Genomic DNA, 72,089 nt, shown 5'->3' with positions numbered 1-72,089 from the left:
GATTGTACCCTGAGGTGCACCTGTTCGTCCGAAGCAAATCGACGGCCACGAATGCAGTTCTTCAGGGCCCAAATATATGGAATTCGCATGGGGAGAAATCGGGGCAATACGGGGGATGTATAAACGCCTCCTAACGAAAATTCTGCAGCACATTTGAAACAACCTTGGCTACATGAGGACGGGCCACATACTCTGACATATACAGCAGAATACCTGTGACAGAGAAGAATATAACTTTTATTGCCGCTCGTTTCAGCTGTAGCAATCTAGGCTGTCCTCTTCTGTTCCTGACTAACTAGACATTCAAAAGTCGCCACATGTTCGCAATTAGACAGCCAAATGGTTATTTCATACTTGCTTTTCTAATCACACGGAACTGTAAATAACATTGAATATTGCACAATATACTGATATTGCGTTCATAAGAAGGTTCCAGAACATGTTCAAAACTGTAAGATGAAAAATACGTATATTAGCATATAGAGGGACGCGAAACTGGCAAAGACAATCAGCGGAAATCCTTGTGAGAAGAATACATCAACCTCTGTCTATCCTGCTAACCTGAGGTGGCTGCAAGATGGGTCATGGCTCAAATTTAAAGTATGCTCTGAAAATCGTTTTTTCCGACACACGACTCCAGATAAACGAAGTTACCCTCGAGAAATTTTGTAATCATTCCAGAGAATACTTCTGGATCGGTTTCAGATGAAGCAAGCCTATTTATGCGAAGAGAAAAATGCTTATGGCAACAATGCACGCGCCGGCTGCGGTGGCCGAGCGGTTCTAAGCGCTTCAGTCCGGGACCGCGAGACCGCTACGGTCGCAGGTTCGAATTTTGCCTCGGGCTTGGATGTGTGTGGTGTCCTTAGGTTAGTTAGGTTCAAGTAGTTCTAAGTTCTAGGGGAATGATGACTTCCGATGTTAAGTCCTATAGTGCTCGGAGTCATTTGAACCATTTTGAACAATGCACGCCGACAAAATTACCGATATTTGATTAGTGTTTCAGGCCCTCCGAATTCTCATAATTCTTCAGATTTTTTAATTATTCCAGAAAATATGAAATTTTGCCTAAATTTTCTCTCTTTCCATCATTCATAGTATATGCTGCTACATAAAATATACCTATCAATTCGATGACAATGAAACATGGCGTTAACAGTTACTAACACTGTACTACTCGGGCGTTGTTTGGACGCAAGGGCCGACAAATCCATAAAGAGCAAATGCTGCCCAGTTGATATATTCAAAGCTTTGGCGATTCAACACGGGAGCTACGGGCAACAAAGCGCGTACAAGGGACTGGGCAATTCGTGACTGTTAGCAAGTTACTCCATAAGCTTGTGGAAAGTAATGGAGTGCTGTACTTGCTTAGATATGAGTTCGAAGTCGGATTCTCAATCTGTGACGTCGTCGCCCAAAAAGGTAAAATACGCTACGAAATACAATCCCCAATGGCCGGCCGGGGTGACCGAGCGGTTCTAGGTGCTACAGTCTGGAACCACGCGACCGCTACGGTTGCAGGTTCGAATCCTGCCTCTGGCATGTATGTGTGTGACGTCCTTAGGTTGGTTAGGTTTAAGTAGTTCTAAGTTCTAGGAGACTGATGACCTTGAAGTTAAGTCCCATAGTGCTCAGAGCCATTTGAACAATCCCCAATGGGGATCAAGTGCCAGCACGTCGGCCTGAAACGGTACAGCAGAGAGTGCTGTGAGACGATGTCGGCCCATAGCACGCTGACTAGGACGAAACCACGACAGGAGCGGCCCCTATACGAAGAGAGTATAACCGCCGCTCAGCCTAGCCGCGGCGCACTAGAAGACGAGCCGTAATATAAACGCTTTAGCCGTGACTTGTGATCTATATTACTTGCTTGGACGGAAATTTTATATATCTAAGGACATTGATTATTTGCATGTCGCCATTTGCTTGCGACCCGTCTTTGTAAATACGCAAAGTTAAGTATTTTTAATTTAATTTACTTTAAGAAACTCTATTAATAAGATTTGCTTGAATTGTTGTCTAGCTACCCGAGAAAACAGTCTCCTATGCACACTATATTAGACGAGTGGGCAGGACACGACAGAAAGAATGTTTAATGGCTGTCTCAAAAGAGCAAGAAAAGCCCGTATAACGCCTACGGCTGTGCATGTGATTGTGATCTAAAAATGACGTTTGAGAAAAGCGATATAGTAGAGCACGCGAGTGGTAAGAAACAAGTAATTTATTGCGGTGCCAAGCAAAGGCAACCTAAAATTTCCGATATGTCTTCAGTTTGCGGCAACTTAAGATTACGTGACACAGTTAAGGCTCGTGAAATTCGGCTTGCTAGTTTTGTTGCAAAGCATGATTTACCACTTCTTGTTAATGAATATTTACGAAAAATCATCCGGGCTGTGTGTCCTCATTCACAATTTGCAAAACATATTAATTGTGGAAGAACAAAAGTAGCTGGAATCATAAATAATATTAAAGACCAGCAGATCTCGTGAAACTAATTGGCACGCGGGAGATAAATAAGTTTAGCCTAATTGTTGATGAATCCACAGATAAGGTCTGCATAAAACGTTTATGTTTGCCATTAAGTGTTCTGAGTGAATGACATGAAATAACTGATGCGTTTCTAGGACTGATTCCTCTTACTGATGCTACTAGTGAGACATTACACCAGGAGACTGTTAAGTTCTTCTGGGACAATAATATTCCTTACGAGGAAAATATGGCTGGTTTTGCAGCGGATGGAGCGAATGCTATGTTACGGGCTCGTCATTCCTCATCTACTTTGTTTAAGCAAGATATTCTAGACCTGTTCATGATGAAGTGCATTTGCCACTCATTTATGGTATGCGCTTCCTACGCTTACTTAACCCTTCCTAGAGGCATAGAAGACCTAGCGAGGCATGTGTGTAAATATTTCCAGTGTAACCCTAAACGTATTGGTAAACTCAAAGAGTTTCATAACTCTGTAAAAGTGAAACCACACAAATTACTTCATCCCAGCCAGACACGCAGGCTCTCTTATTCATGTGGTTGTATCCAGGATTGTTGAGAGGTATGATTCTCTGACACTGTTTTCTTATCTATCCTGTGGCTAAAGGCAGACTTCTGGGAAGCAACACAATTCTCTAAAAATTTAATGGTATACTACAGAAATTTTTCTTAATTTTTTGGATTTAGTGTTGCCTTCATCAACGCACTTAATCTTAAGATTCGGAGTCTCCTCAAATCCACACCACGTATCGTGATGTTGAGGCAGCTTTGAAAATGGTGTTAAAATGTTACATGAAGGAAAATGGTCAAGTAAAATGGTCTAGAATAAACCCCCTTGAAAGAAGTTCAGTATCCAAATTCTACTCACTTTAAACTTCTCGATGAACCGTATTTAGGAGCAAAGGTGTCGTTGAACATTGATAAAAATACAGATCTGACTTGTGACCAACTGAAGAACTTTAAAAACTTTGATGCTTAGACTTTTTGACTGAGGGCGTTCAACAGATATTCAGACAGTTTCCTTTCAGTGATATTGCTGAGGAATTTGGAGGCACTTGACGCTGCTTGCATTAGGGACAAGAAAATTGCGACTGTTGCCATTCTTACATAAAAGTCTACAAGTTTAATTGAAGATGACATTCAAGAATTTGACAGTGAATGGAGGCTATCGAGATATACTAAGGTAGGGCCGAAGAGTACAGATCCAGCTGTATTCTGGAATGCTGTCCCTAAGCTGAAACAGGTAGGTGGAACACCTATGTTCCCCATGTTATCAGCAATGATTATGTCGCTGTTCTGCTTACCTCATTTGTCGGCTAGTGTGGAAACAATATTTTCGGCAACAAACAGAATGAAGTCCTAAGTAAGAAACAGACTTAGCATTGGAACGATAATAGTTATTTTACATTCCACAAGAAATGCAGTGTAAAACTTTTGGCTGCTATGAAGCACTACAAGTATTACTAAAAAAATTGTTTAAGTTACTCATTTTTGCCCCACGAGGAACAGCTTGTAACAGAATTTGATACATAAAGCTCTTCCTTCCAAGCACGTGAATCGGCTGTGGCAACAGACCATAGCGCCGCGTAGCGCAAACATACAGTGTGTTTCATGCAAATTTTTAGCACGTAAATCATACAAAAAATGGCACGAAGCATTAATGTTGTGAATAACAGGCAGTTCATATCTACAGCTAAACAAAGCTAAAGACAGTGTTTGATGTTCCATTACTGACGACTCCCATCGATCGGGACATTAACTTCTTGAAATGAATTATTTCTTACACATATAGCGTTTTCTAACAATTCCTGTAGTAAGGTTGTTATTCTAATTCTGTGATCATAAACCAATAGTTCTTTCAGTAGTTGCCAGTCTGACCATATCATACCAAGTATAAGATTTTCCTAACAAAATATTTTCTTCTATCCTAGACTGAATGGCGCTATCTTATCGTAATGAAACCAGAGTATCCGACCCTAAACTGAAGGAATGTGTACAGTCAATTCTTGATGAAGTAGAGAGTGAATTCAGATTCAACGATGACGCAGATCTTGATCAAAGTTATGGAAGCAAATATGACAGGGATTCAGAGTTGGGCGAGGAACAGGAAAATGTAAGTGAGATGGAACATGAAAATGTGTTACAAGCAACTTGGACAAAAGACAGGAAAGCAAAAGTCTGGTGTTTTAGTTGTAGCACACCAGTATGCAGTGACTGTTGAAAAACAAAGTTTTCAGGGACTGCGTATAAAACTCTATTTCGTTTTGTTTACTTCCTGGTTCAAGTTTGTAATTGACATTACCTCTGCTAAGGATCCTATTCTTAAGTTATGAATTACACGACATAAATTCACAGTTGCGAATATGAACAACCATCAGCTGTATAAACGAATTAATGCAATAAAATTTTGTAATGGACCGGGATTCGAGCCCGGATTTCCCGATTTATGCGAGCTATCGCTTTGACCGCTTTCCCTACTTTTTTAAATGAAATGTTTATGCAACCGACAGGTACTGCAGTCTTCCTTTTTTATGTATGGTAAGGAGGGCATGGAGGGCAGAGTGGGCAGCGGTCGTAACCCATGGCCTCGCTACGGTGTCCCCTCCCCCTCCCCGTCAGGGTATTATGAATGGTGAGGGAAATCAATAGTGGGAATTTTTTTGATTTTTATATTTTTTACTTTTATTTTCTTTATACCAACCTAAAGTATGTATAACTGGCACTGCATCGTGTACTAAATAACCAAACAAATAGTTTCGTTACTTTCGTTCTCTGACATGAGATACACAAGGAAACGGAAAATATGCTTCGTACGCAATGCAGAAGAGTGCGCAGCTACTCTCCTTAGTTTTCATCATACAGGTGCGTCATCTTGATGATCCAGCTCCATGGAGGGTGGCGCAGGCTACTCCCTAAGTAATCAGAAAAATATTGCCTATACTTTGGGTTCCGCACAGTCTTATAATGACGTTCTTGCAGGTAGTTCCAAACATTCAGTACGTCCTTAGGTCCATCAAGAGAGAAATACTTCGCCACGTGCCCATGACTGCATTGGTTTTGGTGCACGGGAAATTCAGTTCATCTGGAAAAAGTAGAATTCGAGGTACTGTATGTTCCGAGGTTACCCGCAGAAAGTAATACATAATTTATCGCACCAAGCTACATACATCTTATGTCGGGCAACATCTGAGATGGCGCTCGCTTGTTAGTACTCCACATTCCGCAAGTATAGGCGAAACCACCATACGCATTACTTGGAAGCGCGACTGGGCGATCTGTTTACCGTTGACCTGGCGGCTGTATCCATTGTAACCACGTTTATCTCCAGTCTCTCCACCTTCCAACTAACATAAGTGTTCTTGGCCTCCACGACATTTGGTGGACGTGTCTGTTGTAGGAGGCAATATATCTCCTATGCCGTTTCCTGTTTCCTTGTTGATTCCCTGGTCATTCATTAAGGGAAGTGTGACAGCAGCCAGACGCGATGGACTTGAATAATACACTCCTGGAAAAGGAAAAAAGAACACATTGACACCGGTGTGTCAGACCCACCATACTTGCTCCGGACACTGCGAGAGGGCTGTACAAGCAATGATCACACGCACGGCACAGCGGACACACCAGGAACCGCGGTGTTGGCCGTCGAATGGCGCTAGCTGCGCAGCATTTGTGCACCGCCGCCGTCAGTGTCAGCCAGTTTGCCGTGGCATACGGAGCTTCATCGCAGTCTTTAACACTGGTAGCATGCCGCGACAGCGTGGACGTGAACCGTATGTGCAGTTGACGGACTTTGAGCGAGGGCGTATAGTGGGCATGCGGGAGGCCGGGTGGACGTACCGCCGAATTGCTCAACACGTGGGGCGTGAGGTCTCCACAGTACATCGATGTTGTCGCCAGTGGTCGGCGGAAGGTGCACGTGCCCGTCGACCAGGGACCGGACCTCAGCGACGCACGGATGCACGCCAAGACCGTAGGATCATACGCAGTGCTGTAGGGGACCGCAACGCCACTTCCCAGTAAATTAGGGACACTGTTGCTCCTGGGGTATCGGCGAGGACCATTCGCAACCGTCTCCATGAAGCTGGGCTACGGTCCCGCACACCGTTAGGCCGTCTTCCGCTCACGCCCCAACATCGTGCAGCCCGCCTCCAGTGGTGTCGCGACAGGCGTGAATGGAGGGACGAATGGAGACGTGTCGTCTTCAGCGATGAGAGTCGCTTCTGCCTTGGTGCCAATGATGGTCGTATGCGTGTTTGGCACCGTGCAGGTGAGCGCCACAATCAGGACTGCATACGACCGAGGCACACAGGGCCAAAACCCGGCACCATGGTGTGGGGAGCGATCTCCTACACTGGCCGTACACCACTGGTGATCGTCGAGGGGACACTGAATAGTGCACGGTACATCCAAACCGTCATCGAACCCATCGTTCTACCATTCCTAGACCGGCAAGGGAACTTGCTGTTCCAACAGGACAATGCACGTCCGCATGTATCCCGTGCCACCCAACGTGCTCTAGAAGGTGTAAGTCAACTACCCTGGCCAGCAAGATCTCCGGATCTGTCCCCCATTGAGCATGTTTGGGACTGGATGAAGCGTCGTCTCACGCGGTCTGCACGTCCAGCACGAACGCTGGTCCAACTGAGGCGCCAGGTGGAAATGGCATGGCAAGCCGTTCCACAGGACTACATCCAGCATCTCTACGATCGTCTCCATGGGAGAATAGCAGCCTGCATTGCTGCGAAAGGTGGATATGCACTGTACTAGTGGCGACATTGTGCATGCTCTGTTGCCTGTGTCTATGTGCCTGTGGTTCTGTCAGTGTGATCATGTGATGTATCTGACCCCAGGAATGTGTCAATAAAGTTTCCCCTTCCTGTGACAATGAATTCACGGTGTTCTTATTTCAATTTCCAGGAGTGTAATAACAAAACCAGCGAGTGTATCTGAATCCAACGTCGTTTATTCTTTTTAAAACATGCCACCAGTTTCGACACCAAATGGTTCAGTGTAGAAGCGACCGAAGAAGCAGAAAAGCGGCGGTATGTCTTACGTCGTCGGTGGGAGCGTAAGGGAGGGTGGAGCTAGGGACTCCATCACCAAACCCGTCAAACTTTCCGGGCAGTGGTGCCACAGCTTGATATGCGAGCTGTCAAACAACGCCACTGCTCTGTCGTGGGTGTGGTCTAGCCAAGACCTCCCCAGTCTAGGGGAATGGTCAGCAATTCAAAACTGTCTTTGAAGAGCAGGCCTATTCTGACATAGACTCCAGATGCCTCTAATACACTTCGAACCATCAGTAACGGTATTGGAAGGACATGTGCTACATATGCGTGCTGCGAGATTAATATTGACGATCTGCGTCCTTTGAAGAACGTCTATGGTCCGCAGTCCAAGGTTGGCTAACTGGACTCGGACTTTCGCAACAAGCGGAGGTACTTAAGGTCCGCAATGCGCCGTATGTCGTCGAGGAACTCTACTCCGAGGCATTTGATAGTACCACTAAGCTGTAGGGAGTGGACACACGCTGGGGCAAACCCATCTCCTACATTCATGGCGATCGATTTGGTGATGTTAGACAGCTGCAGGATGCCACGCCGTATGTGTGGTTACATCGTCACAGTCGCGGAGCACGAGCACCAGATCGTCAGTATATGCATGTACAGTCATGCTCAAAAGTATACGAACGACCTGAATTGCATTTCGCCTGATTCGCATGCAACCCACATAAAGTAGCTGTCTAGCAGGTCCTCTAATCGCTCCTTGGTACAGTCGTTTGGCTATTGAAAATGGCTCCAACAAGTCACCACCAGAAAACTGGGCTCTGTATCGCAATAACTCAAGATGTAAAGTAGTACCACGATACCACAAATATCAGGGAACACCTTATCACACATAAGACTGTCATTAAGACAAGTAAGTTCACATTTATTGCAATAAATGACATACCTGAAATGTTACCACTCTCATTATTACGTCAGATAGGTAATGCACGTAGTAAGTTCGTCGTATTCACGACTTCCTGTTCTAAGTCACATACAGTACTTGTTATTTAACACAAAATGACATTAAAAATTTATGTTATTCACGAGAAGCTAGTTGAGAATATGTATGAACTTCAAGACATGACGAACAGTCTGGTTCTGCATATGGATTCAAATCCAGGTCATGCAGACTAAGATTTCGTAACTGACGGAAACTAACAGTCATTCCTGACTAGGTATACAGAGAGTGATATACCTCGATTTTAGACAGTATCAGTTAGCAAATATCAACTTTAAATTACATAACGTAAACATTTTTATCGGACGCGAATTCCTACCCAGCCTCTATTATCCCTGTTAACGAACTACGAGAGATGTTAAATATTGCTTCTTCACAGGTAACTTACTTGAAATGCCGTGAGGTAAAGCCTTGTGTTGGACAGGGATTCGAACCCAGAACGTAATCGGATTGTTATCGAAGAACAATCAACTGTGACATATCGGATTTTCTCGGCAGTAGCTAGATGTTTTAACTGAAATGACGAGACGAAACATTAATTTTTTGCTTCCCAGGACTCCAAACCGGTACCTTTCGCTGTTATATTCTAGAGAAAACGAACGTTAAATATGGGTTTGTTACATCAGCAGCGACATGTGAGCATGTTTGAACTAGAAATAATATGACGGAGAGTTCAGTGCTGACTAGGAATCGAACACCACACATACCGTTGTTGACTACACACAGAGACACGTCAGCTACCGAATTATTCTCCACCAGCAGCTCGGAATAACATCCTTGAACTTACAGTGATCCCTCAGATAGTCCTGTGTCTCACTCGGAGTCAAAACCGTCAGATATCGTTAGTGTTGACAACGAATGAAAATGCATTAAAAATCAAAATTATTATCCACCAGCAGACAGGTGATCTCATGCTAGAGCTTGATAATACATAATGAACACTTTAGTGCCGGGCCAGCATTCGAACCCATTCACGGGCAATATGTGGAGATGTTGAGGAATCTGCAGTCTTAAACAAACAACAAATTGTAGTCGAGCTGTGTTGTCACGAGGGGATCAAATTCCGCGTTAAGGGCGGTCTGAGTTGCATTCAAAGTTCAGAACCAATTTTGTGGTGTCACCGCCAGACACCACACTTGCTAGGTGGTAGCCTTTAAATCGGCCGCTGTCCGTTAGTATACGTCGGACCCGCGTGTCGCCACTGTCAGTGATTTCAGACCGAGCGCCGCCACACGGCAGGTCTAGAGCGTCTTCGTAGCACTCGCCCCAGTTGTACAGCCGACTTTGCTAGCGATGGTTCACTGACAAATTACGCTCTCATTTGCCGAGACGATAGTTAGCATAGCCTTCAGCTACGTCATTTGCTACGACCTAGAAAGGCGCCATTATCATTTGCTATTTATCTTGTGATGCATGTACCGTCAGACTGTATGTTCACCTATTATGAATTCCAGTAGTTACTTACGTTCTTTGCTACTATAAATTCCCTTAACTGTTCCAGACCTCACGCCAGCCTGCATGAGCTTAAACCCGTGCCTTTCGGCTTCCTCTCCTAGTGGCTAGGCTGTCTTGCCTAGTCACAACAAATTTTATCGACATACAGAAGCTCAAATATAAGATGAAATAAGGTCCTGTGACCCTACATAGCTTTTGTTTCGTCACTAGAAATAAATAACTAGTATAAAAAAGGTTACTGGTGATAAGAGTTCCCACATTTCGCCACTCCTGACTTTATTGTGGTTCAACCTAACGTCTACTTGGTAGAGAAGGAATATCATGTTTGATGTGAATTTCAGACCACATTTCCATTATACCTTCTTCACTTGGCGTAGCCAGAAGAGACTAGAATCTGTCCCTTCCTATTAAAAATCATGAGCACCAGTTGGAATCGAACCCATACCACCGTCATAGTAACCTATCACCAATCTAACAGACCATCAACCCTAGATGAGACGTCGCGAGTTCTATTACATTCGCTGCTACATTTTTTTCAACGCAATTCTGCTGTCTGCTGCAGTTACCAATTAATGGAACTTTGAACATAATTCCCTTCACTTCTCAACCCAAAATAGCCGCGTGTGGGAAAAGGGATAACTTCTGCGACACTTTGTTCTTTTCAGGTTTAATAGACAGCCAGGCAGCAGAAGCATCTCTAAGCCTTTGCATTGTGTATGGGGAGAGCGCATCGTGCCAAAATAGTCAGAAAAGTATTTTCTACATTAGCTGTCGTCTGGTAGTGGCATTTTATTCTTCTTCAAACCTTGTTTGACAGCTTTAACTCATAACAAGTTTTCTACATGCATGTAATCAATAAATTGCACGTGCATTGTCAGACTGTCATAGATAACATCAGGGAAATCGTATATATCGTTGATGATTAATTTCTCTCTCATGTTTAGTATTGTTTTAACAACACTAAAAGACACCTTACGAAAATTGGGCAGTGCATTATAAGAAATGAAATAAAACTACCCACGATAACCTCACATAATCTTACGACGAAAGTCTCTTTGATAAAACTGAGTATCTGTACATAAGCGTGCATCTATCAGCACGAATTAGTAAAATACTACAAACTGAGATATCGATTGGGTCTGTGTTTAATTGGTGTGCTGTGTCATACTCAACAGGTATGCAAATGTGGCATTTCATAAATAAAGTTATGTATTCCTAGAAACCCAAAATTTGCTTGTCAGCAACGGAACGAGGCGTTACCTGTTGTGCAGCATTGTAAGCTTTTTACCATTGCACTATGAGCTGAAAGTATTTTCTTGCGATTTCCTGATCGATGTTTGATCTGACTGCTTGTAGCTCTTTCACAGAAGACTTAAAAACGTTATATTCAACGAGAAAGGAACCACGGACCATAACAGACGCTTTTTCAGAGGTCAGAACGTCACCACAGTGCTAGCGAAGAGGTATGTGTTCTCTATTCCTCTTACGAGCCCAATAGTGGCTAGCACTCGTAAACCGCTATTTAAAGGACGAGATTAGTTGCGATTTCCACATGCAACAACATTCCTGGGCTGAAAACCGTAAATTTACAATCTTTTGCTACACCTCAAGCGATAATAACGCAGATTATTCAATGGAAATGACAGGAAAAGTCAAGTGAACTTTGAGGCTTAATTCCGTGCACACCAGGAAGTAACTCGTCGATCACAGAGTTGCCAAATACACCTTGCCTTGTTGCCAAATCTCAGTTACAGTGCTAGCAGGAAGAAGACAAACCGATGTGATCCTATAGCGGGCTGGGAAGTGACCATAGCTGGCCTCTCAAAGACACGGCTGCTACGGCCTGGAATACGTAACGCGTCTGATTCGCATTTCTGTAACCAGGTTTAGGGACTGGAGCGTAGTTACTAATAACACTCAGAACTGACTGCAAACTAAGCATCATAAATCAGTAACTCTCAGAGTTGTTTTTATATTTCTTTCGGAACTGTACTCAAAACTAAGAAACACATTCACGTAAGTTTTCGTGCCTCGCTAATAGTCGAGCACACCAAACAAATAAAAAAAAAAAAGCATGTGTGTGTGTGTGTGTGTGTGTGTGTGTGTGTGAGAGAGAGAGAGAGAGAGAGAGAGAGAGAGAGAGAGAGAGAGAGGAGAAAGAGAGAGAGACAGACAGAAATAAAGATAAAAAAAGAATGAGAGAGACGGTAAAAAATGTTTGTAAGGAAACTGAATACCAGTATGTAAAGAAATCACATCATTACAAAATGTCGTTATCATGATCTATGGAACAAGTATTAATCTCATCTAATGTAATCATATCATATTGCTGACTAGCCGTGAAGAGTCATGAATTACCGAAATTTTCGACTATATCAGTAACCAAATGTAAGCTTGAAAATAATAGACGACAGTTTTTGTAATAAACCGGGATCCCTATCAAGACCCTTTCATCGCTGTTAACTAACCACGAAAGATGTCTGATGTCTGATTCAGAAGTAACAAAGTGTGTGCGCATGTAATGATGAAGTGCATGATGAGAAGTTCTGTGATGTACGTACGAACCCAACACGTAATCGGTTTGTTAACTAAGATAATCAAATATTAAGCATCGGTTTTTGTTACCAGCTGCTAGCTGTTTGAATTTAAAATGAGGATACAAATTTTGTGCCTGAGCGACAGTCTAACCGCACTCCTATCGTTCTTCTTTGTCGTCCACGAATATAGCTTAAGTATCAATTGCTTACTCACCAACAGTAAGACGTGTGCGTGTTTGACCAGAAATTGTTGGCAAAACAGAACAGAAATTAAAGATACACCTTAATTTTCACTAGCAGGCCGGTGTGCACGTGATAGGGCTTGAAATGAAATTATGAATATTGTCTTCCTTGAGTGGGCATTGGAAGGCGTTGACACACACGTATACAATACAACGAATACTTCGAACACTATCGTTAACGCTGCTCTCATAAACTAATTTTTTTAAAATTCTTCTGGTTCTTATGCGTGTAATATGTGTTGTAGATACAGTCTTAGACAAAAAAGCTGACCACCGAGTCATTCACGTAAGGTGGACAATACAGTCGCGCTCCCCTGTGAAATATATGTTCGGCAATATTCTCGACCTGGCTACTTAGTAGACTGCTACACAACCTGAAGGAAGTCTTGACTACAGTCAGATTACATCATTGTCTACAACCTTAGTCTTGAAGTAAAATGCAAGACTAGCTAATACGACGTCTGGTAACCAAAAACACACGTTGACAAAATTTGTATCGCCCTTTTCTCTCGGTGCTGAAGCTATGAGTATAATTCAAGTGAATCTACAATATATTTCGCTTTCTGTGACATTAGTAATAAAAGTTTGTTTCAGTACTATATGAGCGAGAGATTCCTTGGCCGACCATCTGCTTCTATACACTGCTTGTGTCTGAGTTCTCTGTGACCCGATTGCTGCCTACCGGCGTGGGCTGAGGCACTGCGCTGCCTCACCTTCTGCCGACAGCGTCTGCTCTACTCCTCACTCTCGATGGGGTGAAATGTTTTAATGTTGTTGAGTGGTGACCCATAAAATCTGTCTACGATTTGTGTTTCACACTCGATAGCAATGGAAGCACAAAACAGTTTTTATTTGATGAGTAATTTATTACACTAGTAAGCAATAAATCAATGTGGCATTGAATTAATTTCATTGCGTCTGATCCAGTGCACTACAATTAAAGCCTCACATTCTGTTCTTTTACCTTTCACAGGAAATTCTTCAAATAATTTATGTTTGCCATTGATTCATTTGTCTTAGTCAAGGCACAGAGAGTAAGTGTAATATAATGTGTTTGGTTTCTTTCTTTGATTCCCCATGGTAAATGGATGCGAAACATTGTGTCAATACCTTTCAGAACCTTCTCTATAGCTACTAAGGCAAACTGCTTGTTTTGAGGTCCATATATTAAATAATGGAGAAGTGAATGCTGTTCAAAAGTGGTATTTAAAATGTTCAAATGGATTTAAGACGACAAAATTGCCTGTATTTGAAGCTACCCAGAGAAAAAGTAAGTTGCTAGAGCCACCTGTTAGCAAATGTCGGCAGAGAGTTCCTAATTTCTACTGTGGAAATTTAGCATAGATGCCCTGTAGTAACCAAGAGGTTCCTTTCCTTCATATTTACCAACCTGGCATGTGAGTCTTAAGTGAAGAACAATATTGAATTTCTTATCGTTGAAAGTCGATTCGAATTTCTTCAGAGACGCTTGTATTGTGAAGCAGCTTGGCAGTCAGAAAGGCGAGATCTATGACCATTAACACAAGTTACTGTCATCTTCAACTTTTGTAGTCCTGGTTTCCTCAGTTGCGTGTAATATTACGTTACATTGATAATTTTTACTTATGGACCGTCTGATACAAAGAACATATCAGATGCTGGCAGTATGAAAGAAACCATTCTATATTTGCAGAACATTTTAAACACCATAACCTTCATCCTACAAACATGGAACAAGAAATGAAAATAATGAGAATAAGCAACCATGACAAACATCTTATACAAATACAAGAAAACTACTACATCCAGAAAGCCATAGCAGAAAACAAGTGATAAATGAACAAACACACATCAGCAGAGGCTCCCTACTACACTTAATAAAGCAAATGATAACATAAAACAAAAAAAAACTCTTCCCCCTTCACATTCTGGACACGCATACACACACACACACACACACACACACACACACACGCACACACACACACACACACACACACACACACACGTACACATCATAAGCAGAGCCCACAAAAAAATTATATATAGACCACACCAAAACACACACACACACACACACACACACAGAAATGCATACACGAACAGATCACAGATACTTCAATAATTACACTCGAAAGTTTGGCAATAACATTCGATCTTAGGCAAAAACATTTGACAGTCGGCAACAGAAACCAAAACATTGCATCGAAACAAGGGTTCAGTTCATAGTGCTGTGGAATGTGAGAAAAAAACGCAAATTGGCATTCATAAGAAGAAGAATGGCACCAAAAATGGAACAGGAGCGTATTATGTAAGAAATTGTCTACGAAACCTGTAAGTACAGTTCAAAACATTACTACTTAATAGGAAATACCAACCACCAGAACTGTTTATAACCTATAGGTACAGTGCGAAAAATGTAATTTAAATAGCAAACGTATGTACACATTCCAGGCCACTGATGATGCCTTGCAGAAAATAAAGGCGAAACGCGTATGGCACTAAAATTGTGTTTTATTCAGTTGCTGTCAGACGGTCCATAAGTAAAAATTATCAGTATACTGTAATACAACCTATTGTGTCGAGAGGGTTTGATGTGTAAAGGTTTTCTCCTGATTTCGTTACAGAATTTTTCTGAAAATTCGCAACCCCATAAAACAAATCAGAAGAAAGAACTCACACATGCTGACCCCGGCCACGGTTAGAACTGACGACTTATTGAGCCGTTGCAACACGAGACAAGACCCGCACCAAGGGGCTACGGACACACTGCTGCCAGCACGCCTCTCTTACCATGGTGTTGGTGACTCAGCCTCATAATGCATTGTGTAAGGTAATAAAAGTTGTCACTTATGTAAAGAATAGCATTTCTTAAGCCAAATAATTAAATTTTCTGTCTCAGTGTCTTAAATTACTTGAGGATTATATAGCACGAGTTAATAGAGGAACCTACAGTTCAACGTGGCTTTCGGACCACAGTGAAACTCGGCATTTTTCACATCAACAAACACTGCCTGACGGGAAATAAGTGTAAAATGGCACATATAAATAGAGGGCCTAACGAGGGATTGAACCTGTTACTCTCGTATTCGTTCTCTTACACTTTATCACTTTGCCACTATGCAGCTAATACTGTCATATGTGCTTAGCATTAAAATTAAGGCTCATTTCGTATCCCTTAGGAGACCTTACTTTGGGATTATCCTCGTATAAGTGTGTGTAAACGCCTTCCAATGCCCACTCAAGGAAGACAAGAATACACAGTCTAGCTTCAATATTATAAATACGCCTCAGTTTGTGGATGAACTCAGATTTAGGTTGATAATCATTTTGAATATTTAGCAGTGCTGTACCCACTGATGTTAAACTCGTTTTCACCCAATGATTTCACAGCTCTAGGAACACTACTTGTGATATCTCTTAGGCAAAATACTTACACAGTGCTATCAGACGAAAAGATCAACCTGACACAAACTGTGGGAAGTATGTTTTACAATCTTCGTACCTGGAGAAAGAGATTTTCCTATTTGAGATATCTGTGAACATTGCTGCAAAAGACGATTCAAGAAGAAAAAAATTCCTTTGGCTACGACAGTGTTTAAGAAATTGTCTTAACGACACTAAATCGTGGTTTGTGATTCGTTTACCGGGCCGTTCTCTGCCGCATTTCATGGTTGGAAGGCAAAAAGCTTACTGACAAATTTCACACTAGGAAAAGGGGACGAAATGTCTCCCACTGAAAGGTCATGTTGTTGGTTACAAAATCAGGTAAAACGAATAGTGAGGTTGTCAGTATAAGCACATTACTGTTTTCAGGATGATGTTCCAACGTCCAGGGCTTCTAATGATGAAGGGCCCTTTTAAGTTAGGCATGTTGTATACAGAAGTGGAAGAGAGAGCACCATTAAATTCTACAATGCGTATGCATTGCATACACACAGAAATTACTGTTACAGTGTACTTATGGAGATCAATGAGTGAATTGCATATTTCCCGGTGAGAAAGAGCACTGGGAAACAGTCTTCCCTACATTAGGTTACTTAAACTGGTGTCACTCTGAGCTAGAATTTATGGTAAGCGACTAAGTGTAAGCCGGCCGGAGTGGCCGAGCGGTTCTAGGCGCTACAGTCTGGAAACGCGTGACCAGTACGGTCGCAGGTTCGATTTCCTGTCTCGGGCATGGATGTGTGTGATGTCCTTAGGTTAGTTAGGTTTAAGTACTTCTAAGTTCTAGGGGACTGATGACCTCAGCAGTTAAGTCCCAAAGTGCTCAGAGCCATTTGAACCATTTTGAACAAAGTGTAAGGACAATGAGTCGGATGCGGGTTTTGCAACTGTGAAATACTTTCCTACATTATAGAAGCGAATATTAAATTTGATCCAATATTGCGAAAATTTTGAACTTGGATAACTTAGAATGAAAATCTCTCTGTTTATTCCAAAGGAAAACAATTGATTTTCTAAAACATTCTCTGTCATACACAACTTGAAACAGGTCACGTCGACCAAATCATATGGAAGAACTGACAGCGACGTATACCGCAAGACGGAAAGATCTCTTGGCTTTTGGTTTGGCAGTATTCGACAGCCATTTCTAGGCGCAAGTAAATTAAGAAAGGCAGCGCGTTTTTGTTATCAAATAACGTCGTCATCAATTACTTTAGTTGTAATGTAATCTACGAGTAATTGCTGATGTTTGATATTAACATGAAAAGTATTCAGTAGATAGGGAAAGAACCTGTTCTTGGGCAACTACTTCTATAATGACCAAAAGGCCTTAAATGATCTTCAAGCACATGGATTCCAGCAGCGGTATGAGGAAAATTATAGTAATAATGACGGTAGTAATCGATTTAACCGGTAACTTCACACTTCACAGTGGATTTTCTCGAACTAAGAAATTTCCTGAATTAGTGAAAATTTCAAAATGGCTTCACATCGAGGCTATGAGGCCTAGAAGAGTCTTTACATCCTGCGGCCGCGAGAATAGCTTAATCTCCGCGTCAGAAGCTTGCTTCTACTTAACCATTTAATAGACTCGCATTTTTTTTCCGCCGTGACTAATTTTGTAAGCTAAGAACATCATCCGTTACAGCACACTCCTGGGTCTGGGAAATGTGGCCACACTGGTCTGGTGGAACGAACCATCACAAGTGCGATGCGTGGGTTCAGGCATTTACTTTTAAGAGGCACAGACAGATTTACTTTACCTCTGGTAACCTCAAGAGAAAGACGTCATAATCCAGAATCCGCATTAAACATCACGTTCCTTCATTCCCAACTGGACAGAGCCGGTTTGCTTTGGGAAATGACATAGGCGGAGGTCATTGTAAACAGAAATACTGTCGCCAGTAAACTTACTTACATTACAAAATCTTATTTTATTTGGTGAACCGGTAGCCATTTAAAGGAACAGGGCTGTTATTTTACTTGTACTGATTGAACTAGAGACGTTGTTAAATTTGGTGCTGGACTGTGATTCAAATTCGTATCTCCTCTTTCGAGGATCTTTATCTCTCGGAACAGTATAGTTCAATCATTTCATTCCTTTTCCCAAGACTGCAATCTTCTAAAGGTCTAATCCAAAGGTGAGTATGTAGGTCCGATTCCTGATCCAGTACAAAAATATTCATAATTTCATTTCAAGCCCTATCACGTGCACACCGGCCTGCTAGTGAAAATTAAGGTGTATCTTTAATTTCTGTTCTGTGTTGCCAACAATTTCTGGTCAAACACGCACACGTCTTACTGTTGGTGAGTAAGCAATTGATACTTAAGCTATATTCGTGGACGACAAAGAAGAACGATAGGAGTGCGGTTCGACTGTCGCTCAGGCACAAAATTTGTATCCTCATTTTAAATTCAAACAGCTAGCAGCTGGTAACAAAAACCGATGCTTAATATTTGATTATCTTAGTTAACAAACCGATTACGTGTTGGGTTCGTACGTACATCACAGAACTTCGCATCATGCACTTCATCTTTACATGCGTACACACTTTGTTACTTCTGAATGGAGGTATATCAGACATCTTTCGTGGTTAGTTAACAGGGATGAACGGGTATTGATAGGAGTCCCGGTTTATTACAAAAACTGTCGTCTATTATTTTCAAGCTTACATTTGGTTACTGATATAGTCGAAAATTTCGGTAATTCATGACTCTTCACGGCTAGTCAGCAATATGATATGATTACATTAGATGAGATTAATACTTGTTCCATAGATCATGATAACGACATTTTGTCATGGTGTGATTTCTTTACATACTGGTATTCAGTTTCCTTACAAACATTTTTTACCGTCTCTCTCATTCTTTTTTTATCTTTATTTCTGTCTGTCTCTCTCTCTTTCTGCTCTCTCTCTCTCTCTCTCTCTCTCTCTCTCTCTCTCTCTCTCTCTCACACACACACACACACACACACACACACACACACACACACACATGCTTTTTTATTTTTATTTGTTTGGTGTGCTCGACTATCAGCGAGGCACGAAAACTTACGTGAATGTGTTTCTTAGTTTTGAGTACAGTTCCGAAAGAAATATAAAAACAACTCTGAGAGTTACTGATTTATGATGCTTAGTTTGCAGTCAGTTCTGAGTGTTATTAGTAACTACGCTCCAGTCCCTAAACCTGGTTACAGAAATGCGAATCAGACGCGTTACGTATTCCAGGCCGTAGCAGCCGTGTCTTTGAGAGGCCAGCTATGGTCACTTCCCAGCCCGCTATAGGATCACATCGGTTTGTCTTCTTCCTGCTAGCACTGTAACTGAGATTTGGCAACAAGGCAAGGTGTATTTGGCAACTCTGTGATCGACGAGTTACTTCCTGGTGTGCACGGAATTAAGCCTCAAAGTTCACTTGACTTTTCCTGTCATTTCCATTGAATAATCTGCGTTATTATCGCTTGAGGTGTAGCAAAAGATTGTAAATTTACGGTTTTCAGCCCAGGAATGTTGTTGCATGTGGAAATCGCAACTAATCTCGTCCTTTAAATAGCGGTTTACGAGTGCTAGCCACTATTGGGCTCGTAAGAGGAATAGAGAACACATACCTCTTCGCTAGCACTGTGGTGACGTTCTGACCTCTGAAAAAGCGTCTGTTATGGTCCGTGGTTCCTTTCTCGTTGAATATAACGTTTTTAAGTCTTCTGTGAAAGAGCTACAAGCAGTCAGATCAAACATCGATCAGGAAATCGCAAGAAAATACTTTCAGCTCATAGTGCAATGGTAAAAAGCTTACAATGCTGCACAACAGGTAACGCCTCGTTCCGTTGCTGACAAGCAAATTTTGGGTTTCTAGGAATACATAACTTTATTTATGAAATGCCACATTTGCATACCTGTTGAGTATGACACAGCACACCAATTAAACACAGACCCAATCGATATCTCAGTTTGTAGTATTTTACTAATTCGTTCCGATAGATGCACGCTTGTGTACAGATACTCAGTTTTATCAAAGAGACTTTCGTCGTAAGATTATGTAAGGTTATCGTGGGTAGTTTTATTTCATTTCTTATAATGCACTGCCCAATTTTCGTAAGGTGTCTTTTAGTGTTGCTAAAACAATACTAAACATGAGAGAGAAATTAATCATCAACGATATATACGATTTCCCTGATGTTATCTATGACAGTCTGACAATGCACGTGCAATTTATTGATTACATGCATGTAGAAAACTTGTTATGAGTTAAAGCTGTCAAACAAGGTTTGAAGAAGAATAAAATGCCACTACCAGACGACAGCTAATGTAGAAAATACTTTTCTGACTATTTTGGCACGATGCGCTCTCCCCACACATAATGCAAAAGCTTCGAGATGTTTCTGCTGCCTGGCCGTCTATTAAACCTGAAAAGAACAAAATGTCGCAGAAGTTATCCCTTTTTCCACATGCCGCTATTTTGGGTTGAGAAGTGAAATGAATTATGTTCAAAGTTCCGTTAAATTAGTGACTGCAGCAGACAGCAGAATTGCGTTGAAAAAAATGTAGCAGCGAATGTAATAGAACTCGCGACATCTTATCTAGGGTACGCGACACTTACCGTGACGCTACTAGCTGTCGTCTAGCTACAGCGCCTCCAGAACTTCTGCATTCCTCAGTGCTGTGAGATAATCCCTGTGGCCGGATCTAGATTTCTGAGAGACAAACAGTTACAGCTTTTCTTTTGCACTGCAGGACGTTTTCAACAAACAGATAGCGCAATAGAGTAGCTAAAATGGAAAGGAACACTTCCTATTGAAATTTCTCCATCCTACACTTTTGGGAGTTCTGTGTAGGTGGCAGTTACGTGATTTTATTTCGGTTATTACAAAAGAGAGTCGAATGTATGCACTGGGTAGCCGAGGCGATTCGGTCAACCAAGTAAATGAATGTACTGAACATGCTGCAAACCAGGCAGCCTGTATGTCAGAATACTTATCGTGTGTGCTGCAACGGTGTTTTGATGGAAAATGAGTCATACAGAAGAGGCGTTGGTGGTCTCTTGGATTGGTGATAGGTTACTATGACGGTGGTATGGGTTCGATTTCAACTTGTGCTGATGATTTTTAATAGGGGGAGACAGATTATAATCTCTTCTGGCTACGCCAAGTGAAGAAGGTATAATGGCAATGTGGTCTGAAATTTACAGTAAACATGATATTCCTTCTCTACCAAGTAGACGTAAGGTTGAACCACAATAAAGTCAGGAGTGGCGAAATGTGGGACCTCTTATCACCAGTAACCTTTTTTATACTAGTTATTTATTTCTAGTGACGAAACAAACGCTATGTAGGGCAATTGGACCCTTATTCCATCTTTTATTTGAGCTTCTGTCTGTCGATAAAATTTGTTCTGAACTTTGAATGCAACTCAGACCGCCCTTAACGCAGATTTCGATCCCTTCGTGACAACACAGCTCGACTACAATTTGTTGTTTGTTCAAAACTGCAGATTCCTCAACATCTCGACATATTGCGCGTGAATGGGTTCGAATGCTGGCCCGGCACTAAAGTTTTCATTATGTATTATCAAGCTCTAGCATGAGATCACCTGTCTGCTGGTGGATATTAATTTTGATTTTTAATGCATTTTCATTCGTTGTCAACACTAACGATATCTGACGGTTTTGACTCCCAGTGAGACACAGGACTATTTGAGAGATCACTGTAAGTTCAAGGATGTTATTCCGAGCTGCTGGTGGAGAAAAATTCGGTAGCTGTCGTGTCTCTGTGTGTAGTCAACAACGGTATGTGTGGTGTTCGATTCCCAGTCAGCACTGAACTCTTCGTCATCTTATTTCTAGTTCAAACATGCTCACATGTCGCTGCTGATGTAACAAACCCATATTTAACGTTCATTTTCTCTAGAATATAACAGCGATAGGTACCGGTTTGGAATTCTGGGAAGCAAAAAATTGATGTTTCGTCTCGTCGTTTCAGTTAAAACATCTAGCTACTGCCGAGAAAATCCGATACGTCACAGTTGATTGTTCTTCGATAACAATCCGATTACGTTCTGGGTTCGAATCCCTGTCCAACACAAGGCTTTACCTCACGGCATTTCAAGTAAGTTACCTGTGAAGAAGCAATATTTAACATCTCTCGTAGTTCGTTAACAGGGACAATAGATGCTGGATAGGAATTCGCGTCCGTTAAAAATGTTTTCGTTATGTAATTTAAAGTTGATATTTGCTAACTGATACTGTCTAAAATCGAGGTATATCACTCTATGTATGCCTAGTCAGGAATAACTGTAAGTTTCCGTCAGCCACGAAATCTTAGTCTGCATGACCTGGATTTGAATCCATATACAGAACGAGACTGTTCGTCGCGTCATTTGAAGTTCGTAAATATTCTCAACTAGCTGCTCGTGAATAACACAAATTTTAATGTCATTTTGTGTTAAATGACAAGTACTGTATGTTACTTAGAAGAGGAAGTCGTGAATACGACGACCTTACTACGTGCATTACCCCTCTGACGTATTAGTGAGAGTGGTAACATTTCAGGTATGTGATTAATTGCAATAAATGTGAGCTTACAAGTCTTAATGACTGTCTGAAAGGTGGCTACACTGAGCCACAGCGCCAGAGATTGCGCCAAAGAGTATTATTCAGCCGCCTCCACTGGCAGTGCTTGTCGTGAACTCGTAGTAGTGTGCTTGCTGAGATGTCGTAGTGAAAAGTTCTTGTCGAGAAGTCGTAGTGGAGAGTGCTTGTTCCATGTGTTATGCAGTTTTTTGATGGGCTAGTCAGCAGATGTTGTTCGAATGGAGATATTGTAATGATCAGAGTGCTTTTCGTCAATATATATGAAGGTAAAATATTCCCTGTTTTTTTCATTATTTCAGTGTCTTAAATAATACGTCATTACAGGTTCAGTCAACAAAGCATCTGGCTCGTGTTCTTGTATTAGAGGGTAATTCTGGTTTCTTTACGCAATTATAGTATTTATATTTTTTTTAATTACTTCAGTATAAATGATATTTAAAATTTCTTGTCTTATTGAAGAATAACCGTGCCAGATGTGTACGTTGAATCACACTTCCACACACAGAACAGCTACACTTGTGCTTTGTTGTTGCGTTGGTTTTATAGCTGCTGGGGACTTAATTAATTAATTGTGTTAACGGAAAGTTTCATTCCATTCTTTGTTGTTATTCTATGCAGTCAGATTGGGTTCTAAAACTAGTCAGGGCCAACCGTTTACGAGACTTCGTAATCGGACATACAGCGACTAAAAATTTAAAAAGTATTTGCATTACATATTTATATAATTAAGCCCCCATGCACGTGGCGACCGCTGCTTCCGATCGTCCCTTGGAATTCTTCTGATTGTAAAAATAGTAGACAGTAGTATTGTTGTAGTAATGTGTAGTTTAATAATTGTAGTCTATATTGCATGTGTAGATTTGGTAATTGTCATTCTTCTAATGGTATTTTTTTTCAGAATTTAATTTTGTTGTCTTGTATACGCGTTTGACAATTTAGTGCAATTATTTCAATTGTTCGTTAATCGTGTTTGAGGAAAACATTTCGTGTGAATGGTATTGTTGAAGATAAGGAGTCATTGTGTATAATTTTCGTACAGTGACGAGTTTTGTACATTTTGTAAATGATTACGCGATCGATGAAAAAGGCAAAAATGATGAATAGTCAGAATAACGAAATTGTTGACATGGCGAACTCGCCAACACAGGAGAACAGTATGATGAATAATGAAGTGGAAAACAATTTAATAAGTCGGGAAAATAGTCCGGAACCATTTCAAAATTTTTCTCAATTAGAAAATTTTCAGAATTCGAGATTAACGACAGAAGATTCTGGAATAGTATCGAACACAGATAGCTTTACAGCTATGACGAAGGAAGCTGGTTTTGTGGGAAATGTTGGGGGTGAAAGGAACTTTGAACCAGTTCATATGGAGCAGTTGATGGGTGCAATATTAAATTTGGAATCACAAATAGGAACAATTAAAACTGATATAGGAACAATTAAAACTGAGATAGGAACAATTAGAACTGAGATGGGAACAATGGAAACACGGTTAGACTCAGTGGGATCACAAATAGGAACAATTACAACTGGTATGGGAACAATGGAAACACGGTTAGACTCAGTGGGATCACAAATAGGAACAATTACAACTGGTATGGGAACAATGGAAACACGGTTAGACTCAGTGGGATCACAAATAGGAACAATTAGAACTGAGATGGGAACAATGGAAACACGGTTAGACTCACGAATAGGGACATGTTTCAAAAACATGAAAGATGAATTAAAGAAAGAAATCAGAGAAGAAGTACAACCGATTTTGAATTCTCACAATAATAGATTAATTGCAGTAGAGATTAGACAAAAGGAACAGGATAGAGAACAGGAAGAAAGAGATCGCGTGATAGTACAAAAATTTTCAGAGTTAAATTTACAACGTGCACACGATAAGGAGGAAATATTTGAGAGAATGACAGAATAAATAACCTAACACAACAATATGAACAGTTAACTAACAAATGTCTTACTACTGAAACCCGAGTCGCGACACTTACGGAAGACGTAAATAAACAGAAAGAACAAATAGGTGATTTATCGGAAAGAGTTGAGGAGATATCAGATAAATTGACAAGTCTTAGTTTAAATGGGGACAGAGATTCAGATGATACAGCACCATTGCCATTTGCAGAAACCGAAGAGTACCAGAACATAAATAAGCATGTTGAAATTCAGGGAAAATTTAATGAACGCGTCAAAAGGGAATTTGAGGCATTACGAAAGCAAGTCAAACAAATTGAAGGCGAAATCGTAGGAAAAGACAGCAAAGGAAATTTAGAATCACAAATAGCAGAGGGGTTTGAAGAAAGTAATTTGTTTCATTTACGGGATGCGATAAGAGAGCGCCAGGCACGCGAACTTGACAATAATCGACATTCGGACTGGGACAGTCGCGGTAGGTCTTTGTCGCCACGAGGAGAAAACTTTGACTATAAACACTTCTTGACTGTTCGGAAATTTAAGATCTTTCGCAATTTCAAGAATGACATACATCCATGTTCATGGTTAGATCAATTTATGTACGCACTTCCACCAAATTGGCCACTAAGTCACAAACTGGAATTTATGTGTGGATATTTAGAAAACGAACCAGCGACGCGCATGCGCGCACTTATTAGAGATTGTAATAATTTAATTGATTTTTATCATGCATTTCTATCGGCATATTGGTCCGAAAACACACAAGACAGAGTCAAATATAGTCTTATTATGCAGCGTAATTTTAAACAGTCTGAGTTCCGCACGCCAGCAGAATATTGTGAAGACATGATTCGAAAGAATCAGTTCCTTTCCAGCCCTTATAGCCCGACTGAACTAATTCGCATTTGTTTAACTAAGCTGTCACAATCCATAAGACAAATTGCTTTAGCTGGAAGATGTAAAGACGACATTGAGACTTTTAAGACTTTGCTACAAGAACTCGAGTATGACAATGACGACGGGACTTCCTGTAATTTTTTCAGTAACAGTAATTACAATAGATTTTCAGAGAAAAGGGATAGTGATCGGAACGGGCGTTATATGGGTAACTTTGAGAATGACAGACGTAACAGACAGGACAATAGATACCAGCCTTATGACAATAACAGACGTTCTAACAGAAATTACACAGACAATAACAGTAATTCCTACCGGAATGATCACTCATACGGAAACAGTAATCGGAATCATCAAGACAGAAATTATTCATACAGTAATAGAAATTCTTACTACAGAAATAACCAGGGTAGTAGGTCTAACAGTAATTTCAGAAGTGACAGTCGAAAATACACAAGAAGTAATCATGCAGACAGACAGGAAAATAGAAATTTTAATAACAGACACAACCAAGGTCCTCAGGGGATTCACTACACTAAGTGAATATGTGCCGTAGCCTGCATAGGGCCCCGAGCTGTAGTAGTGCTATTTCCCTTTTAGTTTTCTGCACCGCTGCCTACTCTTTTACTATTCTTTGCATCTGTCAAAAACAACTCTTCTACTATCAATCTATGTAGAGAATCGTTAAAAAGTAACCGGATATGACTAAGTTGCCCAAAAGTGATTTCGGAAATTACCGTTTGGACTTACTGTATCTTCAGCAGCATTCATTCGTAGTTTAAACGAAATTTTACCTGTTTATCTTCGTGACAATATTACTTCTTATGGTGACGATATTCTTATTGCTAAACGTTCTTGGAGTGAGCACAACAAAATTTTGGATTCATTATTACGTATTTTTGCAAGAGTTGGCATTACAGTGAACTTGGAAAAATCTGAATTTGGTCGTTCTCAGGTGAAATTTCTTGGTCACATTATTTCTACAGAAGGTATTCTTCCTGATCCAGAGAAATTAGACGCTATTCGTAATTATGCTGTTCCTACCACAAAACGTGATGTTCATAGTTTCCTTGGTGTCTGTAATTTTCTTAGACGCTTTGTAAGATTGGACGATTTGGCCACACCTCGTTTATGTGAACTATCTGGAAAGTCCTTTTTAAACGAAAATCGGTCGACAACTCTGTTTGGTTAGTTTGTATTCCTGAGGAGTGGGTTAGTAAGCTGATTTGGTATACGCATTTCAGTTATGCACACTTTGGTCCCAGAAAATGCTTTCATTACAAGAAAATTGCTACTTCAGTAATATGGAAAAACGTATTCGAACTGTTCTTGCCAAATGCAAATTATGTCAAAAGGCTAAGCCGCCAACTATTTCTCACAGAGCACCGTTGTTTCCTATCATTCCAGCGAAATTAAAGGACATGGCTGCAGTCGATTTGTTCAGTCCAGTGGTTCGTTCTACTAATGGTTTTGCGTACATTTTCGTAGCAGTGGAATTGACATCAAAATATGTGTGTTTTACACCTTTATGCAAAGCAACAGCTCGTTCAGTATCTATTGCTTTCATTAAACATTTTCTTAAAGAAGTGGGTCATGTTGATAAAGTTATGTCAGATAATGGATCACAGTTTCGTTATAAAATTTGGCTTCGTACTCTACGGCGTCGTAAGATTAAACCAATTTTCATTTCACTTTTTCACCCTCAATCTAACGCTTCAGAGAGATGGATGAAGGAAATCAATAAATTGTGTCGTCTTTATTGTCATCAGAATCACAGAACTTGGGATCAGTATCTTCATATTTTTCAAAACATTCTGAATGAACTTCCTAATGACTCAACTTCTTTACCACATATACTGATATTAAAAAACAAAGCACCGACAAATTGCATTTCTGAAATCGTTCCTTTTCCGCCTTCACGGAAACTGCGGCATTCTGAAGTTGTCAACCTGGCTCTACAAAATATTGCATCTGCGGCTGCTAGAAGAGAGAAATCAGATAAACATCCTGGTCGTTTAAAAATCTTGTCAGTTGGTCAGAAGGTGTTAATAAATCTCACCGTATGTCTCACAAAGGAAAAGGCTTGTGTCGGAAATTTTTTCTGCTTTATAGCGGTCCATATAGAGCTCGCAAAATTATTCATGATAACACTGTTGAAGTAGAAACTCTTAAATCTCGGCGCTCTAAGGGAATACATCACATATCGAACGTTAAAATTTTTGTGGAATGACATACTTTAGAGAAACTAACAGCTAGATGTAAACATGCAGAGAATACAAGGATACCGCGCTGTGTTTTGGCGGCGGCACATTCTCAAAGCAACAGTCAAGTCTGCGCGCCGCACAAGGCAGTCGTTGACCGCAAACAATTACTTCCTACGTCACGCGTACCTACAGCTGATCGAGCGCTCAGTGCGAATGCACTGACAGCCGTAAACAAATACACAGTCTAATGTCTCCGATTACATTCAGTATAAAGCTATAGTGACTTGATGAATTATGTTATTAACGTACAGTATTTTTCAGGATACGGTTGTGTAAAATATTTAAGAACTTCAGGTAAATTCTGTGTGTGTCCGACGTTAAGAGGACTTGCTATCGACAAAATTTCAGGAAGAATATAATTTCGAAGAAGAAACTAATAAACTAAAAAGGTAACTATTAACTGAGTTTATTTTTCAGGTAACATAATTCCACTTAGGTACGTACTTTAGACGTAATTTGCCGCTCGTGATTACGTGATTCATACTTTGTGCTAATTTCATGTTCTATGAATTTACTTGTGAAGCGACGTGCTTGCGTACATTTGCTGATTTTTGTCAATGTTTTATTAATGAACAGGGTTGTTATTTGTATATATTATGCATCGCTTGGCTGCACTGCTTTTTCACTGATGTCATATTTTTGTATTATGTGCCATCTGTGCTTATTTATTTAAATTATAATTGTCACTTGATTAGTTGTGCTGATATGTATGTAAGTTATACTTTGTGATTTATCTGCTTGCGCCTTCATGTTTACTTATTAAGTTGACATATGAACATTTATTTGCTTATGCTGATATGATGCTAATGACCTGTTTATTACGTAAGATATATGTTTACTGCTATGCGTATGGATTACATATTTATACATTTCTGTTTGTTGTCATAACTACTCTTCAATTTGGTATATAGAAATGCTGAAATACTGTGTACAAACATAGAGTTTAGGTTACACTATGGTATTAATTATAGATTGTTCGCTTGGCAGAGCCTCGCTGTAGGAATTGTGCTGCATCTACTTGTTGACATTCTGTTCTCTACTGGTATATTTACTCGCTATTGCATGTTTTGCTTACGCTCAGTGCCTTATATTTTTAAGATAAGAAAATGAACTGCTATAATTCGACGAACGACATTAATGCAAGAAACTTCATAGAAGTCACATGAGCTGAGGTTTTATGGAAGCTGTATAAATTTGTGCTAATAGGAAGGAAGCTAACGACATGACATACCAACACTAGGGTTAGAACATTGACAGTTATTACACTGCATTCTTCGTGAGCAATTGAAATAGCAAGTGACAGTTGACACAAAAAATACTCCACATGTTTGCTTCTGGTTGCCATAATTTTTGAAGTGGTGTACACATTATGAAATATTACTATCATTCATACTACGTAATCGTACTTAATTACTGAGAGTTATTCGAACTAAAGTCTGTTAGAGGTCATGTATGATTTTTTTTATTTAATGGTGGACAAGGTAACCAAAATGTATTTTATAATTCATAATGAGTAGAAGATTTGGCTCAGGTGGACTACACAGAGATTGTGTGTGGACATTGTGTCTTCGGATTGTATGGGATGATGAACTGAAGTTTGCACTAGGATTTTATCTGTACTTGTTCGAGGAGACTGACTAGAGGAAAGAGTTGTTATGGATGTGAAATGATATTGGTGCTAAGGTTTATATGTATCGACGTATTGAAGAGGTATTATTGAGGTATTGAGATTATGTGAAGTTGATGATTATTGGAGTTTTGGTGGACAAGAGGTAAGGTAAATGATATTGATGATAAGGTTTATATGTATCGATGTAAGAGGTATTATTGAAGTATTGAGATTATGTGATGCTGATGATTATTGGAGTTTTGGTGGATAAGAGGTAAAATAAGTGAGGAGCATATTTTTTTTGTTCGTTTATATGTAACAAGGAAGATGAAGTTGGCAGACTAGAACATTCAAGTAGAAGGAAGATAGTCTACACACACACTTTGTTTAAATCACTAAGCAGTATATACTTTTTTTTTTGGAGAGAGGAAGCATTTGCATATCTTGGCACACTGACAATTGTTCAGCAACCGTACATTTTGATCTGGCTTGGCAAACAGTGGTCTTGACATGATGACTATGACGTTGACTAACTATTATTGACTGTTATACATTGCTGCCACTACTACTTGATACACATGATGAACATCAAATTTTGACAGAATTGCATTTACACAGTTAACACTATTCAATTACACAGTAGTACTTAATGTGGATGAAAGATGAGTGAGTGTGTTTTGTGTGTTTTCCCTTCCTAATCCCAGATAAGTGGTACCGACCTATCTCCTAAATATTATTTTACTTGCTTGTTGTGGCTTGCACTGACACCCATAAATATTATAGGTTTACTGATATTTGTGTATTTGTAATAGTTAGTATGACAATTATCTGATATCATTTGTGTGTTTCTTATAATTTGTATGTTTAGTGTAAGAGCATTGATAATAATTTTGTAAAAGCAATTGTGTGTGCATTCAAACTATTGTTCATGCCTGAACTGTCTGATTAGTGATGGTGAATATTATGGACTGTTACCTGCACTTTTTCAACATAATGGGTGCCACTTAGAAATGTTTAATTTCTGCTGATGAACTGTGTGATTAGTGATAGTGAATATTATGGACTGTTACTTGCACTTTTTCTACATGACTGGTGCCACTAGGACATGTTTAATTTCTGCTTATAAACTCTGATGAACAGTGTGATTAGTGATAGTGAATATTATGGACTGCTGTCTGGACCTGCTCATCATTGCTAGGTGCCACTGATGGACTGCATCTACTGAAATAATGTCACTTGTTGCTGTTTACACCTGTTCAACATTGCTGGGTGCCACTGATGGACTGCTTCTACTGAAATAATGTCACTTGTTGCTGTCTGCACTTGTTCAACATTACTGGATGCCACTGATGGAACTGCTTCTATTGACATAATGTCACTTGTTGGTGTCTGCACCTGTTCGACATTGCTGGGTGCCACTGATGGAACTGCTTCTACTGAAATGAAGTCACTTGTTGCTGTCTGCACCTGCTCAACATTGCTGGGTGCCACTGATGGAACTGTTTCTACTGACATAATGTCACTTGTTGGTGTCTGCACCTGTTCAACATTGCTGGGTGCCACTGATGGAACTGTTTCTACTGAAATAATATCACTTGTTGCTGTTTGCACCTGCTCAACATTGCTGGGTGCCACTGACGGACTGCTTCTACTGAGATAATGTCACTTGTTGGTGTCTGCACCAGTTCAACAATGCTGGGTGCCACTGATGGACTGCTTCTACTGAAAAGATGTCACCTATTGGTGTCTGTACTTGCTCAACATTGCTGAATGCCACTAAAGGAACAGCTTCTGCTGAATTATGTCACTTGTTGGTGTCTGCACCTGCTCAACATTACTGGGTGCGACTGATGGAACTGATTCTAATGAAATAATATCACTTGTTGCTGTCTGCACCTGCTCAACATTGCTGGGTGCCACTGATGGACTGCTTCTACTGAAAAGATGTCACCTGTTGGTGTCTGTACTTGCTCATCATTGCTGAGTGCCACTAATGGAACTGCCTCTGCTGAATGATGTCACTTGTTGGTATTTGCACCTGTTGACCATTGCTGGGTGCTACTGCTGGAACTATCAACTACTTGTTTTTTTTTTTTTTTTTAATCATTCAAAGCATTTTATGTGAACATTTGTATAAACTGATTTTTTTGTGTATTGTGTGAACTATTATGTAAAGTCACATGTATGAAAGAAGTATTTCATATATTAGATTATTGAAAGGTCAGTGCAAAGCCAAAATTTTATCTAATTATGTGATATTTACGTATTAATATTATCTTTTATTTTTGTCTGTATTTTTGTGGACGAATTTGGTGGTATTTTCACCACCAATGCTGGCAAAAATACCATCAAATTCTGGCCCGTGGAGGAGGGGCATATGAAAGGTAGCTACACTGAGCCACAGCGCCAGAGATTGCGCCAGAGAGTATTATTCAGCCGCCTCTACTGGCAGTGCTTGTCGTGAACTCGTAGTAGTGTGCTTGCTGAGATGTCGTAGTGAAAAGTTCTTGTCGAGAAGTCGTAGTGGAGAGTGCTTGTTCCATGTTTTATGCAATTGTTTGATGGGCTAGTCAGCAGATGTTGTTCGAATGGAGATATTGTAATGATCAGAGTGCTTTTCGTCAATATATATGAAGGTAAAATATTCCCTGTTTTTTTCATTATTTCAGTGTCTTAAATAATGCGTCATTACAGGTTCAGTCAACAAAGCATCTGGATCGTGTTCTTGTATTAGGGTGTAATTCTGGTTTCTTTACGCAATTATAGTATTTATATTTTTTTTAATTACTGCAGTATAAACGATATTTAAAATTTCTTGTCTTATTGAAGAATAACCGTGCCAGATGTGTACGTTGAATCACACTTCCACACACAGAACAGCTACACTTGTGCTTTGTTGTAGCGTTGGTTTTATAGCTGCTGGGGACTTAATTAATTAATTGTGTTAACGGAAAATTTCATTCCATTCTTTGTTGTTATTCTATGCAGTCAGATTGCGTACTAAAACTAGTCAGGGCCAACCGTTTACGAGACTTCGTAATCGGACATACAGTGACTAAAAATTTAAAAAGTATTTGCATTACATATTTATATAATTAAGCCTCCATGCAAGTCTTATGTGTGATAAGATGTTCCCTGATATTTGTAATATCGCGGCATTACCTTACATCTTGAGTTATTGCGATACAGAGCCCAGTTTTCTAGTGGTGTCTTGTTGGAGACATTTTCAAAAGCCAAACGACTGTACCAAGGAGCGATTAGAGGACCTGCTAGACAGCTGCTTTATGTGGGTTGCATGCGAATCAGGCGAAATGCAATTCAGGTCGTTCGGATACTTTTGAGCACAAATGTATATCGCACTGTGACGCCAGGTAACGTTAGGCCGGTAAGGCGTTGACAGAGGTCGCAGAGGAGCAGTTCCAGTGCAAGAGTAGGGTAAGGTCGACAGGGGGAGGCCTTGACACACCCATCTGGAAACCTAGAGGGACCTCATGAACACCTGTTGATGAGCATCTTGGAGGTCGTCCCTTAGAGGAGGTGCACCGTGTCGTCTATGCTTTGCTGTGGGCACTACAGTGTTGGAGAATAATCGTCAGGTACATGTGATCCACCCGATCAAAAGCTTGACTAAAATCTAGTGACGCCAGCGGGACCGGGATATGGCGTGCCCCCGCTAGTACTATTATGTCACAGAACAAACACAGTGCTGTTCAGATGTTATCGATGCCCCCTAGGAAAGCCAGTTATGGTCGTTTATGGTTCGCTAACAGTCAAGTGAATATCTGCACGACGCAGGTGAGGAGTGTCGCCGCAGGGAGCTATTGCGTGGTTTGAGGCGCCATGTCACGGATTTCGCGGCCCCTCCCGCCGGAGTTCGAGTCCTCCTTCGTGCGTTGGTGTGATTGTTGTTCTTAGCATAAGTTTAGGTAGTGTGTAAGTCTAGGGACCGATGATCTCAGCAGTTTGGTTTCTTAGGAATCCACACACACACACACACACACACACACACACACACACACACACACACACATTTGAGGAATGTCAGCGAGCAGTAATCATACACACGAGCACCACCTACTGGTTTGTGAGCCAGTGTAATCATTCCTCCGATAATGGCTGTGGCGAGCAGCACTGTGGGGGAACATAAGCTCCTGACAGATTTCCCCCTCTCTATAGAACTCCACAGGGAACTCGTCGGGGCCAGGAGACTTCTTTGATACTCCTTTACCTATGGCGTCGATAGCTTCTTCTTGCGCATTTTGTCAAATAATTCAATTTGTAAGTCTTGTGGAACAGCCTCGTAAACTAGTCATGAGACTCCTATCGCCACCAGCACGTCTGAACACTGAGCAGAATAAAGTCGTGGGTAAGGATCGAAGAACGCTGCACTAATACCGCGTTGCGTGGTGATGCGATGGGCTCCAGCGGTGCTGACGGCCTGTATCAGCTTCCTTCATCGTAGTTTACATTCTTGAATGATGTGGAACGTGTCGGGTCATTCTGTTGGTATTCTGTCATTTTTTTGCCCTCGGACGATCGTCTCTTCAAGGTGTCAGTGCATATGGGCTACGATCTGTGCCTTCAGATGCTGTACTGTCATCTGTCATATCGGCGTGGGGGGCAAGGAGCCACATTCGCGAAGGACAGTGAATCAAAAACTGTGGTGCGCCGCCTCCAAGCAGCAGTCTCACGGCCATACATAACCAAGGCTCTTCTTAGGGTGGGCTTAGCGCAGTTTATCCAACAAGTCTTCGATGTACGACACATTGGGAGGGGGTGAATCCACGATCTCCATGTGTCCTCGATGGCGCACCGACAAGCCGGAGAAACGAGATGAGCTAGGATTACTTGCTAGGGATGTCGGCTGCGCAACGCCAGTTGGCAACGAAGGGTGTCGGCACATATATATAGGCCTCGTGACAAGAAAGTCTACAGGCCACACCTCTGTGTCGCTCTTTACTGTTGCTTTAAGAGAACAGGAGACATAAATCCTATCAATGCGACTACACGAGTGATTCGTAAAATATGTGAATTGCAGCCGATTTCCACGAATGTTTCCATGTATCTACCAGCTGGAGATCACAGATCAATGTCCCAAGCTTAGGGCACGCTGAATGGCACGGCAGCCTGTCCTTAGGTGCCTGGGTGCTGTTAAACTTGCCCCTTAGCACAAAGTCGTCGTTCCACCTCTGAAAAATCGGTGCTACTCTTTCCGTGAAGAAGAGCGATCGATCAGTGTCGAAGGCGATTCGCTCCGGAAGAGGATACACACTGATTAACTAGATGGTTAGACCGTTATGACCTCTCCCCAGGTGTTGAGGAGATACCGTACTGCATCCGCCTCGCGGCCTCTCCTCTCCCACCCCCTTTCCCCACTCCATCTGGGGAGAACTGCGACACTGCTGCTAGTTGGCGAGGCATCGGACACATGAGCTGTATAACCATACATACCTGAAAAATCATGGAGGAGGCCTCTTGGAGAAATACAATGTCGATGTCTGCTGCATTTAGCATGCCTTGGAGCAGCGACCACTATGTACGTTTTCGGATGGCGTCAACGTTGTTGCTCGCTAAGCAATGTGACCATCAGAGTGTTTGAACTTGAGAGAGCTCACAAATCTGCTCCCAACAGCGTTAAATATCCTGTCTTCGGCCATTTGATGTAGACGACGCTACTTGTGATGGAAAAGCGGATACTGACGTTGTGCTGTGGTTCTATTGAACTTCGTCACAGAAGAAGCGTTCGACTTCAGACGCTCATGGTTTCGCTTGGCCGCTTTGGAAGAATAATCTTGATGGTAGCTTTTCTGTAGGAATGAGCCATGGTGACTCGGTGTCAATAGACTCGAGTACTAGCTGTGGCGAAGAAGTAAACAAACAATGCATGTTCATGACTCTGTGGATGATATGCAGATAAGATGTCTCCCACAGTTCATCTGCCAAAGGCATGTTACAAAAGTTGATGCCTGTGTCAGCAGATAAATACTATATTGCAGTATCGATAAGAAGGACTATACAATTCATGCTGAAGAACACTGGAGCAGGCAACAACTTTACATTAAAATGTCCACCCCTGCAGGAGAATTACATAATATGTGTATGAGTACAGACTGTGTCGTGGGAACGACGACATATGGAAGTTTGTGTTCATTCGCGAGTCTTACATGGATTACCAATATGGGTGAAGTGACTGCTCGCTTCTATTGTCAAACTTCTGTTCGAGTCTCTCCCTTCCCCAGCTGATTGTTGTTTGCATTCACAGCTTTGAAAACATTTAATGTAGTTTTCATTTGGTTGATATGTCCTCTGAAAAATATTCGTTTATGTCCTTGATAGTACAGTACTTCTTTCTGTACAACTCTCCACACCTTCGAGTCTGAATACTGCTTCAGAATACTTCTTTCATTAAAAGATAAAACACTGGTTCTCTAGCATATAAGTATTGACGTCATCTCACAATATCTTTTCGCTCTCAACTGTCTTATTGTTCATTTATGAATATAAATAATAACTATAACCTAAGGGGAGTAGTATTTCGTTATGTAAACCAGAAAATGTTACATTAATATTACATAAAAATACAACGAAAAAATATATTTACAAATACAATTTTATACATTCAAATATACACTTATGATTTTACTATTTGTATAAAAATAAATCAATAGAAACATGGAATAATATTTAAAACATAGACAAGCAATAAAGCAGAGAATGCTGTTGAATCGGTACATATTAATTACATGGGATAAAACTCTCCAACACATATTATAAGTGACCTAATTACATATCCCATAGGTCACTCATGTTCTAGATATCAAGATAATGTGAAACTGGTCGATCTTAGGATTATATGTGATTTGCATATTATAATGGCGTCTTAAATTTAATAAAATTGATTGTATTAGTCTTTGTCACTATTCATAATACAAATGAAACACAAATTTAGCATGAATGTAAACTTTTTTGTCTACTATACCACACATGCTAAAAGTGTTTAGCAAGATGCTTGTGCATGGTGGGGAATGAGTTTTCCAGAAGAAAAGAGTTGAAACTGAATGTAAGATTTGTTTTGGTAAGTGCCAGATGATTTCTATTATTGTGCAAATGATTGAAGGTATTCATATATATATTTAGAGTGAAGAAATGTGTGCAATTAAATATGAAATGTATAATTTCCTTAAAGATGCATGCCCACAGTATAATAGTAGATGAACATCACACATCATTCTTACAGTTCCATCTGTCGAAAGCAGTAGTGTGTTTCTAGGTGATCAGCTACTCCGGAAGATTATACCATCAGATGTTAACAAGTGGAAACGTGGAAAATATACAATGACAAAAAACCACTAAACCAAAAGGTAATTAAGGTAGTAATGAAATTTCTGCAATATATTTGTCTAGGTAACATATTTTAGTAACTAACACTGGAACATTATAGATTAATGGAAATGCGAGATAAGCCATTACAATGGTGAAATTCTAGTACATTAATAACTGGAGTAACTGCCAGAATAGTAGAAAGTGGATATGTTGAGCGCACTTGGCAAGTTTCACTGCACACATTTTTTGGTGAATTAATTAAATTAAATGTATTTTAATTTTTGGTAGTAAAATAATTAAAAATTAAACTAAAGTTAATTTAATTAGCTTGTCAGAAATGGTAAGCAATAAAAACATATGATGTGCACTCGACATACTCACTTACTAGTTATATATAAAAATCCATATGATTTTGAGTGCCCTAGAATTAATTTAAAATTAAAAGTTATATAATTCATTATTATCACATTTTAAGTTTCTTCATTCCTAATAAAATTTTCTTGAAAATGATTAAAAATTGTTACAAATAATGTTAACATAATGAATAAAAATTTTTAATTGAGATTTTACTACTCAGAAGACTGTTCCTTTCAGAAAAATCCCTGTCTCATACGGAGAAATCCAGGTCAACACTACCGACAATTTTTTAAAAAATGCCCATTGTTTGAGAAGGATTGGAATCCCAATATGCCATTAGTAAACATTTCCTGATTTGAATCCTCTCACCCTGGCACTGGACTGTTTGCACAAGGCGAAATAGTTAGTTTAATTTAATTCAAATCTCAAGCAGCACACACTGAAAACGATAGTAAGTGATTTTAATAGCATAAGTTCGAAGTTTAAACTGTGAAATTCAATTACAAAATAAGCAAAAATTCTTTGCAAGCGTTGTGCCTTTCGAAATATGTTGTATGTGCTAATTTTTTAAAATTAATTCTAACCATTAAGTTAAGAACAGTATAGCACTTAAATTGTAGTGGCTCAAAGTTTAAACCATTAATACTGGTTAAGCAATAGACAGAATATGCTTGAAAAACTCATATTAAACTTTGCTACATTGTCGACATCTAGTAATCCGAATTTCGAACATTTCCTTGAGTACCAGTGGAGTGAATATACCTGTGTGACAAGCAGGAGCTGATGTGGGAGTGAGATGGCGATAAGGAGGTGGAGCAAAGCAGCGCCTAGTTTTTGTTTATTTCTCAGCTAATTATTAACTGTTTTTAGACATTCAGAACGCTGATATTTCTTCATGGAAAGGGCTATCCAGAAAAGATATAATGAATGAAATCAGATATCATCTACTAATTAAAAATTTCCAGTTAGTATTCTGTGTTGAGAATGGTATGCCACATTTTTCTTATCACATATGACTATATATTAAAGTGTGTCTTTTGGCACCTTACTGTTAAACATACCCAACAATTTCATCGTTACGTTCTGGCTTGCATCTGTATTTTCGCTATGACATGTTAAGCATGTATGTAGAATCATTCGCTAGGAAAGCATAAGGATTTATATCAATATCTCCTTTGACTCGAGTAATTCGCTTAAAATCGAGAAAACTTCAGGACTTACAAAACATTAGGCTAATGTCCATTACTTTTGGCTGCATTACCATATTTAGCAACCATTGGTTCACAAGATTTTCGAGCAGCTAGTATTGCAAAATCAGTAATGGAGAAGAAAGAAGATGATGCAGAATTAGAAGAACAAAAAGAAATCTGTCACTGGAATAAAAAATTGCAAAACAGTAATTCATTATGCATTAAGTAATTTTGATATGGAAAATCTTGTTAAACAATTAAAAGTCAAATATTTTGTGTGGCTTTTATGATTGGTAAATTACCTAGATACAATCATGCTGATGCTTCAGCTGCGAATAATCATCCCAGAGGATATGACTCTGGACTAATTAATTTAGATACCTGTGACACAACAGGCTAACTTCAGATCTGTTTTTTAAGACTAAAGACAGAAAATCTATGTTTAATTCAGTTGTAGGAAATATTCCTAGGGAACTGTTAAAATATCTCAGTATAGGTAAGCTCAATTATAATCCACAGCGAATTCAAATTTTTATGAGGTAATATGGGGTCCTTTGTGTCTGTTTATTCTAAAACTGTTGCCAGGTAATTATAAGTTTGATGATAATTTTAATGTGATAAATGGACATTTTTAGAACTGAAGCATGACCTATATGCAGCTCCAAGATCAATGAGGAAATAAACTTAGAAAAAGTAAAACAAAAACTGGAATCAAAAACTGAAGATTTTCTATCAAATATTGAAAACAGAAATTCAAAAAGAAAAAGTTAACTAAAAACTTCAACAATAATCTAAGTTACATTTATAATACATGTGTGGAACTAAAATCATTAATAAATGTAAAAATTGTGAATTAATTAAGTATTTTCAAATGAATTACATTACATTTTTGAAACATCCAAAAGTTACATTGATTTGAGAATTAGAAGACTGCTAGATACAAAAGCTTCTGTAAATGGTTATGATGCAGTTAACAAACAATATCTAGAATATGAGTTTGCATGAGCTAAAACAGACTTTGTAACAGCTATCGCTGACTCAAGTCACCAACTTAGTCACGGACTGAATAATTTTGTACAAAAGCTGAGTGTGAGGTATTGTAACACAGCTGAGTAACTATGTTAACAAAGATGCACTAGAAGCTGAATACAAAAGTATTCTAACACAGGTCAACAAAGGAAATACAATTTATGATAATGGTATAGAAAAAATTCTGATTCAATGTTTGAGGAAGAACCTGAGGAAAAAATGTATATTTTTCTGTTTCTTTTTTGTATTATTTCCATGGTGTCAGGCGTTAATTTTGTTTACATTAAACAAGTGAGTTATTTGACCTTGATAAATCTCTTTCACTTCATTTTTAATAATTTATATTCCTCATGTTTTATCACTGATGGTGAAACTTCTCCACAAACTCAATCTTGAAAATCTTCTGCAAAGGGAGTCTTGGATCTCATAACCAAAATATATAGACCAGGTTCATTAATAATAAATTTTCTGATTTTTGTATATATTTTTAGGTAGTGTCAATTTAATGCTACTGCAATTTGCATTTTATGCAGTACTTTTCCATAACATGGAGTTTTATGGCATATCAAGAATGAGCATATAATAAAACATCGGCAATTTTATTTGCATAAGACCATGATTTATTCTTTTTGTCAATAATCAGGAATGTTTGCTTATTATTGTATGTAAGTTGGTTGTTAATGAGATCTATGACAGACTCCATTAACAATAAATTTCTATTAGGAGCATATATTTTTTAAAATTTTCTATGTGTTTAGGTAACGCCAAAGGGACTACCAAAATTTTCATATTTTAAACAAAATTTTTGTTTTTAAATTCATCTTATAATATTTTAAGGCCATGTACATGAAAGTACTTTTACTATTGTTGTTTGTGAATATGGTAGTTGTGGATGGCAAGAGAAAAACAAATAAATATTTGAATGATTATGGTTGTATTGTGTACTATCTATTGAACTGGGGACCTGGAAACGACAGAGAGGCTTCGTCCTGCCTTAGCCCTCAGTGGTTCAAACCCCACAACAGGCCACAGCAGTCCACCCACCTCATTGCTGCCCACACTGAACCCAGTGTTACTTTACAGTTCAACCCCCAGTGGACCCCCCTCTGTGAATGTCCCATACCTGATGAGTGTAACCCCAAATGTTTGTGTGCTAGAGCAATTATGGTGTACATGTACATGGAGACAGTGTTTCCACAGTGCTCACCAACATAGAGTAACTGTGTTGGAATAAGGGGAACCAGCCTGCGTTCTCTGAGGCAGATGGAAAACTACGTTAGAAACAATCCAACCGCTGGCCAGAACGCCAGATCTCGACACTAACCCGGATTCATGCCGGGGACCGGCACGCCTTTCCACTCAGGACGTAGCACGTTGCACCATATGGCTAGCTGGACAGGCTATAATTCAGGTTTCTTCGATAGTCATAATGATGCAAAACTTACTCAACTGAGTGATGATGTGTTAAGAAAATTATAAATGATATTTCACACCACAATGGCCTTGAAATAAATGGTTAGTTACATGAAGAAAATTTAAATTTTATGAATAAAACTAGATTTCCTGTAAAAGATATAAATACTGACTATAGAACTAGTATGTATAAGTGGAATAAGAAAAACATAACATGGTATTTTAAAGTTGCAACTAGAAATGTATTATAGGTAACAAAGTGAAACGTGCGTGTTTCATATATATTCATTACCAGCGATGGCGAGGCATGACAGAATCTCTGACCAGAGAGTTATTTATCGTTGCTAGAATGCGCTTGACTGCGCGAGAATTCAGTTGCGAGTTGTACTCTGTCTGTAGTAGAAGTTGGATATAGTAGTGTGTGGCGAGTGGGCAGAGAGAGTAGTCGGTCGGCAGTAGTTGTAGCGAGTGGACGGTTGTAGTGAGCGTGCGTCGGCATGCGTCGACGGCGTGCTGTTATTCCGAATCTGGTCAGGATTGTGGTGGACGATGTGTATTATTATTGAAGGTAATGAAGCAGCATTGCGCTCAGCTAATAACGTGTGTTAATTATAATTAATCTGTTCAAGAAATGCCCCAATAATAAATTTTTATAAAGTAAATCTTTTAAAGAAAAGTAATCATTTCAACTTAAAGAATTTTTCTACTTTTTAAAGAAAAAGATTCATTTCAATTTAAAGAATATTTCCTATGCGTTCCCTCCAAGAATCAAAATTAAATGTAGGCCAGCATTGCACAGAGCTGTGCCGAAAAATAAGAGCAGATATAGACGCAGTTTTACTGAGGTAAGAATTTTATCAGGTTTAATTATTTCACAGGGCTGAAGGTCAGCGTTGCTGCCCTTATAAGATTTATCACGTTTAATTATTTCTGTTCAGATGTTACATTTAGTTGATGGTTCATTATTTAATTAATATTATTGTGGGTTGGTGATTAATCTTCATTCCTTAATGTTAATTTTGTGGGGAGTTTACATTTGGGCAATTTTTATTCTTTAATTTTGCAAAGAGGTTACGCTTGGCTCATTTTTATTATTCAGTTTTGTGTGAAGACAACTTTTGGCTCATTTACATTTTTTTTTATGTAATCATTGACATTCAAATTTCTTGTGGGGAGGTTACAAAAGGCAGCATTTCATTTATGGCAAATCTGTATTGACATTTAGTTTCATCAATATAACGATAATACTGATATTTTCATAATAAATAAAAGAAGAGTACATAATTATGTAACATATAGCCACCATTGTCCAAAGTATGTAAATAGAAATTGAAATGTGTTATGTCATGCAGTTTCTCCAAATATGGATAATGGTCCAGTGAAAATACAGGTGGATGACGAAGAGCTGTGTTATTTGGGGATTGAGGGTAATACACCAAAAGATAAAACAAAGCTAATCGAATTTTTGGCTCATAAAACTTGTCATGCATTAGGTTTATAACACACAGATATTAATGGAGCAGTAATGTATCTATACTATAATGGTTCGCATTTCAAATTATCTCCAGACCATATCGATGCTATTCACAGTTTTGTTAAAAAAGTATTGAGAACAACACAGCCATCTATAAAAAGAATTCCTATTATTTCCCCTCAAACAATTGAGTCATTGTATCACAATTAAAAAGTTCGATCGCACTGAGGGACTGAATACACATTCTGTGTACAATCACTTATTATTTGCGAATGCAGTTTTAAAATTTTTTGTATTGCAAATGGGTGTGGAAAGCATATGATATGAAATGAACGCTGATAGCTAATTGGTTAACATTTTTACTACAAGATTTACAAAAAATTGATAGGATGTATCAAGGACCAGGTGGTGAAGTGGTTTTATTTGTTGACAACATGATATGAATGATAAACTGAATACAGTTAATCCTGGGATATCTTAAGATAATATCTAGTACGAGATTATGTAAAAATTTTTTGTTAAGTAGTGTTGTGAATCAATAAACAGGAAGCACTTTTCAGGTCTTAAATGAACTTTTCTATGTGGAGATAGGTGAATAAGATTTTAATTCTAGTGGAATAAATTCTGAATTAGGTGCATTCTAACATTCTGCATGGTGTCTGTTTGTTCTATATCGTGTCTCCCTACCACTTTCGTGCAACGACGCTCTGAGCGTGTTTTTTTAGGAAACTGACTAGGTTGAACCTGGGAACTGTTGCTGGTAAGGAGACGCCAGACAACACATGACATGTAGAGTTAAGAAGAGTTCAGTGAGACTTTTTTTTTTTGGTCATCAGTCTACTGACTGGTTTGATGCGGCCCGCCACGAATTCCTTTCCTGTGCTAACCTCTTCATCTCAGAGTAGCACTTGCAACCTACGTCCTCAATTATTTGCTTGACATATTCCAATCTCTGTCTTCCTCTACAGTTTTTGCCCTCTACAGCTCCCTCTAGTACCATGGAAGTCATTCCCTCACGTCTTACCAGATGTCCTATCATCCTGTCCCTTGTCCTTATCAGTGTTTTCCACATATTCCTTTCCTCTCCGATTCTGCGTAGAACCTCCTCATTCCTTACCTTATCAGTCCACCTAATTTTCAACATTCGTCTATAGCACCACATCTCAAATGCTTCGATTCTCTTCTGTTCCGGTTTTCCCACAGTCCATGTTTCACTACCATACAATGCTGTACTCCAGACGTACATCCTCAGAAATTTCTTCCTCAAATTAAGGCCGGTATTTGATATTAGTAGACTTCTCTTGGCCAGAAATGCCTTTTTTGCTATAGCGAGTCTGCTTTTGATGTCCTCCTTGCTCCGTCCGTCATTGGTTATTTTACTGCCTAGGTAGCAGAATTCCTTAAATTCATTGACTTCGTGACCATCAATCCTGATGCTAAGTTTCTCGCTGTTCTCATTTCTACTACTTCTCATTACCTTCGTCTTTCTCCGATTTACTCTCAAACCATACTGTGTACTCATTAGACTGTTCATTCCGTTCAGCAGATCATTTAATTCTTCCTCACTTTCACTCAGGATAGCAATGTCATCAGCGAATCGTATCATTGATATCTTTTCACCTTGTATTTTAATTCCACTCCTGAACCTTTCTTTTTTTTCCATCATTGCTTCCTCAATGTACAGACTGAAGAGTAGGGGCGAAAGGCTACAGCCTTGTCTTACACCCTTCTTAATACGAGCACTTCGTTCTTGATCGTCCACTCTTATTATTCCCTCTTGGTTTTTGTACATATTGTATATGACCCGTCTCTCCCTATAGCTTACCCCTACTTTTTTTCAGAATCTCGAACAGCTTGCAACATTTTATATTGTCGAATGCTTTTTACAGGTCGACAAATTCTGTGAAAGTGACTTGATTTTTCTTTAGCCTTACTTCCATTATTAGCCATAACGTCAGAATTGCCTCTCTCCTCCCTTTACTTTTCCTATAGCCAAACTGATCGTCACCTAGCGCATTCTCAATTTTCTTTTCCATTCTTCTGTATATTATTCTTGTAAGCATCTTCGATGCATGAGCTGTTAAGCTGAATGTGCGATAATTCTCGCACTTGTCACCTCTTGCCGTCTTCGGAATTGTGTGGATGATGCTTTTCCGAAAGTCAGATGGTATATCGCCAGTCTCATATATTCTACACACCAACGTGAATAGTCGTTTTGTTGCCACTTCCCCCAATGATTTCAGAAATTCTGATAGAATGTTATCTATCCCTTCTGCCGTATTTGACCGTAAGTCCTCCAAAGCTCTTTTAAATTCCGATTCAAATAGTGGATCCCCTATCTCTTCTAAATCGACTCCTGTTTCTTCTTCTATTACATCAGACAAATCTTCACCCTCATAAAGGCTTTCAATGTATTCTTTCCACCTATCTGCTCTCTCCTCTGCATTTAACAGTGGAATTCCCGTTGCACTCTTAATGTTACCACTGTTGCTTTAAATGTCACCAAAGGTTGTTTTGACTTTCCTGTGCGCGGAGTCTGTCCTTCCGACAATCATATCTTTTCCGATGTCTTCACATTTTTCCTGCAGCCATTTCGTCTTAGCTTCCCTGCACTTCCTATTTATTTCATTCCTCAGCGACTTGTATTTCTGTATTCCTGATTTTCCCGGAACAAGTTTGTACTTCCTCCTTTCATCAATCAACTGAAGTATTTCGTCTGTTACCCATGGTTTCTTCGCAGCTACCTTCTTTGTACCTATGTTTTCCTTCCCGACTTCTGTGATGGCCCTTTTTAGAGATGTCCATTCCTCTTCAACTGTACTGCCTACTGCGCTATTCCTTATTGCTGTATCTATAGCGTTAGAGAACTTCAAACGTATCTCGTCATTCCTTAGTACTTCCGTATCCCACTTCTTTGCGTATTGATTCTTCCTGACTAATGTCTTGAACTTCAGCCTACTGTTCATCACTACTATATTGTGATCTGAGTCTATGTCTGCTCCTGGGTACGCCTTACAATCCAGTATCTGATTTCGGTATCTCTGTCTGACCATGATGTAATGTAATTGAAATCTTCCCGTATCTCTAGGCCTTTTCCAAGTATACCTCCTCCTCTTGTGATTCTTGAACAGGGTATTCGCTATTACTAGCTGAAACTTGTTACAGAACTCAATTAGTCTTTCTCCTCTTTCATTCCTTGTCCCAAGCCCATATTCTCCTGTAACCTTTTCTTCTACTTCTTCCCCTACAACTGCATTCCAGTCGCCCATGACTATTAGATTTTCGTCCCCCTTTACATACTGCATTACCCTTTCAATATCCTCATACACTTTCTCTTTCTGTTCATCTTCAGCTTGCGACGTCGGCATGTATACCTGAACTATCGTTGTCGGTGTTGGTCTGCTGTCAATTCTGATTAGAACAATCTGGTCACTGAACTGTTCACAGTAACACACCCTCTGCCCTACCTTCCTATTCATAACGAATCCTACACCTGTTATACCATTTTCTGCTGCTGTTGATATTACCTGATACTTATCTGTCCAGAAATCCTTGTCTTCCTTCCACTTCACTTCACTAACTCCTACTAGATCTAGATTGAGCCTTTGCATTTCCCTTTTCAGATTTTCTAGTTTCCCTACCACGTTCAAGCTTCTGAAATTCCACGCCCCGACTCGTAGAACGTTATCCTTTCGTAGATTATTCAATCTTTTTCTCATGGTAACCTCCCCCTTGGCAGTCCCCTCCCGGAGATCCGAATGGGGGACTATTCCGAAATCTTTTGCCAATGGAGAGATCATCATGACACTTATTCAATTACAGGTCACATGTCCTGTGGATACACGTTACGTGTCTTTAATGCAGTGGTTTCCATTGCCTTCTGCATCCTCATGTCGTTGATCATTGCTGATTCTTCCGCCTTTAGGGGCAATTTCCCACCCCTAGGACAAGAGAGTGCCCTGATCCTCTATCCGCTCCTCCGCCCTCTTTGACAAGGCCGTTGGCAGAGTAAGGCTGACTTCTTGTGCTGGAAGTCTTCGGCCGCCAATGCTGATTATTTATCAAAATTTAGGCAGTGGCGGGGATCGAACCCGGGACCGAAGACGTTTTGATTATGAATCAAAGACGCTACCCCCTTTTTTTAAGCGCTCTACCATCTTTTTTATACTTTTTTCTTTTGTTTTTCTTTTTTTATTTAGTTATTTTTTTTAGTTTTTCCTTTGTTTTAACAATTTCTTTTCTTTTTGGAAACCCTTTAATAATAATAATAATAAAATAAAAAAAGAAAAGGGCAAAGTGCCACCGCCACTTTGCATCCTATAACAAAAAATCTGGTCCACTTCAGGCGTTGGCTCCTGACTAAACCTACCCCAGAGATCTGCCTATATAGCAGGGGAAGTATGGGAAGTCAAGGTTAGGGCTATCCTTACAAACAAAACAAAATCTTCCTTTTCCTGAATTATATTTTTATTGTTTATGTTTTTTTTGTTTAGTTTTCTTGTGTAATTGATCAGAGGCCTTCTGCGCCCCGCTGGTAATATGTTGAGTCACGTCTTCTCGAAATTGGTGTGTTCCGTTCAATTGTTCAGAAATGTTCATTGGTTCAAACAGGAAACCTTCTTCTCTCTTGGCTTAACACATTCCAGCTGTGAGGCGGGTCGTGGAAAGCACTCCCAAGGAAGTTCGAGAAAAATTGTCTGTAGTTTGGGTGACGGAAACCGACATAATGACGGTCATTGAGGTATGTCCAAAAATCGTACAGAGTTTACAGTTGGTCGAAATAGGTAGTGAATGGCATGTCCGCGAATCCAATTCACAGCATTGGTCTTTGTCCGAGGAAAATATTCACGTTCCGGAAATAATAATGAAAGGGGAGTAATCCGATCCGGAATGTCCCGCTTTAGAAAAGCGACAATACGACGAATCAAGTGCCAAACCTCCGCCGCCGGTCCGCAAACAAACCGATGTTCATCAGTGTCTGCCACTCCACACGTGGAACAGAGAGGTGATTGGGCTAGATGGATATGATGAAGGCGGAATTGGTTAATTTGCTTACCATTGACGTTTAGGTACCAGACAGATTGAACATTCGTGTCAAGGTAACAGGCGAAAACCGCGCGCCATACATGACGCCAGTCAACCTGGGGGAACTTTTGTTCAATTGGCTTAGGTGGACGACCTAATTGGAGGACATTGTATACTGCCTTTTTCTTGAGTAAAAGCTGTCTTGGTAAGGTGATGCGTAGATAACTGACTTCAAGAAAGAAGTATCGTATATAATGGAACTGAGCCGGAACATCCGAGATCATCACTGGGGCTGACAGTGAGACCGGCGAATATGCCGATAGGAGGAGACCAGTGAGGCTCGTTGGGCAACGTGTCCATAACGTCATCTGGGAGCTGACAAATAGGGCGCGAGCTCTATCCGGCACGTGAAACAGACCTATCCCACCTCGTTCGCGGGGAAGAGTAAGGGTTGCATAGTTAACTTTGAACAACAGCCCAGAGCTGACGAAAGATGCCATCGCTGCCAATATGCGACGTTCCACAGTAAGCGGGAAAGGTAGAACTTGTGCTACATGGGGAACTCGGGATGCGATATATATATTGACATATCGAGCTCGTTGGAGAATATCTAGGGATCGAAGGCGATGGTCCATAAGACCTGCTCTGATCATTAAAAGAAGGCGTCGGCAGTTGATGGCGGCTGAACGCCGGAGATCAGGTGAAAAATCTATTCCGGAACAGCGAATGGTATCAACGGTGGTGAGAGGTGTAACGCACTCCACGGGAAGTCCCGTGCCAATGAACATAACTTGTGATTTACGTACGTTTAAAGAGCTACCCGACGCCTCACCATAAGTCGCTACCCACGTCAAAACAGCTCGAACCTCGTCGGAATTACGTAAACAGATGACTACATCGTCAGCATAGGCCATGCAACAGAATCGGTATCGATCTATGGACAACCCTACCAAACGATGTCTGAGTCCACATAGCAAGGATTCCAAGGAAAAGGCGTACAAAATCGCTTATATTGGGCAACCTTGACGTACGGATCGACCTGTTTTTATCGGAGGAGTGAGTCTGCCATTGTACATAATCCTGGAAGAGGCACCCCGCAGAAGGCGCATCACTACCGTGATAACGGTGACTGGGAAACCCATATGGTGGAGAACGGCCGTAAGGAACGAATGGTCAACCCTATCAAAAGCTTGACTAAAGTCCAAAGACGCAAGTGCCCCAGAGAGGCTAGGTCTGGCGACACAACATATCGGGCAACGTTTTTAAGTCGTGCCGCCAAAAGGCGAGTGAAGATTTTCATATCACTGTTAAGGAGGGTGAGGGGCCGATAATCACTGATACTGTTGCCACCATGCGGTTTATGTACAGGAATAATAATTCCTTCCATGAAAGAGTCCGGCACAGGTACTTCCGGAGACATCAGTTCCCGACAGATGGAGGTGAAGGTGGACTCTAACAAATCACGGAAGGTGCGATAAAATTCGAGGGGAAGACCGTCGGGTCCTGGCGAGCGATTGATGGTTCCTGCCCGGATCGCATCACGGACTTCATCATCAGTCACCTCTGACATCAAGTCAATCGCCGCATCTCCTGGGATACCACCGAAGTTGAGCTGTGAGACTTCCTCTATCAACTCTGGGGAATGTGGAATAGCGGCGTAGAGCTGCTGGTAGTAAGCGTGAAGCACATTCCCTATTGCAGATTGGGTTACGTAACTACGCCCTTCTTGGTCTGGTAGGACGGGAATCAATTTTCGGCGTCTATGTTGGCGTTCTTGGATGATATGGTACGTCGATGGATGTTCATGAGGCATGCGATCAGCAGTACGAGATCGTACTATCGCTCCTTCTAAATGCCTTCGCATGAGATTGGAGATTTGGGCCTTAGCATGGTTCATCTTTGTATGGCGCTGAGGGGAGGCTGGCATCGTGGAGCATTCTCGTAGGATCCTGTAGTAAAAGTCCATAGTGCTTTTCCTCCAGGCGACAACATCTTTGCCATACCGGATCAAGGTTTTTCGAAGAGCAGGTTTTGCACACTGGATCCATCAGGATAAGGTAGACGGATACGTGGGATGGCGTCTATTATATGTGATCCATGTGTCTTCTATTAGAAGTCGACAGTCAGGTGAATTAAGAAGTGCCGTGTTCAGTTTCCATAAACCATGTCCGTGCCATACTGCCTGTCTTGTGAGAACAACGTCACAGAAGTAAGCCTCATGATCTGAGAAAGCAACAGACCAGATTTCAGCCTGTCGAGTATGTTGAATTAGGGATCGAGAGATGTAGATGCGATCCAGTCGGCTAGAGGAGTGCGCAGTGTAGTACGTAAAGCCCAAAAGATCACCGTGAACATGTCTCCACGTGTCGACAAATTGTTGCCGCGTGACGACTGTTTCCAGAGCTGCGCATGGTGAGTGACACGGCAATTGATCCTGAGGTCGCTGCAGTTGAAGTCTCCACCCATGACCCAGTCATTGTGTGGTCCCATAAAAAGGGGTGTAACTTCATCCGCGACGAAGGCATTGCGTTCACGACGGTAGCTGGAGCCCGACGGCGCATAAATGTTGACGATGCGTACACCAAAGAGAGTAAGGGCCATACCTCTGCCGTTGGGGAGGTATAGGACATCTTCGGCGGGAAGACCTTCTTGTAAGATGATGGCAACACCACTACCGGTGTCCGAAGCGGGAGAAAGATGCGCCGTGAAGCCATGTGGTGGTGAAAAATCGGCGACATGCACTTCCTGAAAAAGCGCAATATCTATGTCCGCATCATAAATCATATCGCGGAGCAGCGCTAGTTTGTGGGGCGCACGAATGGTCGCGATGTTAATCGCTGCGACACGGTAATGCTGGTGTTGGAGTCCCACAGGCACAGGAACGAGAGGTCGTCGATCTTGCCGGTCCGCTAAAGAGGCTGCTATTGTGGAGGGTTTGCGGTCGCGGGCGCAACCGATGGCGGCGTCCCATCATCAGCACTGTCCACCCCAGTCCCTTCGATCTCCACGTCGTCTGCCCAGGAGCCTGATACTGCGGTAAGATACCGGCTGTGTACATCATCCATGTGGAGAGAAGGCGTAGTTTTCGGCTCAGCGGATATACTCTCTTCAACGTCGACCTGTGGGGGCGACGGCGCCAGTAAGGAGGGATGTTCGTTGCCAGTGGTCGCCTGTGGCGGGTCGTTCGCATCAGACTTTTGGTCATCATAGAGCGGTTTGTCGTCTATCTTCGATTCTACATCCCTGGTATCCATCTGTAGAATGGATTCATCAGGGGGTGTACAGCTACGTTTCTTTCTCTTTCGTGTCGACCCTTGTTTTCGAACAGGTCGTTCAGAGTCTGATTGCGGGTGGCTTTCGTCTGACTCTGGACCAGTCTCAAGGAAAGCATAAGTAGGTACCACTCCCGGATCAACGTCCATCTCAGTAGCATTTTCAGTCACAGTGCTGCGATGATGCGGCAGGTCAGGATCTGGCGTCTGTGGCACCTCAGAAGGCATCTCAGTAGCGGTTGCTTCTACCTGATCAGACGACGTCAACGGAGCAGGAAGACCCTGTGTAGAGGTGCTACGTTCCTGGGCAACCTTGGCATATGGGAAAGGGATCTGAGTGATCACCGCTGGGGACGCTTCCTCGCCGACCGGCGTCTGGATCAGGCGGCGTCGCATGCAGGCGGATCTGACGTGGCCTTCTTGTCCACAACCCGCACATGTTCGGGGTTGGCCGTCGTACATGACAATGGCTCGCACCCCGCCAATTATCAGGTATGATGGTATATGTTTTTTCAGTTCAATTTTGACCTGACGCACACCATTAAGGACATGGTAGATCGTGAAGATTTGCCAGTTTTCCTCTACGTAACCGATGACGTTACCGTATGGTTGTAACGCAGAGACAACTTCGTCCTTCGGCACTTCAAAAGGTAGTTCAAACACCCTAACCGTGCGTTGACCGTACTCTGCGAGCTCAAGTGTTACAGCTCCGACGTGACCATTAGAGTATTTGAACTTCAGTCCATTGGCATGGCGGCGAATAAGATCTTCACACACCTCGGTGTTTGTCATTTGAACGTCATATGAACGACACACTCGTGATCGAAAAATGGATTCCGATAACGTGGTTAGGATCTAAACGAACTTCTTCACGTAGGAACGTTTCAACTTCATGTGCACGAGGTCGCGCATGTTCAGGTGGGAAGGAATCTTTCAGGGTCGCACGGCGGTAAGCGCTCGACATGTTGTTCATGGTGGACGAACACAAGCCTTAAAGCTACGACGCGGAAGTAAACAACGCCTGCAGCGGAGCACAGGGCCGGCGCGCAGGGCCGTCCGCACGCTGCCACGGCTGATAGCCGACTGTCCTCTAGACCACGGTACTCAGTGAGACTAGCGATGATATAACCAAACATTTAATGATTTCAGCGTCAGCTCCACTGCACTCCCTGTAAAAAAATCTTAATACAAACTAAATTTAGTGGAAGGGGTTCAGGCGTTCCTATTTTTAGTTAGATGGTAAAATAACGTCGAAAAAGCAGTTAAGTTTACCATTGGAAATTTTATTCTACTCACAAAACGTTGTTTACAAATTGCACTATTGATAAGAGGAAATGTTTTAATACATGATGATAAAAACCAACTGTGTTCAACAAAAATGTGAACGAATATTCCCTGAGTGGATTTCCAAGTTCTACAATGGATCGAAGGATGACCTATGACATATCACATCTATAATCTAGGTTTAAATTAAGTTTCACAAGAGAGAAAACTATTAAAATGGTCTACAGTGACCCTCAATTATCTTTAATTACTTATCTAACTTGTTGTAAATTACAGTGGCTGATGTGGCTTCTCAATAACTATATAACAGAAAAATCATCGCGTTTCAGATTTTTACTTCAGGTGGCAAATGTGAACACCATGAACTTTAATTGGCGATCGGCAGTAGTATTACGCAAAAGGGGGTTGTAACAGATGAGACTTCTGCAGTTCTGAGTGAAGCTTTATGCGCTGTTATGCGGCATCGCGTGCGTTCATTACCTTGTCGGTGTTCGTCAGGGGGCGGCGGACAGCATAGCTCCTCTCACCTCGCCGTCTCGGAAGCAACTCCCTCCTAACTTCTCCTTACCACAGTTTACCGAAGTTGGTTTATAAAACTATCTCGCTGTGTTTTCGTCTGACCAATCAGGGTCTCAATGTTATCCTTAAGCTCCACCTACAAAAATTCTGTCTATCCAATGAGAAACGTTATACTTGCCATTGTAGGGCAATGTTTTTAATGTTTGCAACGTAACAGAGACACGAAAAGTCTCATGCTAAAACTTGCAGCTGGTGTGGTCCTTTTAGTGTTATTGTAAGATCTATACTATTCTTCTGGAGGGCTCTATCTTTTAACATGGGCTGGGGGGTGGTCCTAGCGATTAGCTGGTGACGTGGGTGTCCGTCCCTTATCGTAGGGCCTTCTAGCTTAACACGATTCTGCTCTCGGCTTCTGTTCTCGTTTCTCCCCTCAGAACTGCATCTGTCTCACGGTGGGAAGGTATGACATGCATTTAGGCATTCTTGTGTTAGTCTATGGTATTCCATTTGCTCACTCGTTACTCGTATTACTTTGGTTAATTTAATGTCACGGTTTATTTGGATCTATGTGACATACTACTGAATTTGCTTATCATGTCAGGGTTTTCATGGAAAGTGTTGGATTTGCCTGACACCTTAAATATCACCACCCTGCGAACTTAATTTTTGCACTAAAGTTAGGCAATGATTGAATCGTTGTCTAAGTCAGTCAAAAATTATTCCGTTATCTACATTTTGTTGCCTACTGTTCAGCCACGTTATTCTTTTCTATGCTAGTTTGTATTACTAATTTATATTTTTATATTCTTCCATATTATTATCAAAAATATGTTTATATTGACAAAGGAAGAATATTTTTATTTTGTTATAATTATCATTTTTTAAATATTTTCTTTCTTTATTTAATTGTGAAATTTGTTTTTTAAGAAGTTTGCTATCAAAAGTGAGGAGTCTTTCACATCGATTTTCTAAATATTATGTACAAGTAAAATGTTTTTGTTTCTAGACACTCATTTCAACATTGTTACACTAACAAATAAGAATTATTTCCAAGAATTGCTTTGACAAAGAAATATACATACACAAGTATTGAGATATTATCCTAACGAATGGTAAAAATGTTAAAAAAAGGGAAAACATCCAACAAGATAATTTTTTATTCTTTGTTTTTATAAGGAGAAAATAAGTAAAATATGGTTATTCTTTTATTTTTATGATTAGAAAATAAGTGGCATATAGTTTTAGTGTTTATTATGCATTACTTTTGTTCTTTATATACTGTCCAATTCAGAACTAATGACTTATTTTTATCGATAGTCTATTTTTTACTTAAGTCCATAGTCAATGACTGTTATTTTGTAGTTTATTAGATGTATGGTGTGCTTATTTAGTTTTTCACATGTTTCTTTGGCACAATTCCTACATCACATAATTTGATATCACACATTCACACAATCCTATGAATGTTTAAGCGTAAGGTTGGCGAATGTTTTTGCACGAAGGCGATGGACTTGAGCGAGATGGATATGGGCAAGTATTTGACGTACAGCTTCGTTCGTCGTTCCTTGTTGGCTTTGCAAGTGTGTGTTGCTGTTGTGGAGGTCCGATAATGGAATGGAGCTGTGAGTGCAGAATCTCGTGGTTTACTGGCTTTGTATGCGTGAAAGTCATCGTTATGTGTCGCTGAAAGCGGTCGTTTTTCATTGTAATACTTCGCAGACGACTAGTTTACAATAGGATAGGGATTTGGGAAGGTATGTCGTCTATTCTTCACCCATCTTCTTTCTTGGTCTCAATCCTGCAAATCTTCAACTTCTGTTTTTCCTGATTTTTCTCTGCTTCTTACTAGCTTCTTGGTTCTTCTCTGGGCAGGATATGGAAATATTTATTGATAACTAGTCGCTTTGAAGTTCTCCTCTTAGCAACAGTTTGATAAATTGTTTGGGCATGTCATTTTTACTTTGTGGAAGTTTTCTTCAGTTTCGTGCATCAGCGTGCTGTTTAATAGCAGTAGTGAGACTTTTACACATATTTTTTTTGCCAGTGGTGGCTTGCCCAAGCGGTCTTCTCGTCGGGCTGTATTTTGCTCGCTCCACTGAGTCGGGGCGTTTGGACACCCTTGTGGCGTTCAGTGTCCTGTCGTGTCTCTGCAGGGTTCCACCACTGTGTGGTTCCGTGTTCTGTCCCAGCAGGGTTCTGCCACCCTGTGGTTCAGCTTGGCAGGAGATTTGTTTACTGCCCACTTCGGCTACAAGGGCCTTCTGTTGGTCTCGCTGTCCTTTCCCTTCTCTCGACGCTTCTGCTGTGCAGGAATCGTGTCCTGCTAATTACGTCCTTTCCTTTCTTGATACTTCTCGCATTGCAACTTGTGGGTCATTGCATCTCGTCCTTGCTGGAATTTTTACAATGGTTCTTACAAAAAGTTTTACTTATAATAATCTGGCATATGTCTAGTACCTACATTGTTTTACGCCTTCTTAAAAGCTTTACAAATTTCGGCGCCCTTTCCATGTTACAATTCTAAGGTATTTTGAGTCTTAACGTCTACAAGAATCCTCAAATTCGTTTTTCATTTTTGTGTAGTGTCGTGGTGTATAGCATTTTAGTATTTCATGCTGTTAGACTATCTACGCTTTATCCCTTCACCTTAATCTATGGTACTATTGGTGTTATTTTTGTTTTTGTTTTTATTGAAACTGCTTTCTTTTTCCCACCTTCCTCTCTCTTCATTCTTCTTTCTCCTGACGATCTTATTTGCAACATAATCTTGAAATATTGTGCTGATTATTTACCAGTAATAAAATTAATCTTCAAACTTTTTGATATGGCTCACATGGTGAAGTCCTAAGGTTTTGCCTGTTTTTGGGTTCATTAGTTCCACAGCATTATCATGAGCAATTCGGCTAATTATGACAGGTCCTTTGTATGCAGCATAAAACTTATTTATTTTGTGTTTCTATTTGCTGGAGAGATGGTGTGTTTTTACAAATACTGTCTGCCCTACTGAGAATGTTCTTTTAATTGCTGTTCTATCTCCTCTTTTTTTTCTTTTAATGGCTGCCTTTCTGATGTTGCAGAGTTCTATTGCTATGACTTGTTTGTGCTGTCTACGTGGTACAATAGGAAATCTAACATTTTCTCTGGTTATGTTTGGGGGGTTAATATTTTTAAGTACAGTAACTGGAGGTTGTAGTGTAGTGCTATGTGGCATTTCATTTATTACTTCTTGAAAATTTTTAAGGTGTATATCCCAAGTGTTGTGTCTTTTGCCAGCATATAATCGGCATAAAGTGCCTATGTCCTTCATATAACGTTCTGCTGGATTTACGCTAGGTTTGTACTTAGATATGTAGATGGGTTTTATTTTGTCTTGTTTTAATGTGTTCTGCCATTGCACTGATTTGTATTATGGGCCATTATCCGAAGTTATTCGTTCCACTCGACCTACTTGTCTGAGAAAATCTTGTCTAAATGCTTTACTTATAGTAAGACCTGTTGCTCGTTTTAATGGTGTCAAGGTAACATATTTAGAAGTCAGTTCCAAAACGACAGATATGAAAATATATCCATTTTTTGTGCGTGGGAGGGGTCCCATCAAATCTGTTGCAGCTATTTGTTTTAATCTTTTAGGGATTATTGGAAACATTGGTGGTTTGGTATGGAAAGTGACGTGTTTAGCCCTCATACATTCTTTGCATTTGACTGATACTGTTCTAATTCGTCTTTCCATATTAGGAAAATGGCTTGTTTGTTTTATTTTTAAAAATCATTTCTTTGGTCCAAAGTGGCCACTACTGAAATGTGTATACCATATGTACTTATTAATTAGTTCATCTGGGATATAAATTAATCATTCTTTCGTTGCAACATTTCGTCTAAAAAATAAAACATTGTTTTTTACGAGATAGTGCTGTCGAATGTCTGTAAATTCCTTACTTCTCCACTTGTGTTTGATTCCTAGTATTTCGGGATGCTTGTCCTGTTCTTTGCCTATGTTTTTCAATGCTGTCGTAATGTAGCCGCGCGGGATTAGCGGAGCGGTCTAAGGCGCTGCAGTCATAGACTGTGCAGCTGGTCCCGGCGGAGGTTCGAGTCCTCCCTCAGGCATAGGTGTGTGTGTTTGTCCTTAGGATAATTTAGGTTAAGCAGTGTGTAAGCTTAGGGAGTGATGACTTTAGCAGTTAAGTCCCATAAGATTTCACACACATTTGAACATTCATAATGTAGTTTTAGAAAGGTACTTGTTTCATATAGTACATTGTAAACTGGTCTTCTGCTGCTTCCAAACCTATGTTATTGGATGCACCCTGTGGACATCGTGATAAATCATCTGCTAATACATTCGCTGGTCCTGGTATGTGTGTAATAGTGAAGTCAAATTCTTGTGGTATTAACATCCATCTTTCTAACCTCCCATGAGTTAGTTTGACGGATAACAGAAATTCTAATGCTTTGTGGTCAGTATATACTTTTGTTTTTCTTCTGAATAGGAAGTATCGAAAACGTTCGAAGCCCCCTACAATGACCAATGCTTCCGGCTCCGTGACTGAATAGTTTTTCTCGCTTTTTGTGAGTACCCGACTGGCAAATGCAATTTTTCTATATGATCTTAGCCCTGCCTGTTCGTATTCTTGGAATAAAACAACTCCTAAACCTGTTTTCGCGCTATCAGTGGCCATACAAAAATTTTGTGTTAGATCAGGATGTGCTAAAATCGGTGCTGTTGTAAGTGCGTTTTTCACTTTTAAAAACTCTTCATTGGCTTCTTGATCCCATACCCATGGCTTTTTTTTTTCCAGTCAGTGCACATAGACGTGGTGTTGCGAGAGAGTCGATCCAAACAAATTTTTTATAGAATCCGGTGAGACCTAGAATTCCTCTGAGAGTTTTCTTATTATATGGAGTACAGAAGTCTTTGATTGCCGTAAGTTTTTCTGGGTCTGGCATTACCTCTTTCTCGGAAATTATGTGTCCTAGAAATTTGACCTCTCACCTTCCAAATTTGGATTTTGTTATATTTACTGTGACCCCATGCTCTTTCATGATCTGTAAAAACTGATTTAATGTGCCGTTGTGATGTTCCCAAGCAGGTTCTGCGATAATCACATCATCGTCATAACAATTATTTTTTTGTAAAATTTCAGGAGTGAGTATAGTATTAAATCTCCTAATAAACGCTGCTGATGATATGTTTAAACCAAATGGCAATCATTTAAACTGGTAACATCTACCGAATACGATAAATGCCGTAAATTTTCTACATCCTGGGACCAATTCTATTTGCCAGAAACTACTCCGTAAATCAATTGATGAAAATATCTTAGCACTGTGGAAGTTTTGTATCAATTCCTCTAATTCTTCTGGGCTATCTGTCTCAGTGATTATGATTGTGTTGATCTGTCTGGAATCAAGCACTAACCTGATGCTCCCGTCTCGTTTTTGTACAATATGGAGCGGGCTGTTATATGTGGAGGTAGCTGGTTCAATAATATCGTCATCTAACATTTTAGATATCTCTTATAATACTTTATTCCTGTGGCTTAGTGGGATTGTATAGGGTGGCACTCTAAATGGTTTGTGCTGTTTTACTTCAACTTGTACTGAACGTGTTTAATACTGCCAGTCTTAGGTAAAAATACCTCTGCTTTATCTCGTAAAATACCCTCTAATTCTCTTTTACTGTGTGCCGAAATACCTTGAACTTCTTGCAATTTTTCGTCGATTTCTTTATGGACTTCTAACATGAGTTGAGGCGATTCCCCCTTTTGTGCATACCATTCTAATTCTTCATCCTCTTTATCTCGCGTCATTCTTAATTGTTTGTTTATAACTGGTATTTCTTCTAATTTTAGCTTTTGCTCAAAGAGAAGTGTGACATTCCCGAATGTTACGCTACCTTTCCCCATATCTATTATCGCTCGTCTCTTATTTAAAAAATCTTCACCTATAATCAAATCTACAGTTAGTTTAGGTATAATAACGAAGTTGGCTTCGATCTTTTGGCCTTGACACGAAAGAGTTAACCTTGTTTGTCTCGTAACTTCCGCAGCATTGTTTCTAATAGGACCTGTTACTTTAATCTTACGTATTTTCAGAGCTGGCAATTCCTCATTGGCATTACACTGCATGAATAAATTTTCTGAGATCGCAGTCAGTTCACTTACGCTATCAATTACAATATTGACTGGGATATGGTTTACCATGGCCTTCACAATTGGTTGAATTTGAAAGGGTTGGTTCTGTTCTTCTTCTTCTTGCATCAACGAATCCTCCACTGAATCATACATGAGTCTTTTTAGGAATTTCCCTTGTGAATTCTCTCTTTTATTTCCTCTTCTCTATTTCTCCCTTCATTTACGCTTTCTTCAACATCCTCTACCTTTTCCTCATCCTCGTCTATCTTCTTCTTCGTCGCTACTTCCACATAATCGCATCTAAATGCTCTAATTATCGCTTCATAACGTCCTTCATTATATACGTTGGGTTGTGTGCCCACTCATAACTTATTTTCAACTTCTGTCGACTGTGCATTATCCTCATTGAATTCGCTTTCCCTAGTTTCCATCTGAAATAGCTCTGCAATACTCATTACTTCGTCCTTTCCTCCTACATTCGTTGTGCATGCCTCTGGTAATTCATCTTCCTCGTCAGTATTCTCTCCATTAATTTCCTCCCAACACGATATTGTTATTTTCTTGTCTTCGTTTTCATCTGATCCCTGCGGATTTGTTTCTTCCTTCTTCTCTTCTCGTGATAAGATTTTTACTTCTGTGTTCAAGGTGCTGCAATTGTCCTGGGTCGGTGCGTCATTCTCTTTGGCATGGGCGCTTAGCTGTCAATTCGAACGTTTATCGGGGTTTGGTGGTCTTACCTCCACCTCTTCTATCTGTATTCTCTTTTCTTGTTCAGCTTGTTGATAGTGGTTTCTTTGTTGATAATTTGTCGGTCTATTGGTTCTCCAGTACCCGTTCCGGTTGTCGTTATTCCCTCTGTAATAGTTGTTGCCGTTCCTGGGTGAATTATATTTATTGCCATATTCTCTTCTAAGTCCATAACCGGTTCTTTGTTGAAATCTATTGTCGTTTCTTGGTGCGAAGTTATCACGTGGTTCGTAATTATTGTTTCTTCGTACTGTGTCTTGTGGATTCCACTACTTTTTGCTTTCGTTTTCACGTGCGCTTCACCTTTTCCTTGCGTCATCTTCCGAAAATATGAACTCTAGTTCCCTTAGAATACCTTTAAATGCTTCGACGTCATTGCCTCCGCGCCCTACTAATGATTGCTGGTATTTCAATGGTAACTTCATCGTGCATAATTTAATCAACTCTCCGTCACTGAATGGTACATCTAAGCATTGATTTTTGTTTGCCATTACTTCGAAAAATTTCACGGGACTCTTCTCTCTTGAATTTTCAAAATATGGGATCTGTAATAATTCGTACTTCACTCTGTTCTGTGCTTCGGTGGACCAATATCGTGAGAGAAACTTCTCTCTGAAATCTTCGTACTATCGGCTTGGCGCTGTAACATTCTGCACGGTTTCTGCGACTGTTCCTGACATGTGTGCACATATAAAGTCCAATTTGTGTGCTAGCGTCCAGTGTTCTGGTAATCCTACTCGGAATTGATCAATAAAAGTTCGTGGATGTAATGAGTTTCCTTCTCGAAAGTGTTGAAATTTTCTGACTGTGAGGAAATGATCGTTGTCGTACTTCGTCATAGTTTCATATGAAATTCGCGATTCTTCGCCACTTTTGTCTCTGATCATTTCTCCCGTCGTTCTTTCCGGTTGTGGTAGATCCATTGGATATTGTCCACTGCTACTTTCGCCTACCCTTACGTAGTATCGTTGGAGTGGTACGCAATAATTTTCTTCCATCGGTTGTGAACGTGTAGCTGAGTGCATTGCACTGTACTCTTCGCGACCTGGCTTTCCATTGTCAGGTATTGGTTCGGTATCTTGTCTGGCTAACCTTGCTGCTTCATTGCACGATCCAAACTGTCTTGAAACATACATTTGTGGTTCCGCAAGTGTTTGTGATGAAGTTTGTTCATCAAGAATTTCGAAACGTGTTTGTTGCTGTGCTGGCTGTCTGATTTCACGTATGTTGCTTTCCGCCTGTGATTGGAATCGCAAATGCGTAATATCTTCGTTAATTGCTTATTTTTCCGGTGCTGTTACAGATACGGATGCGGTTGAAGACTCTGTGCTTGTTCGACCCTGTTCACTACGCTCTTCAATGGTTTGCAACAACTCTGTTCTCAATTTCTGAAATTGTCGCTTCGTTTGCGCTTCTATTTTGACTATGCCGTTATCATATCTTTTCAGCGCTGCTTTTGTGATACGTTTGTGTAACACACTGTTTTCAACAACTTCACGCGCTGTCCCTGCTGCTTGTCTAGTAATTTCGTTTATCTGTTTCTCTAGTTTCTTGGCTTCTCCCTGGGTGTTGTTACGTAATGTTTTGATCTCGTTCTGAATGTCATTACGCAATGTTTGTTCGTCCGCTTGTACCTTGTCAATGTCTGTTCTCAATTGATTGTTATTAAGTTTCCTATCACTTCTCGAGATTCTTTTGCCTCGCCTTCCAATATGACTTAGGTGTAACTGCATTTTTTTGTTTCGTTCTTTAATCGCACGCATTTGTCTCGTGGTTTCTGCATTATGAATTTGAATTTGGTTCGCTATGTCTTAATTTTGCCTTGTCATGGTTTCCGTAATTTGTTGTAATAATTCTGCCAGATTGGTGGGTCCTATTGCGTTTTCTTCCGACGTCCTACGCTCTGTGTTTTCGCCCAAGTGTTGGTTCGCAACCGATTGCATTGAACTGTGCTGTGACACGTTTCTGCTCGCATTCCTTGTACTCTGTGGTGAGGGAGCTCTGATTACTTGTAATGTGTGTTCTACGTATTCAAGACGCAAGTTAGAATCCTCGCATCGACTGTCTCTCTACTTTCCTGCTCCTCTGTCGTATACTGACTTACGTTTTCTATGCCTTGACGTGCATTATCCTCGTTATGGTGCGTTATATTTCCTATTTCTCGCGATACTGCATCGTCTATTGTACTGTCCTCTATTCTCTGTCCATTTTCATGCTGTGTCTCTACCTCAATTCGGTCAAGGTCTCGATTTGCCATTGATAATATTTCCGAATCCCTTATTTTCTGTTTTAAAAGCAATTCACGCGTCGTACTTCGAGTCAATATGCGCTCATTAGAACTCACACGTTTCATAAACTTTTTGTTCACACGACTTGACACTTATTATACCCAAGACTGACAATCCATTTACTTACTTGTTGGGTCAGAACCAACTTGTCAACGATGTATCCGCCACCTGTGCGCTTGCATTGAGGAGAAAACTTAATTCTAACAATTTTTAAAATTCATAACTTAATTACGCAATTGTCTCTGCTAGAATGTCTCACTATCTATCGCTGCAGCTACTGTTTTCTACTATTTATGCCTTTCAAAAAAAAATTTTTTTTATTACGAAAATTTTTAACAGGATATTTTTCTGACCTTGTTAGGCATGTGGTCGACCTTCAATCATGGTATTTTTCCATCCTGGCAGGGTCGCCATTCTGTAACATTCTGCGTGGTGTCTTTGTTCTATATCGTGTCTCCTTACCACTTTCGCGCAACGACGCACTGAGCGTGTTTTTTAGGGAACTGACTAGTTTGAACCTGGGACCTATTGCTGGTAAGGAGACGCCAGACCACACATGACATGTAGAGTTCAGAGGAGTTCAGTGAGACTAGCGATGATATAATCAAATTGTAACGCTGGAAATGCATATCCTCCTATTTCCCTCCATTGCACTGCGAACTTTTTCCTTATTTTGTTACCTGTTTTGAGGTTGTTCTGGACACGAATTTTGCATTGTGCAAAACTCGTAACAAAGTACTGGTTACGAAATGGTCGATACGTCAGCGAGAATATTAGTGTGAGGAATCCTAATTAGGTTTGAGATTTGGCATTTATATTGAAAATTATTAAAATGAGCGAAGGCAACAATTACCAAAATTTGGTAGACTTGGATATGGAACAATCGGTCGAACAGTGGGAAACGCGCACCGCGGTACCCATTGTTCAGGGGCAGGCGGCTAGGGTGAAAGACGCGACCGCCGAAACGCAACAAAGAGCAGAAAAGGAATTCCAAACATTAGAAAATGTTTCGGAATCGGAAGTGAAAATCAAATCTGAATCCCTTGATGACGAATACGGGGGGACAATTAAAGGGGAAGCCGCTACGGAAGTAAAACCGGTAGTTTCCGGGAGTTTAACTGATTTATTGAATGTTTTGATTAACGAAATCAAGAGTCAATCGGCAGAAATTAAAGCTCAGGCTACCAAGCAAGAAGCTCAGGCTGCCAAGCAAGAAGCTCACGCTGCCAAGCAAGAAGCTCAGTCTGAAAAAATTGAACGGAAGCTAGACAATCAGAACAATGCTATCAATGTTGTTAACAACAATGTTGGAGTTGTTAACACAGAAGTTGATAAAATCAAAGAAGATATTATTGTGATTAATACCAAAATCGGTAATCTTAAACAGGAAATGATAGGCGTTCAGGCGGAAATTGTGTGCATAAATACTCGTTTTTATTCCGAAATCAGCAGAATCGAGAAAAGTGTAGCAGAAGCAGTTGCTCCGATCATCGAGAATAAGGTGACGGAACAAATTCAATTAGTGAAAAAAGAGGATCAACAGAAGGTGGAAACTTTAAAGGCTTTAGTGTCCAAAGTAGATACTAAAGTGAGGAAGCAGGCTAATACCTGCGAAGAGAAAACGAGGGAAGTGGAAACGCTTGCGACAACCACTTGCCAAGTAATTACGAGAGTTTCGGAATTAGAAAAGAAACTTGGCGAAAAACAGAGCTTTGTGCCAATCTGTGCACATAGTTCGGAATTGTTGACGAAAGAGGAGGGGTTCGACCCCTTGAAAAAAGGCGGTATACACGCGACGGATTTCATTAAAAATTGTGAAAGAGTTTTACCCAGATCATGGACTAATGAGAGAAAAATAATGCGGTTATTGACGTGTTGGCTGGTGATGCCAAGCGTTGGGGCTTAAACCTCAACATCACGAACCTAACTTTTGACGAGTTTAGAAATTTGTTTCTGGCTGAATACTGGTCAGAGCAAAAACAACAAAGTGTCTGGCGCGAATTTGTCGTATCGAGGCCTTTCGATGCGAATTCGCGTGGCTCGATGAAGGAGTTTTGTTAGGGTTGGATCCGCAAGTTGGAATATTTGCGTGATCACCGCACGGAATCCGAAATAGTCTGGGAACTCTACAAAAAGCTTCCAGATGATACAAAACGCTATGTAGGAAGCAATTACAGGACAATCAATAATTTCCTGGAAAGAGTTGAGGACGAGGACAATTGGCGCAATAATCGCGACAGTGGTAGAGCCCGTGGTAACAAGAACGGGTACCACAGCAACCACAACAATGGTAACTATGGGAATAATGCATACTGCAATCTTGGCAGCAATAACAATAGTGGTTCGGGCCGTAATAACAATCGGTACAATGCAAATAATAACAGGAATGACGGAAACCAGTATCATACTAACCTGATACGGGCTTCACAGAATAGTAATAACGCCAGAGAGTGCGATAAGCCGCCTCAGCACCATCCAGGGAGCGTATCTGCTGGGACGAGACAGGGAAACCACTAGCCGCGCCGGTGAGGGGCCGAGCGGGCGTGGAGAAATTTTGTCGGCCCAATAACAGGAGAAAACCCAGGTGTCGTCGTTATGAAAATTCCGTATGGAATATTCAACGGCGGGAGAGTGTGCCAGTGTTAAGAGAAAGGAGTGCGCCCACAAGTAGTAGATCAGCTGTAGACACGGCATACATTCACTGTCAGTGAGAACAATTTAAGTTGTGTTCCGGAAATCGATTATAAAGTGGCAGCTGTAACACCCACAGCGGTACTGGAGATTGAGTTTAAGAATGATTCGCAATAGTTGAGAGAAGATCAGATGTCGGATATCACGTCCGTCATCGTGCGAGGGGATGCAGAGAGGGATGAGGTCTGGTTAAGGCAGTTCGGTCGCTTGTACGACGAACTAAGAGATTATAGGGGCCTGTACGGGAGAGGTGTTTATGGGGAGCGCGGGCAGGATTTGCCGCGTCTCGTCCCGCCGGAAGATAGTATTTGTGAAGTGATAGAAAGTTCTGGCCCTAACCGGCAGACTTTACCAGAAGTAGTAGATGTTCATGGGGAGCACGAGCAAGATTCGTCGTGTTTCGTCCAGCAGGAGTTGGATGTTGAAGTAGTAACGGAAAGTTCTGGCCCTAACCGGCAGACTTTACCGAAAGTTATAGTGGTAGAAGTAGCCGACCCATCCGACGCAAACCTCCAGTTTAAACATTGCGAGAGTATTAAGGAGAAAGATTACGAAAATTTTAGTGATAGCTGGACACGATTGATAGAAAAGCACATAGATTACAGCGCGTATGAGGTTAGAGCTGACATGATACGGTCAGACGATAGCAGTGTGGGTTGCGCAGATCTTGACGAAGTAATTGCAGATACTACTGGGCACATTCCTCCAGGTAGATTGGAAGATGAGATCAATCTGACCAAAGAGCAATCAGTGAAGGTGACAATTAATGAATTGATAGCAAAGCAACACTCACTAGTTGACGAGTTACAGGAAAAGGTTTCGGTATTGGAGGCGAAGCTACAGACTAAGCCTCAGGACAAACGTGTTGAAATTAAAACTGCATGTGAACAGAGGCTGAAAAGGCCGCCAGATAAGCCGGATTTAGTATCAAAGTTGGATGTTTTTTTCTGGAATGACCTGGATACAGACGAGGATTTACTGTGGGAAAATAAAGAAACAGTCGAGGACAAGTGTAGACAGATAGTAGTGTCTGTTAGTATGCACGACCTACAACTAAACGTGTTGATTGACACCGGTGCAGAATTGAGTGCTGTATCTGGGAAAATATTTGAGTTACCGAAAGACAGACCTGGTATCGTAGTTATGCCAGTAACAGGAGTGAAAATTATCGGTGCTATTGGGATGGCCAGTAAACCGGTCACAAAACAGATTTTTGTCAACTTCGAGATTTGTGGGGCACGATTTGAACAAGAGTTTGTCGTCGTGCCAGACTTAACTAGGGAAGTAATTATCGGGATACATTGGCTACTAAAGTACCGTGCGGTGATTAATTGCGAAAGTATAACTTTGACATCTGCGTACAAGATAAAACAATGGTACTTACAAGGGAACCTCCCCATCGCACCCCCCTCAGATTTAGTTATAAGTTGGCACAGTGGATAGGCCTTGACAACCTGAACACAGATTAATCGAGAAAACAGGAAGAAGTTGTGTGGAACTATGAAAAAAATAAGCAAAATATAGAAACTGAGTAGTCCATGGGCAACATAGGCACCATCAAGGAGCTTGTAAGCTCAGTAGCGCCGTGGTCCCGTGGTTAGCGTGAGTAACTGCGGGACGAGAGATCTTTGGTTCAAGTCTTCTCTCTAGTGAAAATTTTAATATTTTATTTTCAGACATTTATCAAAGTGCAGGCACTCACACATAATCAACATCGCTCTCCAAAATTCCAGGACATGGTCAGATTTACTTGGACATTTGCTACACACGGAAAAATTTGAAAACGTTAAAAATATATGTTTTGACAGAGCACAGAGAAAACTGTGCGACTGTGAAACTGTTGCATTCATTTGTTGCAGTTTATGTGACACACTCTTATGTTTTCATCACTTTTTTGGAAGTGATTATCACATCCACAAGAAAACCTAAATCGGGCAAGGCAGAAGAATCATGTTAACCATTCGCCAAGTGTGCAAGTTAGGTGGGTCGACAACATATTCCTGTCATGTGACGCTCATGCCGTCACCAGTGTCGTATAGAATATATGAGACGTGTTTTCCTGTGGAGGAATCGGTTGACCTATGACCTTCCGATCAAATGTTTTAGGTTCCCATGGGAGAGGCACGTCATTTCGTCTACTAATCACACGGTTTTGCGGTGCGGTCGCAAAACACAGACACTAAGCTTATTACAGTGAACAGAGACGTCAATGAACGAATGGACAGATCATAACTTTGTAAAAATAGTAATTAAACTTTTCGCTCGAGGGAAGGCTTGAACGAAGGACATTTCGCTCAGCAGCTGCTCACGCTAACCACAAGACCACGGCACACTTGTCCTCAATTACTCCTTGATATTGCCTATGTTGCCCATGGACTACTCAGTTTGTATATTTTGCTTATTTTTTCGTAGTTCCACACAACTTCTTCCTATTTTCTCGATTGATCTGTGTTCAGTTTTACAAGGCCTATCCACTGTGCCAAAATATAACTAAATCTGAGGGGGGTGCGATGGGGAGTTTCCCTTGTTAGTTTTGACGAGGCAGGAGACGGTGTGCATACGCAATACCAGCCTACACACATTGTTAACTGGCCGGATGCCATTGACGTAGGCATGAATTTGAACTACTGTAACGTAAGGAATCTCAGCATTGACTATAATGTAGAAAGAGAATTGGAAAGTATTGTAGACGGTGTGTCAAACGTAACACACGAACAAAGACGAGGCCTGCATGAAGTAATAATGAGGAAGAAGAGTGTGTTTTCAGACAAACCGGGACTTGTGGAAGAGATGATCAAATTCCCTCCACGGATTGACATTAGTATTGGTGTGGAAAAAGATCGTTTGCGAGAAATAATGAATCTACAAGCCGGTGCTCGCATACGTCGTCACGACGCTAAAGCGTGTTTTGCTAAGTTTGCAATTGGAGACTTAGTACTTGTAAAAGCTCATGAGAAATCGAGCGACATAGGCAATGAAATCTCTAAATTTAAGTTTGTTTATAATGGACCATAGAAAGTCATTGGTATACCTCACACAAATGCTTATTGCTTAGAGTATCCAAGCTCTGGAAAACTATTAGGTATACGGAACATTGTAGACCTGTAATTGTACCAACCTAGGATTGATTAACACAACAGAATGGGTAATTTGTACAGTATGTAAATAAATAGCGTAATATTTCACGATTTGCTAGATTTCCATGCTTTTGCCTGACCAAGAGGACATTAAAGAAGTTGTAATTAATACGAAATTAATTTTGACTAAATGATTTAAGAGTAACTGATTAGTAATCATCTGAAGAATCCAAGCTGCTAGTTTAAGTTTTCAGCTGAGTCACAGAAGATTAAGGAATGTAAATATGATTTTGTAACTAGCTGTCAGATTTCATGAATGTGTGTTTTACTAGTCATTGCCGATGTACTTAGACGCTGTTTTAAGTTTCAGGCTAGTACATGCGTGTGATGATGGACAGTGTTGAGTTATCCACTGTGATAGTATTAAGGGACTCCTTGAGATTACTCGGGAGTGAGTTTTTCCGAAAGAATTCAGTGAAACTGACGTTCTGGAAATGCCGTTACACAGGCGAGTGAGATCTAGCATGCCGCGCAGGCGGGCTCAACAATACTGGCGAGGCGGAGCCGCTGTCGGCTCTTGTACCGCTGTCAGTATTCTTTGTACTTGCGAGTACGGAAGGCGGAGCTGTTTTTCTTCCCGGACAGCTGATGTGAAAGAATTCTGCTGTCAGTATTTATGTTTTTTTGATCTGATGAATATTATTTTCTTGTTTAGCGTTAAGTGGACTCTCTTGGCGAGAATATTAATTATGAAAAGGTTATATAAAATGTGTATTCTATGTAATTAATTATTAATTTGCGTATTTTGATATACCTGTTTTTATGACCATGTACTCTGATTAATTTTGTAAATGGTATTTCATTTCTTGATACTGTTAGGAATTTTGATTTTTTGGATAGCTAAACCATTTTCTATGTTTTCTATGAATTTTAATATGTTGTCACCCTGTTTTCTTTTGTGTAAGATGACAGAGTGGAATAAGATTAGGAGTGTCTCCACTCAATTAATATGGTCTAAAAATTGGTTTATGGTTAATTAGCCTAATGCTAAATTTTCTTGATGTTCTGAGCATATGCATTTCCGCTGTTTTTTTTTTTTCTTTTTGGGACATTTTCTGAGTCTGTTTAGGTTACACGAACATCCTCAGACAATGTGGGGCACGTGTAACGCCGGAAATGCATATCCTCCTATTTCCATCTATTGCACTGCAAATTTTTTTCCTTATTTTGTTACCTGAAGATATAACATTTCTGTGTCTTTGTATATTGTAATTGTTTTACTATTTGTATATATATGCATTTATGTCGATTTATTATTGGTTTGTTTTGTGAATATTATTTGTATTTATACGCTGGGTCTGGCCTAGGGAAAACTGTGCTATCGAACGAATACATCGATAGGTCGTGAGGAGAACCAAAGTGTTTAGGATCTTGGGTAGTGTTCACTCTGTCGCGTGGAGCGCGGGCAGAGGGAGAGTCTGGCTGGAGTAGTGCAGTGGAGCTGGTGTGTTGTGTGACGCTCCAGCGAGTTGCCGCGCTTTCGGGGTTTGGCAGCATGTAATTGCGCTCGAATTGCTATGATAGTTTCTGACACGGTGACGCGGACGGGAAGCGTTAGCTGGCACACTTCAAGAGCCCGTTTCGGCTGGAGACCGTCTCGAGAAGAAGGCGCGCCAACATCCAGCTTCTGCAACAGCGACGGCCGACAATGAGTGACTGTCGCCACCTCCTCGATCGACGGCTTCAAACCTTCAATCAACCAACAAGGAAGACTGGAAGCACGTAAAGTTTTAGAACTGTATGGCAGACCTCAGCTTTTCAAACTGTTCCATTTTCATAACTAAATTACACCAACGTAGCATGAACCTTTGTTGCTCATTGTCCCAATTGCGTTACCAAGCAGGGTCCCTTACTTTTCCGGAATGAACCCGAGTGTGGTTGAAATTCAGACGTCAGCATCATTCGATTTCACTGCTTTAATTTCAAAGTACAGTTAAGGTATTCATAGCTGGCTACAATATTTAGATTACACAAGCACAAATTAAGAGTGCGAGTTTTGTTACCGTATTTTAGCTTACCTGTGACTGCAACTCAGCTTGGTACGTACTAAATTTTACTATTATTAATTGTTCAGCATCATTTAATTCAAGTTCAAAGTTAAATTTCTTATTTCTAAAATGCGTAGATTCAAGTAGCTTTTGAAATGATTGTTGAGGTAGTCCAAGAGTAACCGTATTTTACTGAATTTCGATGTGCTTCAGAAAGAAAGCTCACTATTAACTTCAGTCACTAAATTAACTTTAGATTTTCCGGTTTTATTAATTCTTTTGCTAAATTAAGTCAGAGTGTAGCGAAATTATTACTTCTGACATACTCTCAGTTTTCACACTACACGTGTCTACCTTCAGTTGCCACGTTTCTAGTGCTAATTATATGTGTAATAAACTTTCTTTTTCAGTTACTATAGTAATTGTCCTTAGGACTGGCGACCGTAATTTCCACAAATCTCAAATATCTAATTACTGCTAGTTAATTGTTAACGTAACAGCCGCACATTTACTTTCTTTATTAACTTTACCCCTTTTCAAAATTAATTTCCACCAGTTTCATTTGCATTTTTCCTTTCATTTAGATGTAACCCTTTCCTCCGTCTTCACCGACAAATTAACTTCGGTGACGATTGCTTTTCCCAAATTTCCATTAGGTACATGCGGTTTAATTTTTCACTGCCGCTAAGGTCGATAAGTGAGGGGGAGGTTACAAAATACTTAATGATTTCAGCATCAGCTCCACTGCACTCCATATAAAAGAATCTTAATACTAACTAAATTTAGTGGAAGGGGTTCAAGGCTTTCTTATTTTTAGTTAGCTGGTAAAATAACGTCGAAAAAGCAGTTAAGTTTAATAATGGAATATTTTATTCTACTCACAAAACATTGTTTATAAATTGCACTATTGATAAGAGGAAATGTTTTAATACAGGATGATAAAAACCAACTGCGTTCAACAAAAATGTGAATGAATATTCCCCTGAGTGGGTTTCCAAGTTCTACAATGGATCAAAGGATGACATATGCCATATCACATCTATAATCTAGGTTTAAATTAAGTTTCACAAGAGAGAAAACTATCAAAATGGTCTACAGTGACCCTCAATTATCTTTAAATACTTATCTAACTTGTCGTAAATCACAGTGGCTGAGGTGGCTTCTCAATAACTATATAACAGAAAAATCATCGCGTTTCAGATTTTTACTTCAAGCGGCAAATGTGAACACCATGAACTTTAATTGACGATCGGCAGTAGTATTACGCAAAAAGGGGGTGTAACAGATGAGACTTCTGCAGGTCTGAGTGAAGCTTTATGCGCTGTTATGCGGCATCGCGTGCGTTCATTACCTTGTCGGTGTTCGTCAGGGGACGGCGGTCAGCACAGCTCCGCTCACCTCGCCGTCTCTGAAGCAACTCCCTCCTAACTTCTCCTTACTACAGTTTACCGAAGTTGGTTTAAAAAACTATCTGGCTGTGTTTTCATCTGACCAATCAGGGTCTCAATGTTAACCTTAAGCTCCACCTACAAAAATTCTGTCCATCCAATAAGAAACGTTATGCTTTTCGTGGTGGGGCAATGTTTTTAAAGTTTGCAACGTAACAGAGACGTGGAAAAGTCTCACGCTAAAACTTGCAGCTGGTGTGGTCCTTTTAGTGTTCTCGTAAGATGTATACTGTTCTTCTGGAGGGCTCTATCTTTTAACATGGGCTGGGGGGTGGTCCCGACGTAACAGAGACGCGGAAAAGTCTCACGCTAAAACTTGCGGCTGGGGTGGCCCTTTTAGTGTTATCGTAAGATCTACACTGTTCTTCTGGAGGACTGTAGCTTTTAACATGGGCTAGGGGGTGGTCCTAGCGGAAACACGCAAAAGGCTCTTACAGGATAATGTGTAAACAATGTGTAAATTAATATCATTTGAGAGTATATATTAATAAAGAAAGTACTTGTTTGTGTGGAAAAATGTTTCTATATATTATTATAAAAATCGCTCAGAAAGAATTCCAAGTGAAGAACATTTTAAGATATTGTTGTCGATGATAAATGATGAACGAAAGACTAAAAATGTGTTAAATGTAAAGAAATTAAAGCTGTAGATTGTTTATCCTCATTGTGTAAAAACAAACATATAAGTTGATATAAGAAATGTACTTGAGAATATATTGAAGATAAGAAGTCTGGCTAAGCTTTTTTTAAAATTCCTTAAAAAATTTTGTATTAAATAAGACCAATATGGAGCAATTACGATTGCCCATCCTCATGATTATTGCACAAGAAATAACATTACTCATTGTAACAGATGAAGAAAAGATGACTTAGTTAATTTGTTTATATCACTTGACATACCTATTCCTACAAGGACTCTCAATATCATGAAGGTAGTTGAACTCAAAGCCAGATCTAAAAATCTTGGTATTAGAGACTCCAGTAAACTAAAAAAATCAGAATTAATTATTTCAGCTATTATTCAAGCTATATTAATATCTAATGATTCTATTAACATATCACAAAGGTATTTTCTTAAGTAGAGAACTAACTGCTGGTGAATTTAGAAACACTTAGAGAAGAAATAAATACAATTACCATTTTATCAATAATTATTCCAAAAGACTGAAACAAAACCAAAACATGTACTTAAAAACTCCACCTGAATAGACCGTGAAGGCCCAGAAGTACCAAGAAGTACCAACCAGCTGCCATGTCATCTTCAGCCCACAGGTGTCATTGGATGCAGATATGGAGGCGCATGTGTTCAGCAAACTGCTCTCCTGGCAGTATGTCG

The sequence above is a fragment of the Schistocerca serialis genome, chromosome 1 (assembly GCF_023864345.2).
Source record: "Schistocerca serialis cubense isolate TAMUIC-IGC-003099 chromosome 1, iqSchSeri2.2, whole genome shotgun sequence".
Classification (NCBI taxonomy): Eukaryota; Metazoa; Arthropoda; class Insecta; order Orthoptera; family Acrididae; genus Schistocerca; species Schistocerca serialis.
Note: the sequence above shows the minus strand (reverse complement) of the source record.